This window comes from Lycium barbarum, chromosome 2 (assembly GCF_019175385.1).
Source record: "Lycium barbarum isolate Lr01 chromosome 2, ASM1917538v2, whole genome shotgun sequence".
NCBI classification, from domain to species: Eukaryota; Viridiplantae; Streptophyta; class Magnoliopsida; order Solanales; family Solanaceae; genus Lycium; species Lycium barbarum.
The window spans coordinates 149024361-149096449 of record NC_083338.1 but is presented as its reverse complement, the minus strand read 5'-3'; the positions used below and the strand labels follow the sequence as shown (position 1 = coordinate 149096449).

Sequence of the window (72089 nt, the reverse complement as noted above, 5' to 3'; positions counted from 1 at the left end):
TTTATTCTAATTCTACCTTGCTTAAAATAATAGTACATAGATTCTCTCAGTATTAAGCTTAATACTATCAACCAAACACTGCATTACTCATGTGAAAATAGTTTTTCTCTTTGTGCAACCAATCGACCACTGTATTACTTCCTAGTTTTATGAAGACTACATCTTTATGTAAGCAATCAAACACTGTATTAGCTTCTGCTAGGTTTTATATAGAAATTATTATGCTAATGTGGCAGTGTTTTGTTTGTAAATGCAGATTACTAACGACAGGAATATGTTTCTCTTTCTTTCTTGGATAAGCTTGATAGTAACTACACTAGTGTTGTGCTATGAAAACTGTTAACTAAAATGAGTACCTTTTGTTTCTTTTACTTTTGGGAAGAATCTATTCGAATTATTTATATGCTAAATATGTACTTTTGAGACCAAACCACTGAGATTATTCTCAAAATTTGTTTTCTACTGGTGGTTGTTGTTTCTTTCTCTGGTTATTTGACTAGTTACAACTTACAATACAACAAATGGCATACACAGATGTATGATTTCTCTTCGGTATATGGTTACATAAGTTACAGCAAACACTACTACGGTTAAGCAATTCATCCAATCTGTCGAATTTTCCACGTTAAGGAAAAAACATATGGGATAAACTTAAGTTATTTCATTGCAATTAGAGTTGAACAAGTGCTAATGATTAAATAAGAATTTATGTAAAAAGGAAATTCCAAATTAGAAATTGTAACTTTTACTCCTAAAAATGTTAAACCTTCGAAGTTCCTTGCAGTATAGATTGTAGAAAAACTACTCCATTAAATATGAAGGTTTTGTCAAATTTTCGCTTTTTTGATAGAAAAAAAAAGTTTTAACACTTGGTAATATCATTTATTTAAGTATCAATATCCCTTTGTGATGCCATAAATTCATATGTCTTTCAGGTTTATTTAACTTCATTAACGGTTAATGATGTAACTTAAATCCATAAAGACACAAAGCATCAACCATTATTCTCCAAGATAGTAAATTTTGATCGCCATGGAGAATAACCAGCAAGGCTACTTGAGGAATCTAATGAGGACATTATGATGAAAGATTAAAAGAATACTCTAGAATATAGCATAATTTATTTTATTTTGTTTGCAAAGAACATTTATGGAGGCAAATTGTAATGGGACTTGATAACACTAAGCCTCTGCATTAATGTATTCGCAGCTAGTTACTTTATTTACAATCAAGCAGAATAAATATTAGTAAAAGAAAAGACATTGCCTTTAAATTTTGAAGTACATAAAATTTATATCCTAAAAGAAAAAAAAAATGGATAATTATCGTTACAGAAAAAATTAATGTGAGCTACACTCTAGTCTCTAATTACAGGCATCTTCACAAAACTGATGTTGATCAATCACGTTTACCTTTACAGTGTGTGTGCGCGCGCACGGCAATAAGTTGTTGATAAACAAGATGTTTTAATATGTTGTCTCTTTGAACTTTGAAGTATAAACTACTACCAAGAAATATATCAAAAACATACTCTCTACATTCCGAAATTTTCATTGCTTTAATAACTGTTCGTTACTTGTTTTGTAATCCAACCTTTTCTATTTCACTTTTACATGTCTCAGATTTAAAAACAAATTTGTTCTTAAATGGTGGATTTATATAGTGTGTTTTGCTCCTTTAGCTTTGCTGGAGTTCTTGTTACATTATTCCCACATCGGAAGAAGCTACAAGTAGACAGCGAAGAGGCGTATAAAAAGAAAGGCCCGTCAATGTGAAGAAGCATACCTTTCTCGGCCTTTTGGCTAAGATCAAGTGTAGTATCTGTTCTTATCAGTTTAATATCTGATATGTGGGTCATCGGTTCATACGATATTAACTCAATTTTTTAAGGGGAAGACTCATCAAGGTAGCTTGCTACCTGAGCCTTCGCGTGTCGCCCATGCGTTGCACTATAGCACGGGCCTGGCGCACCCAGCTAAATCTAGTTTAATTTTTATGGGCTCGGAGACATTAATGGGCTTCTCTAAGCTTTGGCCTAATAATACGCTTGTCTAAGCTTAGGCCCAATCTTCGAGAAAAGAATTCTGGATTATTTTTTAATTTAAATTTAACATATATTTCTTGGCTTATTTTAATTGACAAGATTTGAAAAAATATCTTTAATTTTAAAATTCTGAAGATTTGCATTTTTTTTTCCTTTAATAATAGCTCATTTCTACCAGAATAAATCTCTGATAGAATATTGTACTCATAAAATCATGCTTTTTATTGATTCTGAGCCTGATATCGAACTTTAATTGTTTGTGTGCTTTCTTGCAAACTTAAGAGTATAATTTATGCTTTGGACCCAAAAAGTTAAAGGCTACGATTTCTTGCAATCAAATACATTTTTGGTCGAATGCAATTTGAAGTGTTTCTCTCGTTACTTCGGATGTTTTAGATAATAAAGATGACAGGGGAGTACTCAGGGGCCAAAAGGACATGTCTAGTCCCTAGTCAAATTTCAAAATGATAGCAATCTGTAGAAAGTGACCCTCTTAGGGAAACATTTTGTAACGCCGAAAGAGAACTTTTGGGTCATGAAGAAATATAAAATACTTCCTTATGACACTAGAGTACAACATGTATCTGCTAATGAATTTCTTGTGGGCAAAAGAAATTGTTTTAGCAAGAAATACGCTGAGAAAACTGACAGTATTGTTTTGGTATTATCTTTCATGTATCAACAAACAAAGTTTTGATGTTAGTAGCTTGCTAAATATGTTTTCAGTAGTAATCTCCTCGGATGAATTGATTCAGTTGCTTCACTTCTCCAGTTTGTTGATCCACCACTGCTTTGACAATATCTGCAACAAAAATCATGCCTACCACCTTCCCATCGATCACCCGAACATGTCGTATGTGATGCTCTATGAATTAAAACATTACATTATATTCCTTAAAGCATAACCAACTTCATGAGTTGAACTAATACTTACCACTCATGAGCTGCATTGCTTGAAGAATGTTTGTGTCGGATGTGACTGTTATCAGTTTGCTCTGTTGTAAAGATAGGAATATTAAGCAGAAAAACAGAAAAGAGACGAGCAAATAAGCCAAGAAGACAATATCTAGGATACCTGCTCGGTCACAATATCTCCCACCCTTGTGTATTTAGTTGACCTATCTTGTACAATTACCTTCCGCAGATAATACACACAATGTTAGAAGAAGTTCAACATGCTAAGAATACAACACAATTGCCACTTTTGCAGGCAGAACACTGCACGCAACTTGAAAGCATATCACCAAACCCCTACCAAAGAACATCCTACAACCTGAACATAAAAGACCCTCCCTTTGGAGAGGACTAAAAATGATACATGTACAATTAAGTTGGAAGACAAGCACAAAATGGCATGTTACCCAAAACCAAAAAATGAGGCTACTTGCAAGCAGGTTTGGCGTCAAAGATACTTAAGCAGATTGCAAATGCTTGAAATGCCGACAGGGGGTAGTAGTAATCCATGGTGAAAATGTCTTTCCCTATATTCCCAAATTGTAGGATTACCTTTTCTTGTTCTGTATAGGGACTCTGTGGGATTGGCCTCTATTCATTGGATTATGTCAAGCAGCAGTTCAGGTGCTATCAAGGATGTTAATTACTCAGGCGTCACACATGACCTGGCACGGCTCAGTACACACTTCCTCTCAGCTTGCTTTTTCAATGTTCTAACTACACCTTTTCCTACTCGCTTAATTTCAGTGCCATTACCTTCCCTCGACAACTCGTTTGCTTACTAATAGCCATGGAGTCAAATTCATGAGCAAAAAACAAATTAAACAAGTTATATTGGACTAACAAAAAGGACATCAAAGTCTACATCTCACACTATTGGATATGCAAAAGGTTGCCTCCAATTTTAGCACTATTATACATTAAGTTTAGTTCTTAATATTTCAGTTCTCAACAAAGAAGCTTGTAGCACTCCTCACCAGTCACAGGACACGGAGCCGGCATGATGGTCTATTTAATTTCCGTGTTTCCCAATCATATTTTGCTCATTCAAGAAGCATTCAACTGCTGCTTGATGTGTTGAGTGCTGCTCTATACATTGTCTTTGTAAATTACAATCAAATGTAGTTTCTTGTTGGGTGGAAAATTAAGAAAGGTCATGACTCATGACTAGCTAATGTCCTAATCAATATTATTTGATTTGGTTAAATTGTTGAAGTTAGATGACCTATTGTCTCGTACATATATATTTGATGCAATAGAACTGAATATGAGTTTTAATACTGTGCCACGACGGAATTATCTCCAGATAGAATCCTATGGCCTTGATACCAAATTCTGGTGGCACAACGGAATTATCTCAGAGTATAATAAATTAGCAAGGCAGAGAGATATTGGTTCCATAGATGATGCTGGCTCTATATCAGGTGGCGGTGCAGGAGCCACGGACTGAAACCAATCAGTAAATTGAGGTGCTTGAGATGGCAAAGGCAAACTTCCTGAAGAAGTTGATGAAGAAAATAAGCTTGCAAAAGTGCTGCTGCTGGCACTTCTATTACTACTCGAGCTACTACTGCTGCTACAGATTCCAGTCATGCTTGTAAAAATGCTGCTGCTTCTGGTACTTCCGTTATTGCTCGAGCTACTGCTGCTGCTACAGAATCCAGTTGAACTTGCAAAAATGCTGTTGCTGCTGCTGGTACTTCCGTTACTGCTCGAGTTTCTACTGCTGCTAGAGATTCCAGTCAAGCTTGGAAAAGTGCTGATGTTTCCGGTACCTCCATTACTGCTCGAGCTCCTAGTGCTGCCACATATTCCAGTCAAGCTTGGAAAAATGCTGTTGCTGGTGGTACTTCCATTACTGCTTGAGCTCCTACTGCTGCTAGATATTCCAGTAAAGCTTGGAAAAATGCTGCTACTGGTGGTACATCCGGTGCTTGAGCTACTGCTGCAGATTCCAGACAACCTCGTTTTAGCTGTTGTTTCTTCCATAACCTGTTTTGTAATGGTTCCAGTGGAATTTGTGCGTGGACTCTCCACCAACTCTGCCAAATTATAACAATTATAGACAGACATAAAGAAACCACTCATATGAAGAAGCAGGGAAAGTTAAGCTTTTGATATAAAAGAACTTCATCTGTAGAAAGAGGAGAATCAGGATGTGTTATCCTTTGTGAAGACGCACTTTAGACTTCTTCAAGTGCATGCTATGTTTCCTTATTTCACCCAAAGTTTTCTCAGAATTGAAAAAGTAACTTTTCTATTATTTTGATTGATCTCTTTCTTGCCCATCTTATCATACTTTTGTTTCTAGAATTCAAACTTTGTTCAGATAAAGGATCACTTAGGCGTTTGGACATGATTTAGTCGAGATTGGAAACCAAAAAAAAAAAAAAAGTACTCCTAGTATTTGAAGTTAAAGTTGAGAAAGGGTATTTGAAAATTGAAGTTGTATGTGGACATGAAAACAAGTTGAATTTAAGTGGAGTGAAAACTTGGAAAAACTCATAAAACCTGTTTCTCAAAGTTCAAATTCTATATTTCAAGTTCGAAGTTGAAATAATGGGCCAGATTGATAAACAAACACTTATTTTGAAATAGTCTAATGAGGAAAACAGATATTCGATAAAAGATCATTAAATGAAAAAATTAGAAAGACTCCAAAACAAGAAAGAACAAAGTCTATTGTCTGTTCTCAACAAACACACATCAGCAAACTTCAAATCCAAATTTTCAAACTTCTAAAATTGAACTTCAAAATGTACCTGGATTCTGGATGGGAGAATCAGAAGACATTAAATCAGTTGACGGAGTAACAGGAGGTGGTAGAGACTCCGGGGCAGCTGGTGAAGGAACAGCTGGCGGCTCTGAAGCTGGTGGGGGAGTAGGAGGTGTTGGTGGCGGTGGTGTTGATGAAACAACAGCTTGAACCTTACGGTCCTCATCAGCAATAGGAGTTGTAACTGCACTCCGTACTTTCTCACTGTCTTTCGCTAATACATCACAAAATGCCCTGTGTGTGATAAAGTTATCCCTCCTATACACATTATTAACAAAGATATCAGCTTTACAAGAAAGAGAGATTAACAATTAAAAGGGGAGTTTTTGGTCAAAATCGTCCCTCATCTATGGGAGGAGGTCTATTTTTGTCCTTAAATATAACCTAAGCATCTTTAGTCCCTTAAGTTTGCTAAGGTAGAGCACCTTTGGTCCAACTAACAGAATGGACTTAACAACTACCAGTGACTACCAAAAGACAGTGCCATAAACACGGCAAAACCGACAGACACAGCGTGATAATGCTAATGGTCTTTTGCTAATACATCAACATACCCTGTGTGTGATAAAGCTATCCCTTCTATACACATTATTAACTACTACAAGGGCATCAAGAATGGACCTTGAAAACATTGTCCCACAATCACATTTATACTCTTTAGTTCCACAAACACACGTAGGTTCGGGGCAAACATAAACTCTCTTCTTCACCTCATTGCTTGTTCCTCATTGCTTGTTCTCTGCCATAGCTTCCAAGGCAAATTGTGACCCCTTCTATGAAGCTGCAAATTCTGGTCTCTCTGAAACCCTTTGTTGCAAATCTCACACACAAATCGGTTCATTGCTAATAGAGTTTTCGGGGACAAGGCAACGACTTCCGCATCAGGATCTAATCAAAGGATAATAGAAAAGGCCCCAAAAATCAATTTTCTGCTGAAATAGGAATCTGTTCTTTAAGCTAGCGTTTGGCCATGAAATTTGATCATGAAAATTTATCTTCCTTCAAAATATTTTCAAGTTTCAAAAACTGGTCTAAATTTCACTTCCACTCACAAAACTTCAATAACTTTTCCAAGTAAAATGCATGTCCAAACACAACATCAAGTTCCAAAAATCACTTCAAGAACTCAAATTTCAAGCTTCAACTTCAAAATATATGGCCAAACGGGAGCTAAGAAATAGGTTCAAATGGAGCTAAATGGATTAAAAAGATTAACATAACCAAACCTAACAAGTTTAATCAGGAATTGCAAATCAGGGGCTAATTTACCTGGCATTCCAGGGAGATCCTCTTTTTCTGTGCTGTTTCTTTACAAGGAGCTGTCTGATCACCACAAGACAATACACTCGCTACCCAGTGCCCGAGCAATCGTTCATGGCGGATGAAATAAGAATTCTTCTAGGGTTTATAAGTAACTAAAATGGGACAAAATTGATGAAAAGGAAGAAATCCGAGTGAATGGAAAGGACAAAATAGAGGATGAATTCCACTCTCAACTTACAGAGACAGGCTATAATTGTAATTGTGAATTAAAAAAAAAAATTGAATAAAACAAAATAAAGAATTTGATTCAAAAAGTCGAAAAGAGTAAGTAATAAACTAAAAAGCACTTCGAATTGTTGATTAATCGTCAGAGATGGCTTAGAACCAATAGTTCATTATCTAATGGATCTTTCCGTTCTAATACTCTATCCGAGAGTTATCAGTATTTATCCATGAACTCCATTGGATTATTCCTTCTGCTTTAACATTTCTACTTAACAAACTTTCTGCTAAGCTTCTTTTTGCAAATCTATCACTCAATCTTGTTTTTTTTAAGCACTGAACAAAGTTCTTATTTTTTAGCTCAGACTAGCTAATTGGAAAAACCCACCAGCTCAAAGCTAAGTATAGATGAACAAAACCCCAAAATTGGCAATAAAATGATATCAAAGAAAGATAAAAAAATAAACATAAAATCCAAATTTAGATACCATCTGCTCAGACTAGCTAATTAACAAAACCCGTGTCACAAAACCAGCTCAAAGCTACGGAATGTGCTTAGTTCAATACTTATAAGGAATAAAATAAGAATTTGCCAAAGAGAGAGACTATAAGCACAATTGTCCTTTTCTGCCATGATGCCGTTTCTATTTTCATCTCTTTAATTGTTTTTCTTATGGTGGAGAACAAAGGTATAAGGATATTTAGGTAAAAACTTACCCACCTGGGGTGTTACGTCAAACCAATGGATGTATCGCATGTGTTCTAACATATACAACTATCACCTTAACCATAATTAGTTAGTGTATATATTCGCTTCATCAAATCACTTAATCATGATAAATTGCATCGGTTTGGTATAAACACCATGCATGCATAAGTGCTTACCGTATATTTAGGTCTTCGGTGGTGCTTTCACCTAAGGATGATCTGCCATGATATGGATCTTTATCATGTGTTTCTACTCACACTTTTTATCACTCAGTGAAAGTAATTAAGGAAATTCGAGAGGGCTGCACAATTCTATCTGCAACTAATTTGAATATAAAACAGGTAAAGCATGTTTGTTGAACGTGTAACTCATAGTATTACATGACTGGTTATAGCAAACTGATGAGTTAATTTCAAAGCATTCCTCACAACAATCGGAAGCTTGAATTGCTTACTATTACATTAAATGTCATCATCTATTGGTAAAGAATAAGAAAAGAGCAGTAACATATTATTTTTCTGGTTCATACAAAGCCAAGTATATCTATGGCACAACAAACAATTTCAACAACCAAACATATCTGTCTTAGTTATATGGTCAAGAACAAGGCTCGACGCAGCTGATGAAGTTTCACCACAGTTGCCTGAGACAAAAGAAAATGAATGGGAGCTCATCTCGATATCTAAATTGCTATGGTTTATGTTGAAAGCAAAAAATGGAAAAGATACCTATTGAAGAGGTCGGAAGCATATCGAAACGTATTGTAACCCATAAACCATAGCAAAACAAGCACCAAGATATCTAAAAGGCGTTAAAGAAGTCCAGATCTAAATGAATAAACAGATGAGATGGATGTAAAAGTAACAAAATTAAAGAAACAAAAAAAGGCAGTAGGTTGAGGCTCTTCATCGACACTTTTGTTGTCACATAATATATTTCTTACAAAATATTATTGCACGCTATTTGAGTATGGTTGTTATAGAGAGGTAATTTTACAAAGAGTGTACCGCTACAATGGATGTCATTGCTGTTATAAGCAGAATGTTGTTATAGAGAAGTAAAATATAACATGAAAAATCGGTTTCGAAGAAAATGAGGCCGTTATAGTGAAATGATGTTATAACGAATAGCGATTATAGAGAGGTTTGACTATATTTAACAAAGTTTTCATCTTTAATTGAGTAGTTTTTCTAGGAAATATTTTCAACCTAGGCAGCAAGGAACTTCGAAGGTTTCACATTTAATATTCGAAGTTCCACGTTTAATATTTTGAGGAGTAAGTTTGGAATTCCTTTTTACATAAATTCTTATTAAACATTAGCACTTGTATAACTCTAATTACAATGAAATAAGTCAAGTTTATCCTTCACTTTTTTTTTTCTTCCTTAACGAGGATAATTCGATAGATCTTGAGAATAATAAATCATTTAATCTCTGTGGTTTGATCTCAAAATTACTGATTCAAAATATAAATAATTCAAAAGATCCTTCCCTAAAGTAAAAGAGAAAAAAGGTACTCATTTTATTACTCTCTCTGTCCCAAAAAGATTGTCCTCCTTTCCTTTTTAGTCTGTCCCAAAAAGATTGTCCCCTTTCTATATTTAGAAACAATTTAACTTTATGAGATGATTTACAGCCACATAAATATCTCATGCTTGTTTTGGGCCACACATTTCAAAAGTCTTCCTTTATTTCTTAAATTTTGTGCCAAGTCAAAAGAGGACAATCTTTTTGGGATGGAGGGAGTAACAATTTTCATAGCACAACACTGGAGGAGTCAGTATCAGGCCTATCCAAAAAAGAAATTGAAACATACTCCAGTAATCTATAATTATAAACAAAACATCGCCGCATTAGCAAAACAAATTTTGATACAAATCACACATAATCTAATACAATATTTGATTGCTTACATAAAGGGATAGTCTCCATAAAACTAATAGAGTGATTGATTGTGAGAATAATTTCCAAATGAGTAATGTAGTGTTCGGTTGACACTATTAAACTTAACTTATGAGAGAATCTATGTAATCCTATTATTTAAGCGGGATTGAATTAGAATAAAGATATGTGTATTAATAATAGACATGGTAAAAAGTATTTAGTGATGAAAATGTCCTTTAAAACATTAGAGGTGGGTACTTGGTTAACTACTTGGTTCATCCGAACTAGTAATTTTTACTCGATTCTTGAATATGTTAGAAAATTCACCAGATAAGTACAGATAACATATAATGTATGTTGACTTGCCCAGTGAATTAAAAGTGCAAACTCGAACCTATAAAGTTCAAATTCTGAACATCCAACAGTCTTATTCACCACAAATAGTTGTACATTTATAATCCTCGCATAATTAGTAAATAAACCTACTTATGGGAGCCACTAATGGTTTATGACCACCAACCTAAGCATATTTTAATATCAAATTCACAAACCAAGGTAAGGTCATCAAATAGAGCAAGAATTTCAATGATTTTGCTATGGAGGATCTCTTACGAAGTATTCTTTTATTTCAAATCACTGAACCATAGAATCCAATAATATACCAGTAAAAAACTATTAAACATTCCTCAAAAAGACATGCTGATTCTTCTGCATATCTCAATTTCCTCTTTGCATTAACAGCCAATTGCTGATCAGTCCTTAAAAAAGCAAAAGAATAAGGCAAGAAAATTCCATTCTGATCAAAAGTATGCAAGTGCTCAGCATATTACTGTTATAAAATCTCTCCTTCGAAAGGCAAAATGTTCTAATCTTCGACAAGATTACACACAAGCCCCCACACTTGACTCAGAACAGAAGAAATCCAGAATATAAAGTGACCAATAATCTTGCATTAACCTAAGGTCTCTTGTCTTTTACTTCTGAACATCAGATTAGAAGATACTTCTAATGCATCTATCTTTTTATCCTTTGGAACATTTCATCACCCATGAAAAGATAAAGATAAAAGGAACAGGAAAGAAAAGAAGGAAAACCAACTGCTTATTCTATTTGTTGCAAAATATCTATGTTGATTCAAACACTAAAGATCTTTTCAACAACATATACTTGTCTAAATTCTCTTTAACTTGTGGCATATCCAAAGATTCCATCCTTAGTGTACTCTTCAAGCTTTTACTAGCATGCGACTGATCAACTGTTAATCGGTCTAATCTCAGCTCCTCTGATTTTTTGAGAAGTCACTGATATCATCTGTGTTTGATAAGACTTTTCTCTTGGACAAGAGATGTGCCAGATTTGTTTCACCTTGACCGTTAAAAATACTTCCTAGCAGATAATTGAAACAAATTTCTACGTCATTGCAGGTTCAGACATTGATGAAAACGTGTAACAATTTTCCATAGTAAGTGTCTTGCTTCATTATTCTAAATAAGAATAGAAGTATGTCTAATTGAGATGTATGTATGCAACTAGTTCAGGTTTAGCAATATCAACTGAACAATATATCGAGATATGTCAAAGTAATTTTTGTTTATCCTGTAAACATTATAGTTAGGTATGATTTTCCCAAACAACTTGCAATTAAGTAGATAATTTTTTGGATTACTTATTTTGAAACAAAATGCAAATAACCACATTAACGAGACATCAGAAAACAAAATTGCAACGGAACTTAGATAAATTTATAATTATTATGAATAAGCTTATCAAACCTTATAGTCATACTACTTTTAGATTGAGAAACCAGTGATGAGTTGCTAACTATGCGTACTATTACATAGATTTTTTTAAACACAGAGATGAATGCCATGAGATTGTAGGCAGAAAACACATGGTTTTCAAAACTAAAGAGGCTTCAGCCATTTTTACCGCATAGGAGATAACAAAACAACAACAATATACCCAGTGTTATCCCACAAATGGGGTCTGGGGAAGGTAGTGTGTATGCAGACCTTCCCCTACCTTGAGAGGTAGAGAGACTGTTTCCGAGAGACTCTCGGCTCAAGTAAACACATTTCAAAGCAATTCGAAAAGGAGAACAGCGGGAGTGAAGGGGTAACACGCTTTGCCTCATAATTATTATGGTATTGTAATTATTATACTCCAATTTATAATTATTTCCTTTTCTTTTAGGGAGTTTCTGAAACATGACAGTCTCTGACTTCACATTCCCACATCGAGGTTTCAGATAAAAAGTTAACCATGATTATCAATCATAGGGAAAGAAGACCTGTGAGCCAAAGAACACAGTTTCTAGTGGGAAAAGGGTGGAGACCAACTGTACCTTGGATGCACCCATGTAGAAGGTATTCTATATGATAAAAGGGATTCTTAAATATCAGATACTTGTATAATGGCATAGATTCCTACTGTAGTTTCTTTTGCCAGAATATAAACTATTCAGATTTGACAAATGGTGTCCCTCCATCTCACCCATGTAGACAGCCAGTATCTCAGGTGTCAAAGCAAGTGGTCTAAAAGGGACAATTTCCCTCTTTTGGTAATTTTTAGGGGCTTTCAGAACTACACAAACTTCTCGATATGATATAAACTGGAAAAAACGTTGTGGAGAAAGTAAAAGTTCATTTTCTCCTTTTAAGCACGAGGCAAAAACTAACATAGCAAGAAACAGAATAAGCAAACATCTTGAAAATGCTGGTCCTGCTTCTCCAAGAGACTGCATAAATGCAGAAATTTTTCTGGAATGTCAACTTGCATAAATGCAGAAATTATTCTGCAAATCAAGATGGCTGACTGGTTAATGCTGAATCAACTATGGCCCGTCTATATGGACAAATGAATGGTTGATACTGGTTTTGAAAAGAGTTTTAAATACTAGTCAGTTTTGTGCTAGTTGATTTCAATAGTTCCTTATTAGTTACAACAAATAACAACACCGCAATAATGGTTAAAAAGAGACACACACCTGGGTTTTAATTTACACAATGATGACCCCGATGGTACCTACACCTTATCTTGAAAAACAAAAGCAGGGAAATTCTGACGACACGGTAATAGAATATGCACAGGGTGGCTCCACTTATAGAGAAAATTCAAAATTAAAACATAAGCAGCAGTTATTTGCCTGTTCCAACTTGCAACTCGGAATCATAATTTGATACAGCTATAGGCAACCTAACAGTTATAACCATCCAAATGTAAGATGATAAAACTTAAAGAACAATTGAAATTGAGCTGATGAACAACATTAAGTACTTAGTTTTTTTTCACTTTGTTCATAATTAGTTACCATCAAAACATAAAGATCAGCATTGCTTAGGTCAATGCGGACATTGTCAAAAAAATGACCGGCAGTAACAATTGAAGGGTGACAAATGGTTTTCCAATTGACGCAGAATTTAAGCAACATTGTCCAACCTAGAAGATGTATAAATATCTTGATAATTGTTTTTCGGTCCAAAATACTATAGCATTGGCGCGTCTATCTTAGGCCACATAATTGGAACTAGGGGATCTAATCTCCTCCAGCTGGGTGAATTTCCTATCTGATCCACTTGCTGATGATATTACTTTTCAAAAAAAGCAATCAAATGTCTGGTCACAAATACTATTTTCTTATTCTCCCTCCACCTATTCCCATTAGCAATACTTCAAGAATCATGTATTGTATTGTACCTCCCCTAAAAGAAAACGAAAAAATATTCGCCAACTTGCTACAACCCAACACCTTTTTCTCCAGCTTATAAGGAGCTAACAAAGATAGCTTAGCATTATCTTGCCCATAACATTCACTTGACCACTTGGCTTTTGTGACTCACATCACTCTAGCCAAATTAATTGACCGAGTACTAACATTTAATGGCCTCTTGGACTGCAAGGCAAAACAAGAAGTTCGAAGAGGCTTTGGCTTTATATGACAGGGACACTCCTGATCGCTGGCATAACATTGCCAGGTGTGTAGGTGGAAAATCAGCAGAGGAAGTGAGGAGGCATTATGAGCTGCTTGTGAAGGATATCATGCAAATTGAAAATGGCCAAGTACCTTTACCCAATTACAAAGCCGCTGAGAGCAATAGCAGGTATCGCAAATCTCTACTCTCCACATAACCAAACTAATCTTTTCATCCATTGACAAGTCAATGATACGTTCTGTATTTTTAACTTCCTATCCCATGAACCAAAGTATCTACCACTCCGTAAGATTGATACCCGGTATAGATTCCCATATGTTGTCATTTTCCTATTTCTGGTACTGTTTATTACCACCTAGATAATCCATTTTTAGTTAGTAACTTTAAGTCAAAGACCAGTCACACTCCTTGTTAATATATACAGGAAAAAGTTGACACCTATATTCTAAAGAATAAATGCTTAGGGGTCGTTTGGTAGAAGGTATAAGCTGGGATATCCCAGCACTAATTTTTATACCATGTTTGGTAGAAGGTATAAATTTATCCTTGTACCAAACATGGTACAAAAATTAGTGCTGGGATATCCAGCTTATACCTTCTTATCCCACTTATACTGGGATTATTTTATACCATCTAAAAGATGGTATAAAATAATCTCAATAGATGGGATAAATTAGTCTCGGGATTATAATCCCGAGATAATTTCGACTATCTACCAAACGACCCCTTAGAGTTTCTAACTTTATGCAAGAAGATAATTTATAAATGTCTGCACCATTACCTATTTAAGCTTCTGAATAATGAATCTAATCCTACTTGTTTTAGTTAATATGCGTAAGTGCTATACCTTGATCCCCTACCACCTCATTATATAATATTACACTATTGTTTAACAATTGTTTCTTGCATTGATAAGTATAATCACATGATGCAGCAAATATTTTATGGAAAAGGGCCAAATATACCCCTGTACTATTAGAAAAGGGTAAAATATACCCTGGTTATACTTTGAGTCCAAATATACCCCTATCGTTATACTATTGGTTCAAATATACCCTTCTTCCGTTAAAGTTGTCCAAGGTGGACATTCCATCTTACGTGTCACTGACATTAGATGAGGTGGATGCCACGTGGTATTGTCACCCCAACACCCCTAACTCATTTTACACCTCCCCTCTTCCACTACTAAAATTTCCTTCCCTCCACCACCATGGCCACCATTACCACCATAATTATCTTGCTTTCTTGTTTTCTTTGTACTGACTTATGTTACGTTTTCATTGTTCAATTTTAAATAACACCGTTCAACCATTTGAGTCTTTTCTATCTGGTGATTTATTTGATCTTTTTTGTTTCTGGAATTCCTTTCTGATGATCTAATCACTGAGAAAAATTGGATATTTCGTTGGTTTTCTTCTTCAATTTGGAAAAGTTTGCATCTATTTTAGTAAGTTTTGGTGTTATATGGAATATCATATTAGTAATGTTATATGGAATATCATATTAGTAATTCTTGTTCTTGTTCCTCTTGTATGTGTACTTTAATTCCAGTTTGCATCTGTAAAAGCTTTAGACAGAAGCAAAGCTTTTCATTTCCTTTTCTTCGCGGTTAGCTATACAATTGCGGGGAGATGGATGAAGAGTAAAGCCCATCAAATGCTTTATTTTGGAATAGTTTGGAGTCGTGTGCTTCCTTTACTTTTCACTTGTGATGCACTCACTCTATGCGCTTGAATTCTTAGCAATTGATAAATACTGTTCATCGTGCTTATGGACTAGTTGATGGGCGGTAATGGCGGCAATGGTGGAGGAGGGAAGGAAATTTTAGTAGTGGAAGAGGGGAGGTGTAAAATGGGTTAGGGGTGCTGAGGTGGCAATGCCACGTGGCATCCACCTCATTTAATATCAGTTCCTCGTAAGATGGTATGTCCACCTTGGACAACTTTAACGGAGAAAGGGTATATTTGAACTAATAGTATAACAGTAGAGGTATATTTAGACCCAAAGTATAATGAGGGATATATTTAGCCCTTTTCCAAATATTTTATGAGCTCCACACGTTCCTCAATAACCCTTCAGCAATCCCAAACCAGTTATCAAGAAGATAATTTCAGCAGCACCTAAACTTGAAAGAAATACCATCAGTTTCAGCAAGTTCTAAGTCGGTGTTTTAATTTTTTATTCTTTTTTTATTTTCAAAAGTCAATCTCGCCTCCCAGACTGAAGATGATTAATTCAGGCACCTATACACAAAAGGACTGCTCTATACATTCACCTTTAGCTTAACCAAAGCTAATTCGTCCTCAGTCAACCGAGCTCAAGAATGTTGAATATTTAGTACTAATTAATATCTACTATTCTCACAAGCAGGCTATCTTGTTAGTTGTGAATATGCTGCCACTGAATAATACAGTTCTTCTAACAAGGAGTTATCTTGTGAATACACAACCTTCTTTTGATTCATATGTGGTTCTAATAAGATAAGCAAAAAGAAGACTTACAGGCTAAGAGCTATATATCTCTGATTAAGTTGGCTGCATGTAAAAAAAATTCTTAAATAAAAGAAATAGTATTAGTTTCTCAAACGAATAAGTAATGCTTATTTCCTCATGCTTTATCACTTCTTTACATGCCTATATTTTATTGAACAGGCTTCTGAAGAACCTGAAGCTACACTGAGAACAAAGTTGCAGCCATGCTCAATAACATCACAAGTTCTCCATTATATGCCTAGTGTAAAAGCATAAATTGTGAATTCATGTCTGAGTTTTTTAAGAAAGCAAAACGTAAGACTATTATTGTCCATCTGTATCCATCTGTCTTACTATGTAATGTTTCTCAAACACATAATATATAGATGTAATGTCTACCTCACTTTTATCTTAGTGTAATCTGTTCCTAAAATCAACTAAAAATACACGCTTCATAGTCTGATCGCAATTCTCAAATCATCTGTTTTTTTAGCTTCAAGTCTTGCGAGTTGTGGAAACTTGCACATATCAGTTTCGGTTTCATGTAGAGTTTACCTGGCCCCTAATGTCCTACTCGCAAAATGAAAAAGGTTAAAGTAATGGTCACTAACTGCATCAGCAATGATCTCTTTTGTTGACCAGGTTACGTTTAACAAGCAAACAACAAATACCCAGTGTACCTCGGCTCAAAAGAAAGGTATCCGATGCAAGATTGTAAGAAAATAGACAGCAAAATAGCAAGATACCATGTAGAGTTTACCTGGCCCCTAATGTCCTACTCGCAAAATGAAAAAGGTTAAAGTAATGGTCACTAACTGCATCAGCAATGATCTCTTTTGTTGACCAGGTTACCTTTAACAAGCAAACAACAAATACCCAGTGTACCTCGGCTCAAAAGAAAGGTATCCGATGCAAGATTGTAAGAAAATAGACAGATACAAAAAAGAATTTGCGTTACCGGGAATCGAACCCGGGTCTCCTGGGTGAAAGCCAGATATCCTAACCGCTGGACGATAAAGGAGCTTGTTTAACAAACAAATGCTTTAAACTTGATAACCTTTTCTATTCCCCTTAAACTTCTGTCTAATGGGCATCAAGCAACAACTTAATAAGAAAATTAAAGGAATTCTCTTAGTATTTTCTTCTTCCTTTTCCTAATGGGTCAATCTAAACTCTCAGTATAAATATAAGTTTATATATTATAAACTCTCAGTATAATTATAAGTTTAAGTTACCATGGTCTTGGGTTCAAGCCCGGAATGAATTGTCTTTGGTGAGGAGCGCTTTTAACTCCTAGTGGGACTTTCTGGCAGGAGCCCCGATTAGTAGTAGGGCCCCAAAGTGGGTACCAAACACTTGATGGAAAACCAACATTATATATTCGAATAAAATTTCTTTAAAAATCATGTCTTGAAGTAGAACCACATTTTGTTGCAATTGTCAACAACAGGGATGACAAAACTGCAGTGGTGGTAATATATAATCAAGTCTTGATCTTGAGAATCCAAATATTTACATCTAAAAACAAAAATAACAACATTTTACATGAATAAAACAGGAGAATGTAGTCCAAAATTACCTTTTCAACCCTAAAATCAGGAGGGAACCACCGAACCAACCGATAAGTGAAGAAACGAAAGAAAGGGAGTCGGAAAAAGAGGAAATGATGATGGAGATGCGGGGTATCGATCCCCGTACCTCTCGCATGCTAAGCGAGCGCTCTACCATCTGAGCTACATCCCCTTCGTGATGATGACTACTTGAACCAGGTGATATCCTCTAGTGTTAAAAGGAATAGTAAATAAACAAGGAATGGTCCAAATATGCTCTCCATGAGTAGTTATAGTCAAATACTCAAATCTATAACTTTGTTGTTGCCACGATGGGCTAAATTTGATTTTATTTGACTCAATGTATATGTGGTCTTTTCTTATAAGAAAAAAAAAAGGATTAATTTTACCGGTTAAACTATGTGAAATTGTCGAATTTGACAATTAGCCCTTGTAAAAAAGTCCCACTTATTGAAATGCTTATGTCGTTAGTCAACATGGACAAATCTATAACTCAAATTATTAATGGATGGTAAATTTGAACCATTTAGAGTTCAAAATATACCAATTAGAGTTTAAATTTTGAACAGTAATAAATTTGAACTCATGAATTTTGTGAAAGCCATTTAAAATAACGTCAATAGGGGACAGTCAAACAATTTTAAATGTTTATAAATTAAGGGGAGGTTGTATAAATTAGAGTAGAGAGAGCATACATTTCTGTAAATATTTTGGAAAAGAATAAATAGCATATTTTGTTTAGTTATTTTAAAGGAATCAACAACTTAAATCTTTGATGCTTAGATTCAGTCTCTTATATTTATTTTTCATTTGAAGGTAATTATTGAGAAATGGCACATTTAGCCGCCACAACTATTCTATATTCTTGCATTGAATTAAGCACTAACTTCATGTTGTTTATCTGACGTCTCAATATAGAGCTCCGAAAGTACTAATCACTATGTTTGAAAAGATATAGCTATAGTGAACATGTACACCTAACTTCTTTTTATGAAAGTGGTGTCAAAGTTAATTTAATGACGTCTCCACTATTCCACCCAGTATCATTTACCTTATACTAGTATAGGTATCAAAAACTCTATCAGCAAGACTTAAACATATAGAAAAACTACCTAATATTTTTTACTCATTGATCAATAGGACCGACCCTAGAGGGAATTAACTTACAGTAACAAAGTTTAAATCAAAATAATCACAATCCATATGAGTGGAATCTGGATTATGACCAAAAAAGAACAGAAAAACAATTATAGCATTACATGAAGTACCTTTACATATAGGAACTATTTTTGTGTCTCAATGTATATGAATGTAAAGAACAAAAAAAAATTGCTATTTACTGTTCCTCCTAATTGTCTTGTACATTGTCAAGTAACTAAGCAACTGGCCTCAATTTGTTAAAGGCAAGCAAATCAACAGATGAAAATAAAAAAGGATGAATCTTGCAGATCCGACAGTCCTCAGCACCTCCTTGGCAATAGGACCAAACTTGTACCAATTCTCTAGTCTCAAAACTGTATGAAACTATAGTATGTGGCAACACATGCAGATATAATACCTGCAAATCTTTATTGAATGCACATGGCCTTACTGAATATCCCATTTTCAATCTCAAATCTTGATCATTCATCATATACTCTAATCTTACAAAATGATCAAACCTCCATGCTGAATTGAAGTCAATGTTATTTCCTCTGAAAGTCCATATGAAGAATCCATTATTAACTGGATCACAGAATTGTATTAGTCCTGATGATTCCCATATAAGCTGAGAGTATACACCTTTTCTTGATTTTCTGCAATGGTTTTTTGGCAATGGAAATAGTGTAAAGAACTCTCCATCAGTCTGATATACTAACAAACATAAACTCCATATCCAATACAATTTTTCCCCTGAAAAAACACTTGGGTTGTAGCATTGTCCTCGAACAAATCCATCTTGAAGAAGAAGCTCAGAATTCAAAATTCTCATTGGTGTTTCTCTCCAACTCCATAATTCTGATGAAAAAATCATACAATTCATCATTTGAGAAACTAAATCAACTTCTTCCCAAAAGAAACACATCACTTGAAATTCATGCCATCCATCAAAAACAAGACTTGAACAAGCAGGTCTTGAAATATGATGAGAAATAGGAAGATTAACATACTGATCAAGAACAGGGGAAGAAACAGAGTATGTCCAAAACCCATTGTTATGTGAAGCATAAAGAACAACCCCATTACAAGAATCAATCAAATCAGGGAATTTATGCGTGCAAGATGAATGTACAGTACAAAATTCAGGTATTTTTTTCTGGTTTTGGTCATGTAACTTCATAAAGATTGATTCTTGATGAGTTTTGTGTTTGAGAAAGAGAACTAAACCAGTAGAAGTTGTAGGAGGGTAACAACGGCGAATATTTGTGATTGAATTACGCCATGTTTTAGAGACAGTCTTCAATTGGACAAGAGGTTTCAAAGGAATTTTAGAGAAAATTGATTCAACTACATAATTTGATAAGTTCCCAAGTTCTATCATCTCTTCTTCTTCATCTGTCTCCATGGCAATCGCCATTGCCATCCTCCAATATGTTCTCTATTACCTTTCTTTTTTCTTTGTTTCTTTCTCTACTAGCAGTTAAATTACATGTAAGTATGTAATAAATACTTAATTAGGTCACTAGAAACCCTAATATCCCACTTGTGGCGGTTAACTCCAAACGGATTTACCGTCGGTTAAAGTCTAAATATCTTCTTTCTTTTTCTTTTTCATAATTATAATTAATAATGCGGTATCTCGAATTAGATCACTCTTAAACAGGTAAAATTTAGGAATAAAACAGATTTAAACAAAACAAAAATAAGGAAGGTGAATATAAATAAATTTAAATTAATAAGTGAAGTGTTATAATATGTTTGGGTATTACTTGATTATGTATACTTGGTGTGCAAGCAAATAAGTAGATAATAATAATAAAAAATTACTTGGCGAGCAAGCATTATCGTCAAACGGGATCATTTTTCTCACTTTATGGATTGTTCGCTAAGTAGAAGTATTCCTTTTGGCTGTATAATCTTGGGGTTTGTCACTTATTATATATTTTTCCTTTCTTGATGATAACCTTTATGATAAAAAATCATTCGATATTTACATAAATTATATTAATCTATAATAATTAAACCATAAATTAAAATAAGAATATGTATTAATTAAGTAAAGTTTGGTGATAAAATTCAGAGATAAGTATCATGTATTTATTAGATTAATGTAAATATTAAATTTGAATAAGTTTTAAAATCTATTCTATCTATATATAATAAGAGAGGCAAAAGAAGGATGTGATGACAAGTGCCATCACCACAAAAATTCTAAATTTAAAAATACAAAATAGAAAATGCAACAATCAAATAAAAACTGCAAGGAGCAAATTACTTAACAAATTTTTTTTTTAAAAAAAAAAAAAAACTGCAAGGGAAAAAAAGGCAACAACGTATCAGCTAAAAAAAAAAGAAAAATTAAAATAACTGCAAATCAGATTTCTGCACACCATATTGTCAAAAACAAAAAAAAAAGCCCCACATCGCAATTTTTTTAGATAACTGCACAACACAATAACTGCAATCGGATAGTTATTGACATTACGCGCAGAGGCCCTTTCTCTCTCATTTCTCGCTTTCTTTTCCTCCACACTTGTGGTTTCCTAGCCGCTTCAAATGCTCCAAGTCCTTTTCCACAGGCGTTCTAGGTCTATCACCGACATCCAAGCTCCAGTTTGCTGGGGTAAGTTGCCCAATTTTTTTTGGAAGGATGTGATGACAAGTGTCATCACAACAAAAATTCTAAATTTAAAAATACAAAATAGAAAATGCAACAATCAAATAAAAACTGCAAGGAGCAAATTACTTAACAAAATTTAAAAAAAAAAAAAAAAAGCTGCAAGGGAAAAAAAGGCAACAACGTATCAGCTAAAAAAAAAGAAAAAGAAAAAAAATAAAAAAATAACTGCAAATCAGATAACTGCACACCATATTGTCAAAAAAAAAAAGCCCCACATCGCAATTTTTTTAGATAACTGCACAACACAATAACTGCAATCGGATAGTTATTGACATTACGCGCAGAGGTCCTTTCTCTCTCATTTCTCGCTTTCTTTTCCTCCACACTTGTGGTTTCCTAGCCGCTTCAAATGCTCCAAGTCCTTTTCCACAGGCGTTCTAGGTCTATCACCGACATCCAAGCTTCAGTTTGCCTGGGTAAGTTGCCCAATTTTTTTTGGATTGTCGCATCTCATTTGCGCACATGTATAAATGATACAAACATGTTTGTTTATGAATCTGTGGGGGTAAGATTAATTTGGAGGATGCAATGGGCTATTTGAAGGTTTATTATAGGATGAAATTGGTTATTTATTTTTTTGCTTCCAAGTGTGGAGGTCTTCTTTTGCACATATGGTATTTGATGAAAGTCCTTTTCAAACTCTAAAAAGAATGATGGCCAAAAAGAAATTGGGGAAGACTTTATAATTTATTTTAAAAACTGACTTACTGACTTGCAATTTCTAAATTTAGTATTTCAACTATATAAACTACCTAAGTTGCTAATTTGTCGATATTAAGAACTAGGTGTGTCAATGGTACGGTTCGGGTGGTTATTTTATAAAATTTATACCATGTTATACCCTATTTTAACCGGAGTCAAAATAGTTTATAACATTCCGGTAATTCAGGAGTTAATTAAAGTTAAGGAGTCGCCACCTAATTATTTATGGTGAATTAGGGCACCTAAAGTTAATTAAAGTAATTATCTAAAGTTAACTCCATTTTAAAATCTACTAACTTAAGATTCTGGGTAAAGGTTCAATTAATTCTAAAGGGAAGGTATTAGACACCCTTTAAAATCCATTAACAATAGTTAACCGACCGAATTTATGTTAATTAATTAAGGCTAAAAAAATGTAGACGTAACATTTTACAACATTTAAGAAAATATTTTTATAAGTATCGCTAAAGTTATAGATAGACATATAAAAATGCTATTTAAAATAGGACTGGTAGAAAATAATGATTTGCATAAAAGGGTTTAGTCATAAATAAACTGGAAAAAAAAGCGCGGGATGTGAATGTAAAGATGCTTAAAATCCAGGTATCGAAAGGGAACTGATTTAATCAATTTGAAACATTTGCATCAATTTCATTTAAGATCGTCTTGTAAATCAATTTCCTCATTTTGAAAGTGATGTTATTGACACCCTTTAATTCTTATTGAAAATATTGACGTTCGAAGAAATTAAGATGACGCTACTTATATCTAATAAAAAAGCAGATTTGAAAAGAAAATTGTTTTGACTCAAAAATGTACTATTACACCTGAACTAAAAGATAATAGTATTGAAACTTCCAGAACAAAACCTGAGTAACCGGACCTGAAATGACTTGAGGTGATCTATATTTTTAAGCATCAAACCCATGAATTAAAATACCAAACCAATAAGGATTCTCATTTAGGAACAAGCAGAACCCAAACTTATACTACCTATAGTCACTTGGCTGTGTTAATGGCTAATACTCCATTTGTAACGACTAGACTTTGCCCAAGAAGATAAATATTAATCCCACATATAAGCAATTAGATGTTTAACCACAAACAAGTATCAGATATGAATAGTAAACGAAGTCCACTGTAATTTTTTGTCTAATGACAACTGAACACAATTTTTCTGGAAATGCCATGGATTCTGATCTCGTGTGGTTGGCAGTGTCGTTGAGTCTCAGAATGAAACTCTCCGGCTCCGGTGGTCATGCAAACAAAGAAAAGTAGTAGGATTAGAAAGAAAACCCGATTAAAGCAATTATGGAGGATAAAGAAGAAAGTTAAAGAACTTATGCCAAACAAATTCAAAAACATTACATTCACTATAACTTCAACAATCTGAAGAAACAAACAAATTCAAAGCCGATACCCATATATCGAAATATAGTACACATCAGTTTCCTCATATCATACTACAAAAAGTAGAACCAAAGAAACATTTTCTCATGGACACTGCACATAATTTCTGATTTGGTTCAAGTTCCAGAAAGAACTTCATTCAAACAAGATTATCAGCTTTACACAACTTCATTCGAATGTAAGCTCAAAATTTGCAATCGCAACACTGAAACAGATTCGTTAATGGCTGTTGAAACAGAGGCTATTAATCTTTCTGTGTAACAAAGGTATAGGGATTCATTGGCTAAGTTTAACTTCAGAGGAAGGGCGTAAACAATCTGAGAGAATCTCAACCTTCCTCTCTTTCTATAAAATGCCTCATTTTGAGCATTAAGAGATATTTAGGTTAATTGAAATATAAAACAACACCTAATCATCTCAATTCGATTGAATCATATTCTGTTTTTTTTTTCTAAAGACAACACAATGATGCTGAAAAATACACAAATTGGACTTCTAAATATCACCCACCATTATTGGCGACTTATTCTCTTGTCATTTATACTATCGTGTGATTTGCCCCATCCTCCCTCTTCACAACACATAAGAGGTAAATTATAAGAGAGAAATGACCAGGACTTCTCATATCTTGGACAAAAGAAAACTTAGCACCTAAAAGGGTAGAAACACACTCAATGGAAAAGAAAAGGACAAACTTGAATGCCATGTCTCTTCTTCTTTGAGAAGGCAGATGAACATGAAATCAACCTTCACTCAAACTCAAACCAAACAGAGTCAAAACCAACACAAGGATTCAGATATATGAAATGAAGGTAAGGATATGTTTCGGTTTTTCAGATGAAGGGGAAGCAAAGTGTATGTCGAACATGTTCATCTCATAATGCTACATGTAAACTATTTCAAATGCTCAGTAACCAGAATAAATCATGCTTCAAACTTCAAAAGCTCATCCACAACAACGAAAAAGGCTGTCTATTTATTCCTCTTTTCAGTTTTATAAAACTTATCCATGGTCTGATCCGACAAGATGAAGGGGTTAATATTACCAAACAGTTTGACGATATGAGTCTGTTCCAACACCACTTATACTATCAAAACAAGGTACTGTTTGATCACATAATTAAAAAAAAAATGTTTTAATCAATGTCTCCCCTATCAACATTTAGTCTAATCATATTTTAGCCAAAAAACACTGAATTTCCACTTTTATCTAAGTAGAAATCTAAACAAACAAGAAATACCATTAAACCGAGCTCTACTGAACAAACACGTAAACACAGAGAGGCATGCAACACTCATATGGAACATCAGATAACTGAGTTAAACACAGAAAGATTACATATGCAAACAAAGAATCACAAATTCCAATTGAATTAAATCGAAACTAAATGGGAAAAAGTGAACGGGGTACGAGGTCGTGGATCCACACTCGAACACTAACAAACTCCGAGCTTGAGTACGCTCGGGTTCGGGCAACAAGGAATAAAACGACCTAATATTTTGAATCACACTACCCGAAGATGTTACGACTCAAGAATATTGATATTTTTCAAGAGGGATATATGCGGCTAGAAAGAACTCCCTCCAATGGATCAAAAAGTGAGTATTTATAGGATGATTTAGGGTTTGCTGGGTTTTTCAAATTCATGAGCGGGAATTTGAAATCTGAAAAATTCAAAATCGGGTCCAGGCTCGTTCTAATCGGAAGGTTGAGGTTTTCTTCACATGTTTGGATTCAGATCTTACCTAAAAATGGTGAGATCTTCTCTGGTACTGACCTGCTGTCTATTTGGCTTCATATGAGTCTTGTAATAGGCTAAGATGGCTGTAGGGGAGTTTGCACGAAAATGGTATCGACAAAATCTGTCAATGACTGGTGGAGTTCGGCTCTATATCGAAAATGGAATCGTGAAAGACGCGGGGCTGCTGTGTTCTTGAGGGTCTTGGGAACGAAAATAGGGTTTGGGTATTAAATAAATAAGTGGGCCGGGTCAGGTGTTGTTGGGCTGGTCTGTTAAAAAATATGGACATTTTTTTGCACGGATTGCCCTTCGTTTGGGGTGGTCTTTAAATTTTGCCCCTCAAATTTGTGGTCTTTAAATTTTGCCCTTCATATTTGTGGTCTTTAAATTTTGCCCTTTGCTTGGAAAGATGAGCGAATATATGAAGTTCTGGGTTCGAACCCCCGCTTAGGCATAAAATAAAAAAATAATTTCGCAAGGCAGGACTGGGGGAGTGTATGCCGGATCCAGCATACAATCTTTAAGAAAAAGTTAAAGTTATGCCGGATCCGGCATAACTAAAAGTATGCCCCTCAAGGCAAAGTCTGTCCCCTCCGGCAGACTTTTAGTTAAACATAACTAAAAGTCTGCCGGAGGGGGCATACAAAATTTAAACTTTGCCTTATAAGGCAATTTTTTTATTTTTTTTTTGGTTGAAAGTCTATTTTATTCCATCCAAAAAACTTGTACAACACAAAGTTGAAGCTGACCTTCAACTGTACATGGTAAAATTCCTACTCACTAACTTGTATAAGTCAAACTAGGAGAAACTATTACATTAAAAAAACAACAACCAATTTCAATCAACTACACTTAGCTAGGGATAGCAATTCATTGCAGCAAGAGCTCTCTGCCATTTGAAGTTGTTCCTGCCTTGGATGTGAATATGTTGTGCAATCTCTCTGCAGAGTCTATCAGGAAGAAACTAAGTGTTTTGAAATCTGAGTAGGTTCCTTTCTCTCCAAACCAATGCCACTAGCATACCAAAAATGCAGCAAGTAATGGAGCAGTGGCCTGATTTGTGTCTAGCAATGTGTGAGATCCATTTGATTTCATCTTGCCAGCCCCCTATTCTTCTAGTGTACCCCAGCCATACCAACAATATGTACCACAGCCCTTTTGTGATGGAGCATTCAAAATAAAGATGGGAAAATGTTTCTTGGGTCTGCCCACAGAAGATGCAATCAGGTGGCACTTGAATGCCAAATTTGTGAAGTCTATCAACAGTTGCTAATCTACCTTGTATTGCCAGCCAAAGTGTGAATTTGTATATGGGATGGACATTTGGTTGCAGCATAATACTTTTCCATGTAACTTTGGTATATATGCTTGAAAAAATACATATATATGCTTCAAGGCAAAGTTTGCCCATAAGGCATAAGTATGCCCCCATCGGCATAAGTTTGGTAAATCCTTAACAAGTTTATGCCAATGGGGGCATACTTTTAATGGGCAAACTTTTATGCCGGATCCGGCATAAACTTATGAAAGAATTATCAAAGTTATGCCGGAACCGACATACTTATGCCAAGTCTGCCATAAGGCATAAGTATGTCGGGTCCGGCATAACTTTGCTAATTCCTTCACAAGTGTATGCTGATGGGGGCATAGCGAAATTTAAACTTTGCCTTGTGATTTTTTTTAAAAATTTTGACTGTGTGGGGGTTCGAACCTGAAACCCATGGGATTTAGCGAAGGGCAAAATTTAAAGATTTCAAATATGAAGGGCAAAATTTAAAGACCACCCCAAAAGAAGGGCAATTCTGCGAATTGCCCAAATATGGACTGGTCGTTTGAGTTGGGCTGGCCGAATTAGCCCTTAGCCCACATGGTTTTTAGGGTTAATTACGGACTGAACTAATATTTTGGGCTTCTAAATTAGATCAAATATATTATGTAGTAATAATAATAATAAATTTCGTAATTAGCGTTAATATAATAATCTTATCATTAGTATATAAAATATAAGCAAAGTAATAATAGAGTAAAAATATTACCTAAGTTATATCTTATACATAATAAGTAAGTAGCGATGTACGATGTATTAATACTTAACAATATTAATATAGTAGTAGAAATTATAATAAAGTAAGGGCGAAAAATAAGATATTCGATTTATTAATAATTTAGAAACTCAAGAAAATGAATTGGAATAAAGGAGGGACGAAATTGGGTGTCAACATACCATATCAATTTTTCGGTTATTTCATTTTGTATAACCAAAATTAGACTTTTCGAAACCGTCCCATCATCTCGGTTTTTCTTCGGTATCGGTACGGTTCGGTTAATTTTTCAGTATTTTTTTTTAAAACCTCATATAGAAGTAGTAGAAGTTGTACACGATACCATGCATACTTGTATAAGACTTTGACAAGAACTCTCTAGCCATTTTATTGTTTAAAAGGTGAAGAATTAAGAAAATATGAATCACGACAAGAATAGAGATCCATTCCACTATTTTATAGTAGTGTACGATAATATTTAATAAAGACAAAAAATTTAGATCACACGAACGGGAAATAATCAATCAAGATGAGATAAGAACTGAGTCTAATAAGATTCAGTATCCAATAAAAGAATTTAAATCATAAGAAAGGAAAAATATGTAATACCATGTAGCTTGTTACTAAAGATTGTTGGAATACCTTATAACTAGTTACTACTTGAGGTGTTAGAACTAATTTAGTTTCAATGGGGGTAACATAACAGGTTTCGTAGTTGGATTAGTGTTAATTACTTGTTGCTGACTTGTAATCATTTCCATCTTCCAAGGCACAAGGCGAAAAATTTAATGGTTTATCAATTTTAAAATTAATATATAAAATATATATTACACATATAAATATATTCGGTACGGTTCGGTATTTTTTAGGTTTATTTTTATAAAATAAAAAACCTATCCAATTTTTCGGTATGATTAAAAATTTATATAAAAACCATCAGTTTTATTAAGAATTTCTAATAATCGGTTCGGTAAAGTTCGGTTCGGTCGGCTAAGTCGGCTTTTACAAAACCATGGACACCCCTATTAAGAACGACTTTGCTTGAATTCTTAGAGTTCCTACTAAAAGTGGCTCTTGAAAGTGTTGGATTAAAATTGAGATTAGTGAACAAGTTGAATGGTTAAGCGCTTTCTGAAAATTCACATGGCATAGTGACATAATTCTTTTGTGGATGCTGGTTTTGCAACAAAATTTTTAAATCAATAGTAGTGTTATATGCAATATGTTTTTTCAGAAGACTAATGAGCATAACAAATTTGTGCTGGGTTCATTTGGAATTTTTGGAGTTTTGGAATCAACCTTTTATGATATGATAAGAAGAACCTTTATTTTATGAGTTCTCTTGAATGATGCACACCCTCTCTTTGTTTTGGAGTTTTGGAATCAACTTTTTCTTTCTTCTGTTTGAATTGTATTGGGAAATAAAAGTTCGGGAAAAAAAAGTGACTCTCTGATCTCAACTTCTTTAATTTAATGTCGTTTACAAAAAAGAAAAGAAAAAAAAAACGTAGGAATAAAAGTGAGTCTGGAGAGGTTTGTTTCATGAGTGCTACTCTTTTCATGATATGTAGATCAGTTTTATTAGTTTCAATAGTCGTCTCTGTATCTTTCTCTGTTTTTTTTTTCTTTATTGTGTTTTTAAGTGTGTTGTATGAATGCTACTCGTGTGGTGTATGAGTCTGACTATGGGTTGATCAAAATTGCATTTACTTCCAGGCGTATATATCTTTTGCACATAGTTATGTCTCTTAAATTTTTTACAAATAAAATTATATATCTTTTGAAAGAACTGCATATGAAATGGTTATTTCGTGATGATTGGATTAATGAATTCAGAAGCTTATAAATGTATTGCATTCTTTGTTCGTGTATAGTTTTGATAAAGTGTGAATTTTACATAGTTCTGAAAATACTTCAAATATAAATCCACTATGTTCTATTACAATAGCGTGGTTACATGGTCATATGCTGCTCTTTTTGCTTCAAATTTCAGTATCTCACGTGGATTAAATTAAGTTATGCCCTTAAACTTTGAAGGTTCATGAGTAGTATGTGTTAGAAATTGGATGAAGAGAATAGAAAAGAAAGGCTTGAGGCGTGATATTATTACTGTCTCAAAAGAGTGATTGTCTGTCTATGGGGTTAGCAGACAATGCTCCTTTGGGATACAACAAGCCTATTATCAGTTGAATTAAAAGTGATAGATATGGAGTAATTACTTCTCTATTTATAGAGAAGATAAATAGTTGAAATAGACTTGATGCAGGATAAAAGAACATTTTGTGGTGGTGGTGATTATTCATAAAGTATGCAGGATGGCTACGCTGATTTGAAACTTCTTCGTTGCCCCATTATTTTAGATACAGTTAAAGTGACGTGACGTTTTCGTTTAAGTTACTTCAAATATGTTCTGTCTTAACATTTGCTTATGAGACGTTCAGCTTTCCAGCTATCTTTTTTTTTTTTTTTTTTTTGCTGAAGTTTAAAAGCTTTCCTAGAATGGCCAATGGGGCTATATTTTAAGGATGAAGAAGAATTGAAGAAGCAGAGCTTGAGTTAAAGGTTGTGTTGCATTGTTAAAAGTGGAGTCTTTTTCTTCTTTTTTCTTTGAAGAATCAATTCGTTAACCGTCCTAATTACCTTCCATTGGTGTCAATAGCTGTAAATATTACTTTGTATTTATCAAGCCTTTAAACGATTAAGTCAGCATTGAATGTAATCTTTAGCTGCAAAAAATACATTGCATTTACTTTACTAGACTTATTAGTTTTTGATGTTAACTAGCAACTATTATCTTAAAAAGGATTGGTAGAAGAAAAGTTTGATCACAAAGGTACACCAGAACACCCATTACAGGCTAATTAGAGCTAAATATTTATTTCAGGTGTTGTACGGTTAATGTATTACTCATAAGATCCTGAAATCCAAGTTTGCAAGCTTTAGAGGTTTGTTTTCTTTGCCTTTGTTGCATTTGTGGTATTTGACTATTTGAGCAATGACAGCTTTGTCACTGAATTAAGCATTGTGTAGTACATAGCTGCTCTTTTACGCTTATGGTAACCTATGGTTTCCTTTTCATTGATAGACGTTATATTGCTATTCAACTTTTCTATTTTCTAATATTTTGAAGAGCGAGTTGAGATTCAGCTTCGACGTGCCAGATTTTGGTCATTAAAATAAACATACAGTTCATTTAGTGTTTATGTAAGAAATATCTTCTACTTCAGTTCATATAAGTTAGATTATTAGAAAAGATTCCTTTTATATATTAAACTCTTTTGTGCTTAAGGTAACATAATATTGCTATTGCTTCATTTTTCAAGTTTTGCTTTTCCCTCTCTTCTTAATTTTACATCTCTTTATATGTTTATAATCATATTATCCTTAAAAGTACAATTCACTATAAATAGGCCTACAGCAGGACTTGACACTACCTTGATCTGTAGCACGAAGGATGGTTAATTGTTTGAGGGTGGTTCATTATGATGATGGCCATAAGGTTCGACTTGCAGTTGATATGAAAAATGTCAAACATTTTTTAATGGTTTGATAAGATATGGTAATATTACAAGGTAGAGGATAGGGATAAATAGTGTTTGATGATATTTTTTTAAGATTAAATGTTCACAACAATGTATAAGTCTCAGATGAAGCAAGTTATGTGGAGTAAGAATCACATACTTTTAATCCCAACGGAGGAAAAATACTAGGTGATTTCTTCTCATCTGTGCGAGTCTTGGTGGACAGATTTACCCGGTACATGTGCGGGTAGGATATTGCAGGTACCTATGGAATTAGTCGAGCTGGCTCGGACACTACAATTATCAAAAATGGTATTCTCATGTAGGCTGCTTGCTCAATATTTCTATTGATTCATGACATTTTATCTGTCTGACTTCATATGGATTATGAATACAAGCGAAGGACGAGAAGCAGAGGAAATCCTTTATATTACTCTCGCCCTGTTTCTATTCGTGTGAGGTGGAGGTAGCTGCATCTGCTACTTTCTTTCCACCCCTGCCTGTGCAAATTGTGCTATACAATCAAACCTCTCTTCTCTCTATAACATCAGTTGTTCCAATGTTTTTTTGCATTGTTGTTATAATGAAATGTTGTTATAGAGAATATGTAATATAACATAACATGAAAGATTAGCTGTAAGTTCCACAAAAAACATGGTTGTTATAGTGAATTGTTATTATAGAGGAGGGTTGAAAAGAGGTCTAACTTTAGATTGTATGTATATATATATATATATATATATATATATATATATATATATATATATATATATATATTGCACTAGATTTATGTGGTAATTCATTGATCTGGTGACCATAATGTTTCTTCACAAAACTTGGAGAACTACTCATCAATTATCACTGTTCACCTGGAGGTCATTGATGGAAGGCCTGAAACAAGGGTAGTCGAGTCATTCGTGGTGGATGTTCCAGATGGGAATACTAAGCATGAAACATGTTACTTAGTCGAGGTCCTCATCCGGTGTAATCTCAAATCACTAGCTGATGCGTCAGAGTGCTTAGTTGTGTAGGGCCATGTCGAGCCTATTGACATAATGTAGGTTTACAACTCTCTGCATATGACCAATCATTTTTCTTGAGCAAGCAGGGATTTGATTAGAAGGCCAGTAGAGTGACTTGGTACTTATGTCAGTCCTTCTCGTGTCAGAAGTATGTATATAAGGCACCGTGGTTTGTAAAATGCAACTGGCTATTTCATAATGTGAAGAACCAGCCATGCTGTTTGTGGGTGTGTGAATGTATTGAGCTTGGGTTGCAAATATCTATGCTCATTATTGTAATTATGACACTATAAGCTTGTGTATCCTTAAATTTGGAGCGTTAATAAGTACGAGAAACAGTATTGGTAAATTAAAAAGTGTGCTTTGCTTTTTGTTGTATATTTCTCTCTCCCTATTCTTTCTGGATATTGCATTATCTCCTCTGCATACTGTATATATGTAACTTCCCTTTGGTTTAATTTCTTCTTATGGATATTGTATTATCTCCTTTGCATCACACTGTATATATGTAACTTCCCTTTGGCAATTTCTTCTTATGGATATTGTATTATCTCCTTTGCATCACACTGTATATATGTAACTTCCCTTTGGCATAATTTCTTTCTTAAGAAATCATGCAGTGCTTGAACACCAAAAGAGAAAAAAAAACTTAAAAGAGGCACCTGAAGGTGTGGTATAGCGATCAATGAAGAGGGTTGAAACCACAGGAGATCAGGATTCAGATTTCAAAAGAGGCAAAAATTATTAAGTCATCTTTTTCTATCCGTTGAATTACAATTCATTTAATGTGCTCAAACAAATCTTGACCGCGCATCGCGCGGGTATGTATACTAGTTAAGTATAATAGATAGAAATTGATAAATGTTGATCTCCGTCAAATTTGAGTTCTTTGTTTTGGTGCTAAGAATGGGTCAAGCCTAAATGACAATTTTTTGCGCGGAGTGCCCTTCTTTTGGGCTGGTCTTTATATTTTGCCCCTCATTTATGCCGTCTTTAATTTTTGCCCCTGCCGCCTGTTTAATGAAAGTTTTTTGACGAAATTACCCTTATCCCATTAAAACCCTTTCTATTTCGTCATCTGCCCTTTTGTTTTCTTTTTTTGCTTCTTCTTTCCTCCTCTGTTTTGTGTCTGTCTCATCTGTTCTAAAACTTAGGTACGAATTTGGATCTTTTGCTCGATTCAATATTTGTTTTTATGTTAAATTGTTGTTTGTTGAATTGATATCTTTGTCTTCGTCGCTTTTTATATTTAATTGATCTTTTTTTATTTAAAATTATAGTGTTTTGTTATAGTGTCTGTATGATTTTTTGAACTTTAGTTTCGTTCCCCATGTATATATTTTGGTTTTTTGAATGTCGTATTATGAATATCGTAATATGTTTTAGTTGATTTTGATATGCGTTTTGGTTTTCTCTTTGTTGAATCTTTGAAGTTTTGCCTGTGAACAGCTGTTTTATGTTGTTGCTGCTGTTTTTGTTTAATAATCTGGTTTTTGTGAAGAATGTGTTTGTCTGAGGCAACATATGCCGGGTCCGGCAGAGTTCTTGGTTTTTGAAACTGAAGTTATGCCGGTTCCGGCATAAAGTTATGCTTGTTCCGGCTTAACTTCATGAATTAAGTCAATTTATGTGTGTCTTGGTTTTTTGGTGTTGTCTTGTTACTAATTTTGGTTTTTATGCAATCTTATGTGTTTTTGGTGTTGTTTTGTTGATAATGTTTTGTTTTGCTTATGAAAATGAAAGTTTGCCTCTAACAGCATATTTTGTTCTTTTGTAAAGTGAACTTCTGCCTCCTCCGGCAGACTTGTCTAATTCTTAACACTTGTGTACTTTTTTATTTTGCTTATGAAAATGAAAGTTGCCTCTAACAGCATACTTTGTTCTTTTGTAAAGTGAACTTCTGCCTCCTCCGGCAGACTTGTCTAATTCTTAACACTTGTGTACTTTTTTATTTTGCTTATGAAAATGAAAGTTGCCTCTAACAGCATACTTTGTTCTTTTGTAAAGTGAACTTCTGCCTCCTCCGGCATACTTTTCTAGTTCTTAACACTTGCGTAAATTTTTGTTTTGCTCATGAAAATGAAAGTTTGCCTCTAACGGCATACTTTGTTCTTTTGTAAAGTGAACTTCTGCCCCCTCCGGCAAACTTGTCTAATTCTTAACACTTGTGTACTTTTTTATTTTGCTTATGAAAATGAAAGTTGTCTCTAACAGCATACTTTGTTCTTTTGTAAAGTGAACTTCTGCCTCCTCCGGCATACTTTTCTAGTTCTTAACACTTATATACTTGATGTTTTGCTTATGAAAATGAAAGTTTGCCTCTAACAGCATACTTTGTTCTTTTGTAAAGTGAACTTCTGCCTCCTCCGGCAGACTTGTCTAGTTCTTAACACTTGCGTAAATTTTTGTTTTGCTCATGAAAATGAAAGTTTGCCTCTAACGGCATACTTTGTTCTTTTGTAGAGTGAACTTCTGCCTCCTCTGGCATACTTTTCTAGTTCTTAACACTTGCGTAAATTTTTGTTTTGCTCATGAAAATGAAAGTTTGCCTCTAACGGCATACTTTGTTCTTTTGTAAAGTGAACTTCTGCCCCCTCCGACAGACTTGTCTAATTCTTAACACTTGTGTACTTTTTTATTTTGCTTATGAAAATGAAAGTTGTCTCTAACAACATACTTTGTTCTTTTGTAAAGTAAACGTCTGCCTCCTCCGGCATACTTTTCTAGTTCTTAACACTTGTATACTTGATGTTTTGCTTATGAAAATGAAAGTTTGACTCTAACGGCATACTTTGTTCTTTCGCAAGGTGAACTTCTGCCTCCTCTGACATACTTGTTCAGAACTTTGCCTGATTATTTTTTGTCAACTGAAGTTACTTTAATTTCAAGTCTAAGTCATTGAGCATTGTATACTAATCAAATGGAACGTATAAACTAATCAAAATCATAACAAAGCAATAAATTTGATCAATTCTATGTTGTTGAGTAAAATTATGATTCGAAATGTTGAATCTCAACTGAATATCAGTTGTTTAGTTCATAGAAGATGATTTGTTGTTATTTTCAAATATTAACAAATCTAAACTTAATAAAGCATCAAATTGAGTTGAATTACGTTCAATTGAAACGCTATATATTATGTATTTATCTTTTCCGATGTTGTAGCAGCAAAATCAATAGAGATTTCTCCGGTGAAATGTTGGAATGATGGAACGATTGAAAGGTTTGTTGTTGGAATGATGGATAGGTTTAATTGGATGTTTGGGGTTCGTTACAGACTTTCAGGTTTTTATATGTTATGGTAGGGATAGTAACGTCTTTTTCTTATTATCTTTTAGCTTAGAAGGGCAAATATTAAAGACCACGTATTACAGGGGCAAAAATTAAAGACCAGCTCATTTGAAGGGCATTCGCGCCAATTGCCCCCTAAATGAGGCACATGGGCCTGTCAATGGTTTACGCTGGGGTCAAATGATTAAACAACCCAGCACAAGGTTATTTGATTGTCACTGGACCCGATGAGGTACACGTGTCGAAGAACTATTGAGTCAAGAGTTATTTCTCCTTTCATCCATTCTTGAGTATATGTATATTCTCATCTCCCTGCTATCCTTTGTTACTATTCCTCTGTTATCTTTCTACTGCTTTAGTTTAATCGTGTAAACCTCCATTATAATAGTTAGTTTGCTTTCAATCAAAGGAATTAGTTTCCTGTTGTTAGCATTTAAGTCTTTGTTACATTTTGATGGCTTTGCATACAGATTAGAAAACTTTCAACCCAAAAAAAAAAAAAAAAAAAAAAAAATCCATATTTGCTCAGTGAACATGGGTGTCCATATCAGTATGTGGTCCTTTAGTTGTTGAAAATAAGTAAAAGATGCAAGAAAAAGAATAAAACTGGATGTCATATTAATAAGTGAACATAATTTTAGCTCAGATTTAAATACATGTATATTTGTGATATAAATTGACTATTATGCAATATTACATTTTTTAGGACCGTTTGATTGAAATCAGGATATTCGTGGATTATTATGCTGGAATTAAAACTAGGACTATAACTTGAATAACGTATCGTACCTATTCATGCACTTTTTTGTGTGTGTGCAAAACACCTGAGTACTAAATGACTCGAAAAGGTGCTATTAATATGACTTGAAACTAGTTTAGGGGATACTAAAACCCGCATAATTCCAATATCTCTTTGAAAAACATAAAAAAAAATTGGGAGATAATTTTGCATTCTTCCTAAGAAAAGCAAATAAACAAATAAGGAAGTAAGTAATCTTTTGCCCCTCACAATTTAGTCCCAGCATCCCGACGCTACAAGGAAGTATAGAAATGACAACAAAAAATTTAATATTTGGCAACAACTTAATTTTATTGTTGGCAAATGAACTTTTTTGTTGCCAAACAATTTAATTTTGTTGTCATAGTCTTGATTACTATTGCAAAAAGTACTTTTGGCAACAAACAAAAAAAATTGTTGCACGTTGTTGCAATAACAGCTGTTGGGAAAAGTTTATGCAACAATTTTTTTTCTTTTTGTTGCCAAAAATACTTTTTGCAACAATAACCAATCTATGACAAAAAAAAAATTGTTGCCAAATATCTTTTTCCTTGTAGTGCGAATTAAGGATGTTATAGACCATTTATGTCATAAAAAGCAAGAAGAATATAAACTTATGTGTCGTTTGATTACATGTTTGCTATATTTAAAGGCCACCTTTCCAATATTACCAAGCACTTCAAAGATTATGTTTGAGAAACCAGAATACAATTTTGACTGATTAAATTACCAAAACTTATAGTCTATTGATAAAGATGAAAGCTTCTAATAATAAGTGAGGTTTTAATTCTCACTGTCTGTCTCCTTTCTTTAAAAAAAAAAAAAAAAAGAATTCATGGTAGTCGATATTCGCATAAAAATTCCTAATTAATTCAAATTTCTGTCGCCTAAGTGTTAATTCACGATTTAAATTCATGCTATATAAAACACACAAAGATAACTTTATCGGTGTTTAACGCTCCTTTAAAAATGACAAAAACTTTTAATGGCTGCATTTCCCAAGTTATCATATAAAATGATCATGACCTGGGGTAGCCTTCTGATACCTCCAATGGTCCATTATCTCCATGTTTCTACATTTATAGCATCTGCTTCTGACTAGGTTATCTAAACAAAATTGTAAATAATTAAATTTATATCTATATAGAGTGAAACATATTTTTATAGGCCCAATTTAATATTACCAATTTCAACAATTTAAATTAAAGTACGCAATCACATTTACTTTAAATAATTACTTGTAATTGACTTGCAAGAAGGCTGATGTATATGTCTGTATAGAAAATTAAATTAATTCAACTGGAAATATTTAAAATAGTCCCTTCTTTGAATAAAACAATATATCTTGGTACATGTACACTTTGAGTTGCACTTGCTTATTATATTCTTTTTTTTTGGTGATTTATTTGTTTATAATAAATAGAACGCGATCCTAAGAAGATCGACTATTGTTCGTTTCCGAGCTTAAATTTTTTTTAATTTCGTCAGATCTCTTTGTACAAAGCTTGTCAAGTTAACTTGTTCCCATGACACCCAAAAGAGTTGCTCCTAACATACTCAAAACGACGACTACTAGGACAAAATATAATAGAATTCAAGTTATATATACAGATATTGTTATTAACTTTTTATATTATTAGTGTAATTTAATTTATTATACTAGACTATCTTAATTAATGTCATTTCTTTTGTCTCAATTTATATGATATTTTTCCCTTTTTAGTTTGTTACAACAATGTCATATTTTTATATTTAAAAATAATTCATTTTATTATGAAGTGATTTATAGCCACATAATTATTGATGACTTGTTTTAGATCATAAATAATAATAATCTTTACTTTTTGGGACTCTCAGCCAAGTCAAATAATATCACATGAATGAGACAAAAGAAATACTAACATTGATACTATCAGCAATGCATGCAACAAGGGCGAATCCAAATTAGCTTTATCCCATTTTTTTATATAGATATATTATGAAATTTAATAGTAAATATATATCATCCAATTATTATTGTAAATTAAATATTATTAAAAAAAATATAAATTTTAAATCCGTATCAATAATTAACTTAACCCCAATATAAAATATTTTAAGAAATCTTAACAGGATGAAAACCCTCAATCATTGCAAGGAAAAGATGCATTGGCATTTGATTTAGCAATTGGTAGTACTCCGTAATAAATTTTCAAAGAGCTGAATATATCAATGCCTAGTCCTTCTCTCTTTTATTTTTTAGTCACAAGATGACGCAATTATCTACTCTCAATTGGCGAGCCCCTGCAATATTACTGCTAACGCAATTGCCTTAATTAATTAATAGTATGTAAAAAGATAAGCAAGTACCGAAGCAAATAACAGAAATTAGACATGGGAAGAGAGCAGAGGCAGTACCAAATTCATGTGTATTCAGTACTTCATAGTTTCTTCGTTTCAATTTAGGTATCATACTTGTAGTAAAAAAAAAATTTATACTTAATAATAATTTAATATTAATTTTTAATTTTACATTAATAAAATTATTTATAACTGTAAAAATTTCTATAACTTATTTAAACCACAAATTTTAAAAGCCTATCAATTTCTCTTAAATTTCGTGTCCAGTTAAATGACTTCACATAAATTAAGACGGAAGCATTACTATGTTTTTGAAAGAGCGGCACTTTCTATATTTAGTACTAACTCTAAATTCTAACCGTCAACGTGATATATTTAAGATCACAAGATTTAAGAAAATTTTCATACATTACACACATCTTTAATTTAATGTTACACAATTCAAAAATATTTCTTAATTTTCTTAAATTACACGCCGATTAAACTATACAAAAAAATTGAAATGAAGAGCATTTTTTTATACGAAGCATAAATCTATATAAAAACCGCTAAAAATTTATAAATAATAAATTTTTGAACTCCATGTGTGGACATACTATGAGAGATAAGATTAAAAAGAAAAATATTCGGGACAAGGTGGGAGTGGTCTCTGTAGAGGACAAGATAAGGAAAGCGAAGCTGAGATGGTTCGGACATGTGAAGGAGACATACAGATGTCCCAGTGCGGAGGTGTGAGATGTTAGCTCTGCTGAGTTTAGGAGAAGTAAAGGTAGGCCAAAGAAGTATTAGGGATAGATGATCAGACAGGACATGATACAACATCTTACCGAAGACATGACATTAGATAAGAGGTTATGGAGGATGCGTGTTAGAGTAAAAGGTTAATAGGTAGGTGTACGTTACCTAGCTTCTCTTTCATATTAACAGTAGTGATAGTAGTATTACTCTTGTAGTTTCTTGTTCTTTGATTTATGTTAGTATTTGTTGCTTCTTATACTCGATTTCTTATTATTTTGTTGTAACTATTCATTTTTTTTTTCCCGAGTGCTTTCTCATGCTCTCCTTTATTTTGTCATGATCTCACTTCCATATTTTTTTAATATTTTTTCTTGAGCTGAGTCTATCGGAAATAATTTTTCTATCTTTTAAGGTAGGAGATAAAGTCTGCATACATTCTAATCTCCTGAATCCCACCTATGAAATTACACTGAATGTATTACGTTATTGTTGTAATAAATGTTTGAACTCATACTAAATATAATATATTCAAAATCTTTAAAAGTTGAACTGATAAAAATTATTCTAATTTCGTTTTTTTCTTTTTCTTTTAGAGAGAGATGAGAGGGGGAGGTCGTGGGGTAAGGGGACGACATCGAGTATATCACAGAAAGAGTTAAGAGATTGCTTGGGGGAAAGCATGGAGTTTTCAGAGTTTGCAGAGAGAAGATGACATACAATTACACTCGAGAGAGAGAGAGAGAGAGAGAGAGAGAGAGAGAGAGAGATAAAAAGGAGAATTTGCAAAATTGCATCATTCAATCCGTAGAGCGTGAATAATAAAAGCTGAGCAGCGTCAAATCAGATTGCAGGGCAGAATCGCACTATTTTCGCGTCATTTTGGAGTGTATGTAACACGATAAAGTAAAAGATTCACACAGTAATAGGAAACTTGGCAGACCAAGATAAGAAGTTAGAGCCCGTTTGGATTGGCTTATAAGCTGTTTTCAGCTTTTTTAAGTGTTTGGCTGGCCAGCTTAAAGTCATTTTGTGTTTAAAATAAGCTTAAAAAAATAATTGAGCCCATTTGACTTAGCTTATCTAAAGCAGCTTATAAGCCAAAAAAAATAAGTTAGACTACCCCAACTTATTTTTTTTAGCTTATAAGCTGCAAACAGCTTCTAGGCATAAGCCCATCCAAACAGGCTCTTAGACATTAGAAAAAGAACCGCTACGTGTGGTGGAGTTAATTTCTCAGTATAGTAAGTGAATTATTTCTCGAATAAAATTGATATGTGACAAGCAAGAACGAGTGCGTGATAATCACCTCCTTTGTTAAAACTAGGGTTGGGCGAGGAGGGGTAATAATAAATATCCACTTAGAAGTTTTCAAGGGATACCATAATTAAGGTCATAATTCAATATATGTATTATGTCAAAAAATATTTTACGACTCTAATGTTATAGGAGATCTTTACAACGATTATATGTAGAATGGCCAATAATTATGGGGGATTGGTAATTAATGCTTCATTCTCAATCAACAATATAAGTCTGGAACTCAAACCACGAAAATGAAGTCACATTTGGTCGGAAGCGTCTCCAAGAAATTTCCGGGTCCAAATTTGCATCAATCATACCCTAATCACACGTATAGAACATTAGATGAGAAGTTAAAAAAACAAATTAAAATTAACTAAGGTGAGATAGGGAGAGTGGCATCCAATATATTAAACACCAATCTATAATAGTGGAATCGTGTGGCCTATACGTCACGAGTTCGAGCCTTGAAAGCAATCACTAATGCTTGCATTAGGGTAGGCTGTTATATCGATCACACCTTTTGAGATACGACGCTTCTCCGAACAGTGCTAATACGAGATACTTTGTGCACCAAAATACTTTTTTTAAAATAAATTTTAATAAGTTCATAATTTAAATAGAAAAGAGTAATTAGGAAAAAAAGAGAATTCCTTCACCCACCTCATGGGTGGGGTAGGGGGTGGGGCAATAATGAAGGAGGGTGGTGGGAATGGGGCCAATGTTGGCAGGGCGTGGGAGAGGACAGAACATGACATTGTCGGTTGTTTTCTTATGCTCAGTCCTCTATTGTTTCCCTTAACACCCTCTGCATAAGCTCATCACATATTATTATTCACTCTATCTTCGCTGTTCCGCACTACTCTCTCTTATCTCCTCTCCTCATCACTTTTAACTTTGAAAGAAAAACTTTTTTTAGCTCCATCTCAAGCAACCATGTTGTCTCTTGTTTCTTACATTCTATTCTCCCCCTGTTGCCTCCGAACCAACACACCACTTTTCTCTTCCACAACCTTAAAACAAACCTCATCACTTTAATTTCCTCCCTTATCCTTTAATTTGATCTCTCTGTCTCTCTCTCTTCCAAACCTTTCAACAACAAAAAAATTTAAAGCCAAGTGACAATTTCTTAATCTCAATTTCATGCATTTTTAAGGTGGTGGTCCGCCGGCTTTGCTTCTTCTAAGGTAGTTCTAGGGCCCCATCCTCTTTATTTCCAGCTTTAATTTCTTCTTCATATTACCCTTTCTTTTTCTCTCTCACCCCACATAAGATTTATTTTTTAATTGTGAGTCAAGCAAAAGATTTTTTGAGTGTACTAGCTGATTGCCTTTTTTTAAGGTTACATAAACTTAGTTCAGCTATTTTTTTTCATCTTATTAGAGTTTTTCTAACTTGTACTTTCCTCCTATGTTCATGTGTAAACCATAGGATTACCACATAAGAAAATAGGGTTAGGGTTTCTTAACTAGTCATTTAGGCTAAGTTAATTAGGGTTTTAGTTAAGTATGGCATTGGCTGGTGAAGAAAAGGAAATGAGAATGCCAGGTTCTTTAGGGTACCATTCACTTGATCAAAACACAGATCAAGGAGGCAACAACCACCTCCCACCCACCTTCATTCAAGATCACGAAAAATCCTCTGGTGGCGGTGCAACGCCAGCTGTCGTTGGCGTTGCACCGTATAATTCCGCTGCCGGTGGCGGCGGATCTAATAAATTTAAGGTAACAGCAAGAGCTAGGTACCGTGAGTGTCTGAAGAATCATGCTGCTAACATTGGTGGAAATGTTACTGATGGATGTGGTGAGTTCATGCCGAGTGGTGAAGAGGGAACACTAGAGGCATTGAAATGTGCTGCTTGTAACTGCCACCGTAATTTCCACAGAAAAGAACAGCCGAACAATGAGAATAATAATGCCGGGATTATGGTTGTGCATCCACTACAGCTTCCTCAACCGCTTCCTTCTCCGATACCATCGTTGAATCATCACCACCATCAACACGGCGGAAGGTCTATTTGGACTGCCATGCCACCTCAGCCTGTCAAAATGGCCTTTGGAGGTAACGTTGAATTATGTGATCATCTCATCTAAAAGTTTAATCTGTTATGAAATACATTTTTATTTATTCTTACATCTTATTTTATGTGTCTTAATTTTACATGACATGAAATTTAAGAGTAAAAATGTGTATATAATGTACTCCGTATCCAGAATATCTTGATTTTAAACGTGTCATGTCATTTCTATAAAGAGTACCATTAAGAATAATTAAGATGAGAATGCTAGATTTAGAAACTTACTAAATACTCTTACATAAAAGGACTTCTTTTTTAAACAGACCAAAACATGAGTAAGATACAAATTGAAACGGGAGTGTACTTCATTATGTTTGCACCACATTCCTTCACGAGTGAACTTGTACAGTACCTTTTTTTATGAGCAAAACAGTGAACTTTTTTCTTATAATGCCTTGAGTAGACTCGAACCTAAGACCTCAGTTTGTTCTGGTATCATGATGAATTATATGACAATATCATCTAGAAGTTAAAATTGTTAGAGAGAAATTATATGTTTATTAACTTAATTATGTCTTCAACAGGTAGCGGGGGTAGTGGGGCTACGGACTCATCAAGCGAAGAAATTAACTTCAACACTTATCATCAGCAGGCAACTTCATTGCCTCCACAACCTCAACCACCATATGTGTTGGCTAAGAAAAGGTTTAGGACAAAGTTCAGTCAAGAACAGAAGGAAAAAATGTTGGAATTTGCTGAAAAGTTAGGGTGGAGAATTCCAAGAGAAGATGACACTGAAGTACAAAGATTCTGCTCTCAAGTTGGTGTGAAGAGACAGGTTTTTAAGGTTTGGATGCATAATAATAAGAACCCTTCTGCTAAAAAGAACACACAAGAAGATCAACCTTTAATTAATTAAGAGGGAAAAACGAAATTTATCGGGATTTGGCTTCTACTTATGTAATCTTACTAGGAATCGTACGTAGCTAGCCAGCTTTTTTTCTTTTCTATGTAGCATTATTGTAACTAAGGAACCCCTTAATCAGATTTTATTGTCGTACTTGGAACCTTTATTCATCTGAATTTTTCAGCTCTTTCGTACACTCGTTGTCACTGAATTTTAGACTAATTTAACTTAGGAGTAGTTCTTTGTGGGTCAAAATGAGTCGAATAATAGATCATGACCCAATTTTTCTTCGATTTTTATTTTGCTTTTTGAAAAAAGTGAATACGAATGTATTGTTCGTAAATTATTAGCTTAATTTGCTTCAAGTTTAGAAAATTCTTAATCCCCACAGAGACTAGCTAGTGACTTAGATTACATGTTTGGACCTTATGTCATGTGAATTAAATCTGGTACTCAAGTGTAGAAAAGAAGGGCAAGTCAATCATCATCGAGTATTGAAAGTTGGGGTTGATCCTAAAGATTGGTCCAAAATGGATTTTGAATCATTAAAAAGATATTCTAATCTCCGAGTTAGATTTTTTTTAATTTGAGTTGTATGACCCATTTGATCGATAATTTTGAGGGTCATCATTTTGGTTTCAATATGTTAGATTAAGTCAAGACACGGATAATGATCTAATTCGTTTAAATTTGGATGGATTTCTAAAAATGAGTTTATTTTGCCGGAAAACGCCTTTCCAAATGGAAGGTACGCAATTATAATATTGCCACAGCCAGGGACCCGGCACTTTTGTAACCCAAAAAAAATAATTTTGAAATCAAACTTAACCCATTAAAAAAAAAAAAAAAAAAACTAGGCACAGAATCTGTGCGTGAAAGGACCAAATTGTAACTTTTTGAGTTTGGTCCTTTCACGCACGTTTGGTCCTTTCACACACAAAATCTGTGCGTGAAAGAGGGTATTTTTTCTTTTTTTCTTTTTTTTTAAGCTATCAAAATCACGTTTTTTTCACACTTTGAGCAAAGATTAGTCATGTTTCAAAACCCCGAAATATCAATATTTTATATAGAACTTAATATATTTTTTGCGTACAATAACGTCGGTTCATTACATCAAGTATACCTAAACGTTTGCATCGTCGTTTAGGGGTTGTAAAGTACCCCGAAGTAAATTTTGTTTGCTTAGAAACTTGTCATCTTTAGATCTAAGTGGCATATTTTATAGGGTTTTGATTTAAGTGTTTTGAAATAAAAATATTATATTAAAAAATAATTCATGCAATACGAGAGGTTCAATTAAGGTATAATATATCTCATTCAATGCTCCCACCAAGGTTTGATCCCATGTTGTTAGCATAAAAAAGAAGTAAGTAAAAAAGAGAGGTTAAACCACCAAGCCAAATTGGTGAATGTTACAAAGTAGACACTTTTTATTTTTTATTTTATTCACTAATGCTATCTAACTCGTTTCATAAATTGAATTTCGAACCTCGAAATTGACATTCAAAACATCATTACCACGGGATTAGCATCTCGAAATAGATTTTTTATCATTAGATTTTTACTAGAGAAGAATGAAGTTTTTGCACAAATTTGGGACAAAATTCAAATTGAATGGGATAACGGGCGTTTTTTGGAAAATCGGCTCGGCCAAATCGCCTTGCGGCCGTTTGTCCGCATAGATCTCGAAAAAATACCCTGAAGAATTTTTTTTTGCGTAAATCAGACATCTGAGTGCAAAGTTATGATCATTTAAAGTTTCAACAATTTACAACTAGTTTTCTACCTATGCTCCGGTCTTTTTTTTTTAATTACGTGAGTGAAGAGGTATATGTATACTTGATGTAATAAGCCGATATTATTGTACGCTAAAAAAAATATTAAGTTCTATATAAAATATTTATATTCCAACGTTTTGAAACGTGAATAATCTTCGGTCAAAGTATGAAAAAAAACTTAAAGATAACAAGTTTTCAAACTTACTTCGAGGCACTTTACAACCCCTAAAGCGACAATCCAAACATATATGTATACTTGATATAATGAGCCGACATTATTGTACGCTAAAAAAAATATTAAGTTCTATATAAAATATTTATATTCTAGTGTTTTGAAACGTGACTAATCTTCGGTCAAAGTACGGAAAAAAGCTTAATTTTGAGTTTGATTTCCAAAGAACAAAGATGATAAGTTTCCAAGCAAACAAAACTTACTTCGGGGCACTTTACAACCCCTAAAACGACGATCCAAACATTTAAGTATACTTGATGTAATGAGCCGACGTTATTGTACGCAAAAAAATATATTAAGTTCTATATAAAATATTGATATTTCGGGATTTTGAAACATGACTAATCTTTGCTCAAAATATGAAAAAAACGTGATTTTTGATAGCTTAATAAAAGAAAAAAAAATACCCCCTTTCACGCACAGAATCTATGCGTGAAAGGACCAAACTGTACAGATTCTGTGCGTGAAGCCTAGTTTGATTTTTTTTTTTTAATGGGTTAGTTTGGTTCCAATTTTTTTTTTTTTTTTTTTTTTTTTTTTTTTTTTGAATTACAAAAGTGTTGTGCTCCACAGCCAGCCATTGGATCAAAGGAAACATTCATCTAATGTGAATGTTTGCAAGAGTATTGTTGATCTTTATTATTTTTGTCGAATATAAAATTATAAATGCAGTGTCTATTCATTTACTTTGTGTTGTCCATTTCAATTAATTATGATGCTTGTGGGGGTTTCTGTCGGTTTTAAATGTACGTTTCCTCTTTTGGAAATGGTTTGCTGCTTCTTTTTTCCTTTTGGAAAAGTAAAAGGTTGTATTTGAAGCTTATAGTTATCGCCATATCTCCCGAATCTTGACCCTGTTATGAATGATGTTAAGTGCCATGGACATTTCTTGGTAAAAGTTCATCCATATGTGTCTTTTGCATATACATATTTATAACTTAATCATAATTAAAGGATATCTATTCTTACATTTATTTTTTAACTGTTAAAGTTGAATTGTTTGATCTGGTGAAAACACACAATACAAGTAACTATTTTATTTATAACTCTTCTGTATCCCATATGGGGCCGTTTGGTGGACGGATTAAGTGATTTATCCCGGTATAAAATTTGAGATTAAATTTATATTTTATTTTCTTGAGGGTGACAGACATTAAACCAGAATAAATTTAATACCACAATCAAGGAATTATCTATTTCATACAAAAGGCAGGATAAATAGTCGTGGTTATGACCCCAAGATAATTTGGTTTTTAACCAAATTAACGACCCCTTGTCTGTGTCTTCTTTTACTGCGAGTAAGAAGAAGAAGAAAACGATATTGCTCACAAATTTTAAATATTGATGTTAGTCGGTGTCGAATAAAAGAATTTGAAACTTATGAGATTACAATAAATTAACTAATCTGGCGTTAATTTTAAAATATCACTAAAATAAAAGAAACGCATCACTAAATTGAAAGAAACGCCCGTCAGGTAAACGAGGTGTTAGAAGACATATCACTAAAATCTTAAAATATTTGCATAAGCCTTGTAAGTAATACATAGTATAAAAGTTGAACAGGTCGAAATAGACGGACTTAATAAAAAGCGCATTAATGAGGCGTGCAGAGGTTAAGATGAGCTAAACAGTGGGTCATACTCCAACTTGCAGAAGTTAATTTTGCCACGGCTAGTTCCGACAGGGTCAGGTAATGAAATATATGTCGACTTGCATATTTATAAGCTTTTGAATAGAATGAGGTTCACAAATATAGCAATTATGCGAAAATATAGAGAACTTTCCTCCATTTTTTTAATATCCTCTTTTTCGTCTCTTTTTCATGTACTTTTGTGTAGAAGTTGATTGCCTCAATCCATATCTTCACTTATTTCTGATATAAACAAAGTACTAGTATATATTTAACATGTAGGTCAAGACACAATACATAAAACACATTATCCATAGTAATATTTCAAAAACTTAGGATCATATACGCATACAGGATAATAATTTAAAAAGTTCAGAGAGTTTCTGAACTAACCCTTTGATTAAATTATTAAAGAGAAGATTTCAAAGTTCTATTTGGTGGAGCAAAAAACATCCCTTCTTCTTCTTCTTCCACAACTAGCACTTTCTTTCCCTTTTTAGTCTCTTTTTTTCCATTTTGCATCACTTTTTGCACTGTGCTTTGAACATTCCCATTATTATCAAACTTCATTTGCGTGATAATATTCATTTGTGACTTCACAAACTTATACTTAGCAAGCCATCTTTGTATTTTCCCAGAAGTAGTCTTTGGTACACTTCCAACTTTAACAAGTACCACTAGTCCAACTCCAACACCCTCTTCTTTCATTACTCCTTTCCTTATTCCTTCACAAATTTGCTTCAAAAACATATCACTCTCTGTTTCACCCTTGCTCTGCACCTCCGCTACAACGACAATAGATTTGTATTCAGATTCAGACATCTCGAATGCGGCAACACAGCCACCTCGTATGAAATTCGGGCAACTATTATAAGTTGTTGTCTCCAAATAATGTGGATGTATTTCTTGTCCATTTGGGAGTTTAATAATGTCTGAACATCGACCTGTCACGTATAAAAATCTTTGTTCTCCTTTGACAACTCCTCTATCCCCTGTTCGGACATAGCAATTTCCCGCCTTGTTTTTAAGTCTAGCATTGAACACGTGTCGAGTTAAAGATGGATGTCCTAAATATCCAATAGCATTGCTAGGAGATGAAATCCATATTTCTCCTTCAACCCCATCTTTCACAATCTCATTTGTTTCTTCATTAACAACTAAAATTTCAATGTCAACATCTTCATCAAGTCTAGCACTTGGTAAGAGCTTTTTGTATGTTGGAAAAGTCCAAAAGTTGGCAGAATTACTACTTCTCCATGATGTTGAAACAAATGTGCCATTTTCAGCTAAGCCATATGAGGGAGAAATTGCCAAAGGATTTAGCCCAAAAGGCTTGAACACTTCAATAAATTCTTCAACACAAGAATTATAAATTGGCTCGTTAACGATGATCAAATTCTTCAAGCTCAACATACTAATAGGATTAACAGTTCCTGAAACAGTTGCCCCAGCATGACCACGTTTCAGCACGAGTGGTAAAGCAAAGGAAGGAACCGGAGTGCAAGTTGCCTTAAACTCCGAAATCAATTCAAGCCATATTCTAGGACGATTGACAAATGCATTCGGGGATGTCAACACACATGTTGCCCCTGACACAATCGTTAGTAACAAAAACATTAGTCCACAATCATGGTACTGAGGTAACCACGAGACAACAACCGTATTTGGGTGAAAATCATAAGCTTTCCTCGCGACTCTAACGTTATGAGCTGCAGAGCCTGCAGTCACTAAAACAGGCTTAGGAATAGCAGTTGTACCAGAAGTGTACTGAATTAAGTACACATCATCAACATTGCAACCATTATAATTAAAGCCACTAACAGAATTCACATTTTCTAATTGCATTTTCATTTTCTTGCCCTTCAAATCATCGGTTGAAATCCATTGAACCTTCTTCAAGGCCTCGGACAACTTCTTATTACTCGGTCTTGCAACATACTTCTCAACATGTTTGATGTAATCGCGTTGTGTTATAGCAACTTTAGGCCTTGTTTGGGACACAACTCTAAGTAGATGGTGGTAATTTTCGTTCGAAAAAGATGGATGAGGAGGTACAATTGGTACAGCTAAAAGGCCAGCCCTTTGACACCCAAAAATTATTTCAACAAATTCAAGTCCTGGAGGGCACAACACTAGAACAACATCATTTTTTCTTAAACTAAGCAACAACTCTGAGGAAATGCATTGAGCTGAACTATTTAGCTCTTCATATGTGAGTGATGGAGGCTGCATTGGGCCATTTTCGGCCCAAATGAAAGCTGGTTTGGACTTAAAACCTGGAAGTTTAGCCCATATTGAAAGATAAAGATCCACCACAGGTTGGTCAGGAAAAAAAGGGTCATAATTTTCATAGTTCATGGCTAGAATTTAAGTGTAATTGTAGAGAGATATATGCTAAATTTTTGTATGAGCAAGTAGTGTTACTTGCATGTTGCTATATATACTACGTACTGAGAAAATGAAATAGGGAATTTAAAAGGTTTGATTGGGAAGTTTTTGATAATTTGAGGATATCCTGGTGGGATATTCTTATTTATACATCAATAGCCTCGTCAATTTCATGTCTTATTATATTAAACTACTACGTTATTACCCAGGATACTGTTGATTGGACAAATTGCCGCATATTTATCCGTATTGCTACATCAAGATGATGTAAATATAATGTTTTTTATTACATGCACAAATCATATTTTACAGTTTTGATAATTTTGCAATATATTGGTACCTTGACATATCTTTTGATACCATATGATTGTGCAGTGAATTTGTATATTTCTGTTTGGCCAAGCATATGAGAAGTTTAAAAACTTTTTTTTTTTTTTTTTTTTTTTGGAGATTGAGGTGTTTGGCAAAAAAGGATGTTTTGAAAGGTCGCAGAAGAAATTTTTTGTTGTTGTTGGGAAGAAGTTGCAAATTCTAGCTACTTCTTAATAGAAGCAGAATCAAGACCAAAATATCCCTACAAAAAAATAAATTACCAATCTAGGTTAAGGCGAATCCAGCATTAAAAGTTTACGGGTTCCTACTTCAACCTCTAAGTTAATATTCATTAAGAATTGAGTTCATAATTAAATATTTATAGATATTTAGTAACTTTCTTAACATATACATGATATTATTAAAAGCTATTGGTTCCAGTAAACCTGTACGTTCTCTTCTTGATCCGCCCTGAATCTATCCCTCATTAATTAATATTAATACATCTCTCAGATATACATACAATCCTCTTCTTTTTTTTTTCTTTTTGGTTTTTACTATATTTGTATTGATAAAACACTTTAGTATATATTCTACTATAATATTTGGCATGACTAATTCATGTGTAATTCGTTACAAGACGAGCTCATACACCAGTACTATATAATATCTGTCATGGTAAGCAGGACACAAATCTGAAATTTCCTAGATTGTGTCGTAAATTCCAATGAAGTCAACTTCAGTAAATCGAATATCCACTTCTCTCTAAGCCAGTTAGCACTTGGTGTTAATGAAACTGTTAATACATGAGATTACAAATGAGATTAAAACAACCGAATTGTTTAAACTTTAATTGCACGTTATTGTATGTACATCTATAAGACAGCACCTACAGTTTTCCTGTTACTGTTCTGTTTTACCAGATAAGATCAGCATTGCTTTGCTTACGTAAGCCTCAAAGTAAGAATATTCTCTTCAAATCTTGAAAACCAACAAGGGAGAATTTTGTAATCAAAAGAGATTTTGAGTAATTAACTTTTAATATTTAAAAAGTGGCCCTTCTCAGTAAAAAAGATGAGTTACAACTTACAACACCAGTTCTTGCTGAACTTACAAAGTGGATTCACAATGTTCTTAGCTATTTCCAGACTTTTCAGTACATGTAGACAACCTGTTGCCAACATTTCAGCAATTTGCTAACCCCCAAAAAAACTTCACTGCCACCGACAACTATGTGACTTGACTTCACTTACTGTCCCCATGCACATGCCCTGTATTTTGATCACTTCAAGATTAGAAAACAAGAAAATAATGGGTTGTAGCTACAAGAAAAGGCTACAGTAAATCTTTACCAAGGAAAAACCAGAGAGAGAGAGAAGCAATTAATATTACCCTGGAGAATATTGTCGTCAAGGGTGGATTCAAGATTTAAATTTGATGGGTTTATTATTTATCTTGAATCCGTTGACTTTCACATTTATGGGTTCAAAACTTGGTTTTACTAATTTCTTTTTGAAGATATGTTCGATATAAAAAAATATTGGGTTCATTTGAACCCGTTGGAACTATGTTGCATCCACCTCTGATTGATGTGTTTGTTTAGCGGAAGGTGCATCAAATAAAAGAGAATTGTAAGGCAATTAAGGTCCATGTTATACAGCTCAGTTGTCATGCAATTCTCCTTTAACATACACATGCAGACACAATCTGGGCTTTATGCATCTATAACTTTAATATTATCATGTGTGCCTCCATAATCCATTTTGACATCAGAGATCTGGAGCCATACCATAGAACTACTTAAAGGAACACCATTTCATCTAACACACAATTTACTAGACACAGTTAAATAGCCTCCTCAAAGTTGCGTCCTTTAGATGATATAAAGCAAGTTTAGCAACGGATTGGTAAACTCATGTAGGCCAAGAAAAGATGCTGCCTACAGAAAGTAGGAACATGGTGCAGGAGCAACTTTGTTTTGTTTACGTACAAATATAAGTGGTCCATGCTCAACAAGGCATGAATAGTATACCAAATGACAACAGTAGCTTGTCTGCTTATGGTATCTTTCAGATGCAAAAGGCAATAAAAAAGAGAAAATCTTGGTGCATATCAGTACTATGAATCATAATTTAAGTTTCCGAGTCAAGTAATTTGGTAAATTATGCTTTGGCAGCGACTGCAGAATTTTTAGGTCTTCAGCTAAGTTACTCCGCGTTACTTAGCATGTCCTAGCGTTTGCAGCTGACAACTACCTAATCATTCTTCCAGTTCAGCAGTGGAGCATTAAGCTTCCTTGTTACTAAACCAACCTTACCTTTGGAAGTTAATCCAAATAAATTCCAGGTGGTTATTCCAAGAAATTCTAGGAGTATTTCTTGAATTCTTCACCACTTCTACTTCCGCTGTTACCATTCGCAGCCCCGAACAAGTTCATATTCCTTCCTCATGATCTTTTCCATTCCACAAATTCCTACTAAATCAGCGCTAGATTTTTGTTATTCTTGTGCTGTCAAACTATATTGTCCAGAGATTCTCCCTCTTGTTCATATTATCCTGTGTTTGCGACATCACATTATTGGATAAAATTCTAAAACTTACCCACCTTCAAGGTAGGATTCTTCTAGTTTTATTTATCCTATATATGAGTCCTGTGTTATCTAGTTTTTTTCATAAGGAGTCCTGTCCTATCTAGTATAATCCAAAGGACCATGACAATTCTTACCTAGCACAAAAAAATTGAAGTTCGAGTAGAGCAGCATAGCAAAGAAAGTTATATCATGTCATGCAAAAAAAAAATTAAAAAAAAAAAAAAAAAATATATATATATATATATATATCATGTCGTGCATCTAGAACGACAACCTTCCAACATGAACTAAAGGAAAATAAGTGGTAGTCAATCTCACTAAGGAGGACCCATTGTATGAACACGTAGTTATATGACAAGCAAAAGACACCACTTGATCTCTCTTCCATGCCCTATCTCAAGATCTATCCAGAATGATATTAAATATCTATTTGTTGTTCAATCTCGACTTTAAAGAAAAGGGACCAGAAGCATTGTTTCACAACTAGGTTTATCTATTTCCTAAACTGTTTCTTACCTCAGTAAATCTTCATTTTACTTCAGAGGTTTTGAAAGCAATTACTAGTCAACCAATCTGTGAATTAGAATTAGGCCTCTAACTCTACATTCAAGAAGTAAATTCACTACCATAATAACTTAAGTTTTTAACAGGAAAAACCTTAACATTGACTACTGCTATGAGGATCACTAAAGCATCATTAGAAGTAATTGTCTACTACTAGGCACCATGACCACAACATGGAAATATATGAAAACCTTTATCATTACAATAACATCAACCAAGCAACATAATATCTATATGAAGAGCATAACTTAGTTGTGTCTTCACTGAACCCGCTCTTCTCCAATTAGGAGGCTCTTAAATGTCACCAGCATCATACTTAGCTTGGTTGTTTGCATTCTTAGCCCCTTAAATCACTTAGCCTGAATGTGGGAAATTTGATCAGTTGTGTTTACTTTCTCATTAGAACTTTATCGGGGAAAAAATGGTTACTTGCTCATTAGAATTAAGAACATAGTAAAGTACGTCCATAAGTATGGGGATGATATTGGAGTCACTGAAAGTCATGACAAAGTTGTTTAGTTACAAGGGATGGGAGTAAGTAGCACCTACTTTTTTTGGTTGACATAGTAATCTAATATTACAAATTAGCACCTCAAACTAGAAAAGGTTTTCAGAACATCTTGGACGCGAAGTCTGTATAGAGCATTATCATGGTTCCATATTTTGGGGCAGATGGTGACGAGAAGTGGGAATGACTAAAGTCAAGGATAAAGCTTGGCCCTGGACTAGTTTGGAGGAACATTTCAAACTGATTAAGTGTCATATTCTCATGCTTTAATTACATGCAAAGCCCATGGGTTCTTATTCTCATTGGTCGCAATAGCAAATCAATCACTCAGCTCAAGTCAATAAGGCTGCTCTTGGAACTGTTAACCAAGAAAAATGTAACACCAGCCATCAAATATATGCCAAAGCCAATGGCTGAAACATTGAAATATAAGGAGAATCATCTCCAATTCTCCACATCCTAAACACTGGAGATGATTCGAGAAAATGTCTAATTTCCAATCCATAGAAAAGAGGTGAATCTACAAGCAAGGTCTTGCAAAAGTTGCCTAACTCGAAGCAAAGAAATGCATACAAACCTGTACAATTGGCTTGAAGATCAAATGGCTTCAATAATGAGGTACCATGGGCCGTTGAATTATAATATTATTATGCATTAATGTTATTGCTCATTACGAATTTACTTTTCTCCAGAGAGCGAGTCATCTCCCACCTTCTATTACAGGATCACCATGCTGTCAGTATATCAATATTAACATACTCCAATTATTCTATTCTTTATCTACCCTGCAAGGATTTTTCAATGTGCTTATTTGATAAAGTGGATATCTCAATGTGTTAACTGATATATACTGAAGAAGCAAAAAGAACCGACCGCCTAAAAATTTTAATTCCAACCATCCTAGGTATTTTACTCACCAATCATTATGAAGTTCCTGACCAAAATTTTGGTTCACTAAAGTTGCAATATGGCCACGCGGCATCAACACTCTCAACATTGTCATACATTTATCTCAACTAACAAAACTAATCAACCAACTTTCCCCCACCGATAACCATCATTAATGCATTATATACTCTTAGAATGCAATGAACATACATGGAAAAATTTATGAAAAAACGCATGACGATTCATAGCAAACTAGAAACAATAGGAAACATACCCAACATTAAGAACCCCATTAATAGGATCCAAGAACTGCTGATCCGATTGACGTTGTTGTTGCTGCATTGTCAACATCTGCTGTTGTAAACTAACATTAGAATTCCCCACCACATTATTCGTTTTCGAATTTGCCCCTTTTGCCTCTACATACCTCCACATATACCACGAAGCTACCGACCTATACGGTTTCCATTTCTCACACAACTGATCCATTTGTGATGGCCTAGGTAAATCCTCAAGTCCATATAACATTTGCACACCTTTCCTAATACCAAGATCATGTATTGGTAACACATCAGGCCTATGTAATGAAAAAATCATAAACATATGAACTGACCAAGAACCAATTCCATTAACCATAGTTAACATAGTAAAAAGTGATTTATCATCCATATCAACAATTGATTTATCTGACAAAATCCCATTTTTATACTTTCTTGCTAAATCATGTAAATAACTTGCTTTTCTAGCAGATACACCAACTTGTCTAAGTTGTTGTGGTGTCAAACTCAACACCATATCTGGACATACATTAGATTCAGCATTACATAGAGATATAAACCGGGTATAAATACTTGACCCGGCTTTATAAGCAAGTTGTTGAAAAAGAATGGATTTTGTTAAGGCAAGAAAAGGGGGTTGAAAAAGTTCAAGAATTGGCAGTGGGTATGTTTGTATTAATGGAGAAAGTAATGGGTCAGAAGATTTAAGGTAATTAATGGCGGATTCAAGCTCACCTGAAGATGAAAGTGAACGAGGGATGATTCTTGAAATAATAATGGAAGTTTTGGGGGAACAAGTGTCAGTGTTGGAAAGTTTGCGGGTTTTTCTGGGTCTTGAAGGAAGTTTAGTGGGTGGTACATGAGCTTGGAGAGATACATTATTAATGGGGTTTGTTATTGTAGTTGTGGTGGTGGTGGTGGTGGTGGTGGTGTTAGGGTGGGGTTGAGATACAGATGATTCTGATGATTCTTTGGCCATGGATTGTAAATGATGGGATTCTTTGGCCATGGGATGAAAACGGGATTGTTGTCACTGTTACACACTCTTAGCTTTGTGATTTGAGTGAGTGAAGTGTGAGTAGTCAGCTGGATGTGCTCTGTTTTCTATGTTTCTACTTTCCTAATTAGTTTCAAAGAGTTTCTATAATTACTCTAGTTAATAAAGGTTGGAGAAGTTCCAAGCCCATCTCTATTTTGATGACTTTGATAAAAAGTTCTAATCATTTCTTTCTCATATATTTGCCACGTTTCACTTTTCAATGGCAATTTGACTAATTTTTAAGTAAAATTGAATGATTAATTTAATTTTGAAAAACATAAATATAAATATTCAAAAATTATAAAAACTACTATATATTGTAATTTTTCTCATATTATTACTGATCAAATTTAGATAGTTTAACGAGAAGTGAATATTGTAATTGTTCTCATATTATTATGATTAAAATATATCTTAAAATATTAATTAAAATTTTATATAATTTAACAAGGGGTGAAAAAGTGACAAGTATTTAGGGAGGGGAGAGTATATGATGTTGATAATGATTTTCTAGTCTCGCAAAACATAATGCGATATAATGAACAATATTGTTTGAGAGCAAAATAATTGTCGCTTTAAAACATCTAAGACATACTTAATTATGTTCTTTACAATCTCGTCCTCGTTCTTAAAGAGGTCAAAGTAATTAGTAGCAATACTCACTTTGTAATAGTACTCCCTCCGCCTCAAAATAAGTATCACTTTAGCAAAAATCGCGTCCATTAAGAAATTAATAAATACAATATGGAGTTTATCAAATTATCCGTATTTATTAGATTTTTTTTTTTTGTAGAATTGAGCAATATTAAGGAGACTACTTCTTTAGTGTTAAACGCATAGTTGGAAACACTTGTTTTTTTGAAATTCTAAGATGACACTTATTTTTAAATAAATAATTTTTGCTAAGATAACACTTATTTGGGACCGGTGAATAACATATAATAGTCAAGAAATAAATAGGGTACATTAATAAATTATCTGTTCTAATTATATTGGCTATTAATAGACGTGATAAAGACGTAATAGGTCATTGTTTAGCCGACAAATTAATATTAGCGTGCCTTTATTTTGAATTAAGGAATTCCACAAAAAAATCTATAAATAGGACTCGAACATGTAATCAAGTGGTTAACAATCAACTGCTGAGCTAAACTATCGAGGAAGAGCAAGATATTAAATGTGCTTTTTTTTTTTTTTTTTTTGCGCGGATTGTCCTTCATTTGGGTGGTCTTTTAAATTTTGTCCTTCACCTGGTATTTCGAGGTTGTAGGTTCGAACTCCAGCTCAGTAAAAAGAAAAAAGATCGTAAGGCAGAATTTTGCAAATCTGGCCATGCAAATTATGTCTTGCGAATTTTTTTAGCAAAGGGCAAAAGTTAAAAACCACCAATTTGAAGGGCAAAAAGTTAAAAACCACCCCCAACGAAGGACAATCTTGCAAATTTCCCATTAAATCTCATAGCATTCTATTTTATTCTAGACCCATTATCAAATCTAGCTAGGGGTTCATCATACCCAATTGGGCAATTTGCACGATTGTCCTTCTTCGAGGGTGCTCTTTAATTTTTTGTCCCTCAAATTGGTTGTCTTTAATTTTTTGTCCTTCACTATAAATTTTATAGTTTCGGGTTCGAACCCCTTTCAATCAAAAAATTAAATAAAAATCGCAAGGTAGAGTTTGGATTCACAAGGCAGAATTTGCTACCTTTAGGCATAGTTTCAAACTCTACCTTAAGTATAGTTTAGAGTCAAACTCTACCTGATCAGACAGAGTTTGACTCAAACTCATGATATTAGGCGAAGGACAAAAATTAAAGACATGCAATTTAAGAGGGAAAAATTAAAGACTAGTGCCTTTGAAGGGAAATCTGCACAAAAAAATTGTACCGAATTTTTATCTAAGTTGATTAGCTCGGCCAGTTATAGGAAGAACATTTTTTTGGGGTGGTCTTTAATTTTTGGCCCTCAAATTGTTGGTCTTTAATTTTTGTCCTTCTCTTAAAAAGGTGACCGAAAATACCTCGAGGTTTTGGGTTCGAACCCCCCCTCAGTAAAAAAAAATAAAAAATCGCAAGGCAAGGCTTTGCGAAAAGTCTGCCTTATGCGGCAAACTTTGTCTTAAGGCATAACTAAAAGTCTGCGCATACTTTGCCTTATGAGGCAGACTTAGTTATGCCTTAAGGCAAAATATGTTGTCTCTTGCAAACTTTTAGTTATGCCTTAAGGCAAAGTCTGTCGCATAGGCAGACTTTTTGTAAAGTCTTGCCAAGCGTTTTTTTTTTTTTTTTACGACTAAGACGGGATTCGAATCCAGAACCTCGAGGTATTTTAGGCGAACGGTAAAAATTAAAGACCAGTAATTTGAGGGACAAAAATTAAAGACTACCCCCAGCAAAGGACAGTCATGCAAATTGACCTAGGAAGAAGGCTAATTCGGATGGGCTTATTTGGCCCATTGGTTGGATAACTTCTTGAGAGGCAAGTGTATCGCTTGGAGGATCGCTATTCAACTCATAATAAAAAGGGCATTTTACATAAATGGTAAACATTTAGGGTTTAATCAAGCTGCATAGCTAATGTTTCAATATTTATGTTCTGTAGCAAATCAGCCCAGCTCTCACATGTGTATTCAATTTTTTTTTTAGCTGTATTCATGAATACAACAATTTTTTTCCAACTGTATTCATAAAATAACTATTTGTATTCATAAATTGGCTTGTTGTATTCATGAATACAACGATTAAAAAACTAAATACATATACACCAATAATTACACAAAATTCTTCATATTTTCCGGTATACAACAGATACAGACGAAAAATACAGTATAAAACATTCATACAACAAAAAATTAACAAATATGTCATATTTTCCGGTATGTATACAACAAATACAGGCGAAAAAACTGTATACAACATAGATACACCAAAAAATTAACAAGCACGCCATATTTTCTGGTATGTATACAACAAATACAAGCGAAAAATATTGTATACACGGTAAATATACAACAAATACAGTGAAAATCTAGATTTTTTCTAGATCTGACCGGAAAAAATTCCGGCTAATACAACGACAACATTTTTTTTACGACGTAGATATGAGTTTTTTCTTCTTTTCGAAGAAGCCACCGTCGGCTGCACAGCTCAGATCCGTTATAGATCGGAGTTTTTTTTTCGTTTTTGCTTCCAACAATGCTCAGATCCGTCGCTATTGGTGCTTTTCCGGCGTAGATCTGAGTTTTTTTTTTTCCTTGTTGGCGCCAGAGAAGAAAGGAAAAAAGGGTATGGCCGGAGAAGAAAGGGAAAAGGGGAAGGGGTTGGCAGTGACGGTGGTGAAGGGTCACGACATTTCGCCGGAGCTCCGGCGGCGGTGGTGGCCGGCGGCGGAGCAGTGGGGAGAAGAGGGGGGGAGAGAGATGGGAGAGATGGGTTGGAAGTGAATAGTGGGATGAGTATTCTATTTTGTGTGTATATATATATAGTTACTAAATGGTATTAATACACAAATATTTGTTATGAGAAGTAATTAAATTAAGCTATAGCTACTAAATGTCAATACCCACTATATGTTTGTTATATCATGTAGTTATTCCTAATAAAAAATTACAACATGTTTAGTAATTTATGCGTTTTACAATCAACTTCAGACTTTTAAGACTAAAGTTGGAATTTGGAAATCTGGATATGGAATTTTAAATTTTAGACATACTATTCTGAAGTTGAACTTGTCAAAATCTAACTCCAAATAGTAAGCCTAATTTCAAATGTGAATGTCAGAAATTGGCATTAGCACAAATTGCATTTTATATGGTTTATCACAACATTTATATCTCTTTAAATCAAGTATAGTATTTTTTTAAAAAAAATATTGGAAAGTTATATATCTAACGAGCCGGATAATTTCAATTCTCGTAATGGATCATGGATGTTTATAGTTGGCATTCCATGTTCTTTTAAGACCAATTACCATGAAACAATCATTTATCGAATTTAATTATGTGCATTTTCAGTATATAACTCTTTTACATCAACATATTAAATTTAGCTACAGTAACATGACACTAAGGTAACCTGAAAAATAAAGTAATAATATGATATAATCAATTAAATCGTACTATTGTTTTAGGCTAATCATATGTGTAACTTAAATCTTTTTTAAAATTAAGTAGCAGCAATTATGTGTCTGAATTAAACTTTTTAGATAAATAAGAAAAAAAAACATTAGCTGACTAGATGACTACGTAGAATTACTACATAAAATCTAAATGCATCGTTTATGATTGTAGTTGTTGGGATCCACGTTCAATATATTTTATTCAAAAATAGAGACTTGTGATCGGTTTCATGGTTACCACATAGTTGCTACCATTGCCTACCAACTATTGATTCATGGAATTAAATAAATATAGAAGCAGCTGTTGATCATTATTGACGTGCCATTCCTAACCTATTGAAAAAGACTCATAAATATCCTTCTTCCACTTTTTGGTTTAAAAATACCCTTCCATCCACCTTTTAGGTCTAAAAATACCTTTAAGGTTTGTTTTTGACTCAAATATACCCCTCAAACTAACAAGTTAAAATTAACTCTTTTAAAAAGCCAAATGACATTTTGTAATTGGTCAATAATAAAATTCCGTAATTTTTAAAAAAAATCCAGTTTTTTAAAAAAAATTCCAGATTTAAAAAAAAAAAATCAGATTTTTAAAAAAAATCCGTAATTTAAAAATTCCGTAATTGATCAATAATAAAATTCCGTAATTTAAAAAAAAAATCCAGATTTAAAAAAAAATTCCAGATTTTTTTTAAAATTCAGTAATTGGTCAATAATAAAATTTCGTAATTGGTCAATAATAAAATTCCGTAATTTAAAAAAAAATCCAGATTTTTTTTAAAATTCCGTAATTTAAAAATTCCGTAATTGGTCAATAATAAAATTCCAGAATTGGTCAATAATAAAATTCCGTAATTTAAAAAAAAAATTCAGATTTTTTTTTTAAATTACGGAATTTTATTATGACCAATTACAAAATGCCATTTGGCTTTTTAAAAGAGTTAATTTTAACTTGTTAGTTTGAGGGGTATATTTGAGCCAAAAACAAACCTTAAGGGTATTTTTAGACCAAAAGATAGAAAGAGATTTATGAGCCTTTTTCAATAGGTTAGGGGTATTTATGAGCCTTTTCCGTTTTTTAAAACAAGTTTTTTAGGGTGGTAGAGGAACAAGAAAAAACAATTCTTCACCAAAACTTTATATTTTATGACATTAAAAAAGAAAAAGTGAAAAGACAACACTATAGTCGAATACAATTCGAGATTTAAATTCAATGTTTGGGGAATGAATGTGACACACCAATCCTCTCGAACAAGTCGTCTTTTTATTTTGTTCTTTTATAATTTGAAAGGAGAAATATAATTAGTAACATTTTTGTATAGTCAATCACGACTCGTTTGGGAATGAAGGTAATTATTGTTGGTGACTTGGTGTTTTTCTTTTTCTGATTTGATAGTGCCCTACATTATGGATAAGCTTTGTGGAAATGAATGAATGATTCATGTTTGAGTTGTATATAGTTTTCTCTTTTCTTCTTTGGCCAGTGGGCGATCATGTATTAATTTTTTGTATTATTATAGTATCAGCTAACAACTTGTTAATCGTTTTTCGTCTTCTTCTTCTTGTTACTTATATTTCAAAGTATTTGCACACCAAAATGGTCCTATAAATTAAACTTTAACATATTTGATGTATTATTTTATTATTATTAACATCATCATATATCACATCAATTATAGGTCAGCTAATCATTAAAATGAGACACTGTTTTGGATAATCTTAAATGTGTGGTTAATTACTAAACGAGTTTGTAGCAAAGACGGAGAATTGCCCTACTGAGTACAAATGCAAGTTGCATGTAAATTAGTCACCCCAAAATAAAGGCATACTGCTATTTCCCCCAACTAGGGGACACCCCTCAAAAATTAATAAGAAAAAAGGAAACTACACACATGGAAAAACACTGTATACTTATGCAAAGAAAATATATATGATCATTGTAAATAATTTTTATATTATTAATTTTTTACTTGCTATAACAGTTAACATATGTTATTTTCAGAATTTTAAATTTTACATTTTAATTAGATTAGATATAAATATTCTTTGAATAATCTGATGATATAAAAAATCATAGAGACCCGTTTGCCATAGATATTATATTAAAATTCTGAAGTAATATTTAGGGGATTATATAACTAAGTGTTTGTTTGTAAATTGACCAATTATTCCAAACACAAAATCAGTCTTAAATTCCTTTTTTTTTTTTTTTTTAAACTTAACTCCAAATATTACCTTATTCAAGTAACAAATTCATATCCAAATGCTTGTCAATTAATTCTCAATTATTATAAGTACATTATCAGTACTTTTATATAAAATGACCACAGAGAAGAAGTTCATTTGACAGAGACATCCATGGACCATATCAAGTCCACGTTAAACACATTGAAGCGAATAAGACAAAAGACACCAAGAAAAATAGACCAAAATTTTACGTGGCTGGGTCCCTTGTCGTGCTAAGTTCAACACAAACATTAGATTTTTTTTGATATAAAATTATCTTTGTTAGGAAACTTTTTATCTCCAAATATTGTACTTAACACTTTCTTTCACGGATTCAAATATAGTTGAGCCCTAATCACATCTATGGAAAATCCCCCCCCCCCCCCCCCCCCGCGCAAAAAAAAAGTTCATTAGTGCTTATTTGGTCCGTCTCAATTTATGTGTCTTACTTTTCTTTTTGTTCTATTTCAAAAAGAGTGCTTCTTTCTATATTTAGTAAATTTTCCAATCAGAGGCAGGCGGATCGGATGAACCCCTTCGCCGAGAAATTACACTATATATACAAGGTTAAAATTATATACATATATATATATATATATATATATATATATATATATATATATATATATATATATATATATATATATATATTAGATGTTGAATCCCTTGGCTTCTTGGTGTGTTTACCTCTTTATTTTTTGACTCCCTAGTAAAATTTCTGGCTCTGTCACTGTTTCCAATTTTAACATTCTACACGTCAAGTTTAAGGCCATAAGATTTAAAAATATTTTAATTTAAGATCATAAGATTCAAAATATCCCTTTTATTCTTAAATTTCGTGACCAGTCAAACTAAAATAAAGATGGGGAGGAGTAACATTTATGGATCCGACTCCTCTCCATTTCTCTTCTCTCCATTTTTCCAAAGTTCTAGTTTAGATTATGAACACATGGGATGAATTAGAATTAATGGCTAAGATCAAATTGACTAAAGTAAGACCTTAATTATGATTTAGATAAATAATAAATTAATAATTTGTCCCTAAATATATTAAAATCGTTTCTCTCTCTTTCTAGTTTTCTTTTCCTAGGTACAATATCTATTTACTTCCTTTTTTAATTGATAACTTACATTTTATCTCCAATTTCTTTTTGAGTTAAACTTTTTTTCACATTTTCCTTTGCATCTTTTTATTTAAAATTAGCTTAAATTACACATAAATTATAATTTAGTTAGAGAATAGGAAAAATACCAATATAGTTAGGAACAGGAAAGAACAAACAATTTAACTGGAGAACAAAATTATTAAGTGTACGAAAAGAACCAATAAAATATTATATTATTTAATTATTTTTATCATTAAATATTTAAATTTAACTAATTTGCTTGAAATCCTAATATTGATACGGAACATGATTTGTACTGGTAGCCAATTTTTTTTTCTTCTAATTTTAAAGATAAGATCCAAAGAAAAAATGCAATTAAAAGATTGAGCCTGTTTGGATGGGCTTATGCCTAGAAGCTGTAAACAACTTATAAGCTAAAAAAAATAAGTTGGGATAGTCTAACTTATTTTTTTGGCTTATAAGCTGTTTTCAGCTTATAAGCTGCTTTAGATCATTTTTTTGCGCGGATTGCCCTTCTTTTGGGGTGGTCTTTAAATTTTGCCCTTAAAATTTGTGGTCTTTAAATTTTGCCCCTCATATTTGTGGTCTTTAAGTTTTGCCCTTTGCTTGAAAAGGTGGGCGAATACATGAAGTTTTGGGTTCGAACCCCCGCTCAGGCATAAAATAAAAAAATAATTTCGCAAGGCAGGACCGGGGGAGTGTATGCCGGATCCAGCATACAATCTTTAAGGAAAAACTAAAGTTATGCCGGATCCGACATAACTAAAAGTCTGCCTCATAAGGCAGAATTTTTCCTAAGACATAGTTTAGTTATATCTTATGGGGCAGAATTTTAGTTAAGACATAACAAAATTATGCCCCACGAGGCAAGAATTTTTCTTAAGGCATAGACTTTGCCTTATAAGGCAAAGTTTAAGTTATGCCTTAAGGAAAAGTTCCGCCTTATGGGCATACTTTTAGTTATGTCTTTGGGGCACACTTTTTAGTTAAGGTATAACTAAAAGTTTACCTTGAAAAGTAATATATATATATATATATATATATATATATGCTTCAAGGCAAAGTCTGCCGGAGGGGGCAGACTTTTAGTTAAACACAACTAAAAGTCTGTCCCCTCTGGCAGACTTCTAGTTAAACACAACTAAAAGTCTGTTGAAGGGGGCATAGCAAAATTTAAACTTTGCCTTATAATGCAAACTTTTAGTTATGCCTTAAGGAAAACTTACGCCTTATGGGGCATACTTTTAGTTATGTTTTATGGGGCACACTTTTAGTTAAGGCATTACTAAAAGTTTACCTTGAAAAGTTAAAAAAAAAATACATATATGTGCTTCAAGGCAAAGTCTGCCGGAGGGGGCATAGCGAAATTTAAACTCTGCTTTGCAAAATTTTTTAAAATTTTTGACTGAGCGGGGGTTCGAACCCGGAACCTATGGGTTTTAGTCGAAGGGCAAAATTTAAAGACCACAAATATGAGGGGCAAAATTTAAATACCACCCCAAAAAATGGCAATTCTGCGAATTGCCCCTTTAGATAAGCTAAGTCAAATGGGCCCAATTATTTTTTTGAGCTTATTTTAAGCACAAAATGACTTTAAGTTGACCAGCCAAACACTCAAAAAAGCTAAAAACAGCTTATAAGCAACTTATAAGCGAATCCAAACGGGCTCTAACTCAACAAGAAATTGGAGATACAATATAAGTTATCAATTCAAAAAGGAAGTAAATAGATACTGTACGTGGGAAAAGAAAAGTAGGAAGAGAGAGAAAAGATTTTACTATATTTATGAATAAATTATCCAAATCATGATTAACGTTTTATTTTAGTCAATTCAATCTTAATTACTAACTCTAAGTTATGCGGTGAGAGCCTGATCCAACATTTAGCTGCTTGCTGTCATCATCATCATCTTTTTTTTTTTTTACTTTCACTTACCAAAAAAATCCCCTTTTTTTTTTTTTTTCTCAAGTCTTCTTCAACTCTATCTGTATATTCCCTTGTCTAAAAAAAGATCAATATCAAGATACTTGCTAATTCAAGCATCTTTAACAACTTTCTTCTTCTTGTTCTACTAGTTGAAATTTCAAGAATTGTAGGAAAAAAAAAAGGGGGGGTTGACCCAAAAAAGGAAAAATGAGTTCTAGAGAAGAGAATAATGAAGATCTTAGGAAACCATTTTTGCATACTGGAAGTTGGTATCGTATGGGTTCAAGACAATCTAGTATGATGGGTTCTTCTCAAGTTATTCGTGATAGTTCTATTTCTGTTCTTGCTTGTGTTCTTATTGTTGCTTTGGGCCCTATCCAGTTTGGTTTCACTGTATGTAATTTCCCCATTTCACTCCTTTCTTATTCAAGTTCTTTGCTAACTTCAAGTTTGATGGATAAAGATTAAATTTTTGAATGAAAAATGAATGGTTTAGCTGCTTTTAATGTGGTAAATGAGTCATAATTGAGGTAAAAGAGTGCATATTAATTGGGATTACAATTCGTTGTGTCTTTCTTTTTCCCATTTCTAATCCCTCACTCTTCTCTTTGCTTTCTTTCTCTATACATGTATGTTTACCTGCTCAATTCCTATTAGAAACTTCAAGTTTGATGAAAAGAGATAAGTTTTTGAATAAAAATGAGTTCTTTAGCTTCTTTTGTTGTGGTAAAGGATTCAAAATTGGGGTAGAAGGTTGCATTTTTATTGGGATGAGAATTTGTAATGTCATTTAATTCCTCATACTTTATCATTCAAATTCTTTTCCTTTGATGCGCTGTTAAAGACATAATTAAGTAAATAGCGATTGGGTAAAAGGTTGCATATTTATTGGGATTCCAATTTGTTAAGTCATGCTAATTCCTTACACTTTGCATTCAAATTCATCTCTTTGCTTGTGCTGTTGAAGACATAATTAGGTAAATAAAATGTGTGCTCTGTGTATCAGTTTAAGTTTTCAGATGACATGATCACCTATGTTGCTCGAACTCTGCAATATTAGCGATCACACAGTTCAATATTGGTTACATGTCTGTTTACCTTCCCAATATCCTATGACAAACTTCAAATTTTTCATGTCATTCTAGTTCCTTATACTTCCCTAATTCAAATTCTTTTCTCTACTTGCATTGTTGAAGACATAATTAAGTAAATAATAGTATACTCTCTCTCTCTCTCTCTTTAACAAAACACAAGCTTTTAGATGAGATGGTCTAATACTTCAATATTGACTTACATGTCTGTTTACCTTCCCCATGAAAAACTTCAAATTTATTGGAAGAGGATAAATTTGAATAAAAATAGTCTTTAAGCTTCTTTCTTTGTGGTAAAGGGATCAAAATTGGTAAAAAGGTAGCATCCTTATTGGGATTACAATTTGTTATGTCATTCTTGTAACTTAAATCTCTAGAGTGGAAATTTCCTTTCTTGTGCCTGCACTTTATTGGCTGGCCTACCCGATTTATGTTGCCCTGCAAATGTATCTCTATTTGATCAATAGTTTGTTTTTCTTTGTTGTTTTTGAAGTGTGGCTACTCTTCGCCTACGCAAATTGCAATCATCAAAGATCTGAAGCTCACTGTCTCTGAGGTCTGCAAGAGTTAATTCTTGGTTTGTGTCTTAATTCGGTTTGTTTCAGAGCTATTGTTGACTAAAGATAATCTTTTCAGTTCTCTTTGTTTGGTTCTTTATCAAACGTGGGTGCTATGGTCGGTGCAATATCTAGTGGTCAAATTTCCGAGTACATAGGGCGAAAAGGGGTACGACTATTACATCAAAATAGATTCTTGTTTTTCATTTACCATATATCCGTGTATTGCTCAAGTGGATACTCAAGTCTTTTTTTGTTCTGTTGTAGTCTTTAATGATAGCTGCTGTACCTAATATCATTGGTTGGCTCGCCATCTCATTTGCCGAAGTAAGATATCTACTTGAAGTGTATGATATTCGCTAGCCAAATATACAAAAAATATGCACTATTTGTATAAATGTATATTTTATGTATATTATACATTAATATATAAAAATATACATTTGCTAGCTCTTATTTTGGTGGCCGGCTATTTATGTCAATTTCTCTTTTTTTTTTTCTTTTTTTTTTGTGGCCCTTCCAATACGTTTCAGGATCCTTCCTTTCTGTACATGGGAAGATTGTTGGAAGGCTTTGGTGTGGGAATAATCTCTTATGTGGTAATATTAGATTTCTAAATTCTTTTCTGGTTACAGTTATTGGATACACCGACATTGTCAAAACTTAATGCTTTAGCTTCCTGTTTTTTGATTGTTTTTTAGGTTCCTGTATATATTGCCGAGATAGCACCTCAAAATTTGAGAGGGGGTTTGGGATCTGTTAACCAGGTTCGCTGAGTTAGTGACTTATTTTTCTTTTAACCAAAGTTCTTATGCTTGCTAAATCAATAGTTATCATTTCTATCTTTGATGTAGCTCTCTGTTACAATCGGGATCATGTTGTCCTATTTACTGGGACTTTTTGTTAATTGGAGGGTGCTTGCTGTTCTTGGTAATGATCATTCCTCTTTACAGTTACGAAGTCATATTATCATTTTTCGTAATAATCAGCTAAAAAACAGTTACCTAATAGTTTCCGGATTAAACTTTGAATGATCTGGCATATTGAATGTGGCAAAGCCATGGAGACCTATAGAATTGTTCAATTACACTTGAACTAAATATTGTTTTCTCTTATAGGAACATTGCCTTGCCTAGCACTGATACCTGGACTATTTTTCATCCCCGAATCTCCTCGGTGGTTGGTGAGCTCTATTATATATTCTGCGTGATTCCTTTAAGGCTTTAATTGTTGTTTGTCTCATTTGAGTTTCTATCTGAAACTTAGGCCAAAATGGGCTTAACAGAAGATTTTGAAACTTCATTGCAAGTTCTTCGAGGGTTTGATGCTGACATTACCAATGAAGTAAATGAAATTAAGGTAAATTATTTGAAAGACCATATAAAACAGTCTTGTTACTACACATGCAATTCCATGTAGAACTTCTTGCTAAATCTGTATTTAACATACATGTTTTATTTTATTTTTGTGTGTAGAGGTCTGTAGCATCATCAACAAACAGAAGAACAGCAATGCGCTTCGCGGATCTCAAACATAGAAGATATTGGTTACCTCTCATGGTATTTTGACGTTTCATGCTGTTGTTGAAGTCTGTGTTAGTCTATGCCCCTGTTTTTATCAATCTTTTAATCTTTCATTCTTTAGGTAGGAATTGTGCTACTTATACTGCAACAGTTAGGAGGAATCAACGGTGTGATATTCTATTCCAGCAACATTTTTCTATCTGCTGGTACGTAGATAGCGTTAAATAATCAATTTTATTTGCCATCTTATTCAGCGATCCTTAGTTAATTAAATCTTTAATGATCAACAACTTTCGTCATGTGATATAGTCTCGCTAATTTAGTTAAAATAAAATTAAAAAAAAAAAGACTCACTAATTTAGTCGTCTCAATTTCACAGGAATTTCTTCAAGTAATGCTGCAACTTTTGGTGTTGGTGCTATACAGGTCCAGCTTTAACTATTTTAGTTTCTCTTATTTAATTTCCAAGTATGCATATTATTCAGAAAGGAAGGAATTTTTTCCCTATTTATGCAGTCAAATTCAATCGCTCTCATAGCTAACAACTTAAAAGAAGAACTCTTTTCGATGTGTAGGTTGTTGCCACTGGAGTTGCTACATGGCTGGTGGATAAAACTGGACGTAGACTTTTATTAATCGTAAGTTTTAGAAAAGCCACAACTTAAATGCATAGTTTTCCAACTTTTGACCTGACTTATAAGGCAAATGCTCTTTTGTGTAGGTCTCCTCTGCTGGAATGGCTGTTAGTCTCCTAGTTGTTGCCGTTTCCTTCTATCTGAAGGTAGCTTGGTGGAATAAGTTGCTTTTGCATGGAAGCAACGTGAACTTGATTTGTCATATTTCTGATCATTTGTTCCTTTGTATTTGATCAGGGTTTTGTATCTGAGGACTCTACCCTTCACGGTGTATTGGGAATATTATCAGTAGTCGGTGTGGTGGTAAGTACACTTCTCGACGTGGACGTCTTTGTTTCTTGAAAAAACATGCTTACAGTAACATACTTTCATTTTTCTGACGGACTTCTCATTTCAGTTCATGATTATTTCGTTCTCACTTGGTATGGGCCCGATTCCATGGCTTATAATGTCTGAGGTACTTACTTTTTGATTTATCAAGCAATTGTTGATGAAATTTTCGTGCTTGCTTTACGTTGTTTAGAGTTTTTTGTAAACTTATCATGTGCATCTGATATTGTAGATTCTTCCGGTCAAGATCAAAGGCCTAGCTGGAAGTACAGCAACATTAGCCAACTGGTTATTCTCGTGGGTAATAACAGTGACTGCACCACTGCTTATGGCTTGGAGCAGTGCAGGTATATGCCTCTCTGTCTTACACCACATTTACCTCTTTGTATGTGTATTAGTATAACATCCATCTCTACTATGTAACCATAGACATGTATAGACATTTTGGTCCCGCACGTGTACACCAATGGTGGAGCTAGAATTTTTACTAGGGGGAGTCAAACTAGAAAGAAGTAAAACACACAAGAAACCAAGGGAATTCAACATGTGTGTATATATATATATAAACAATTTTTTTACCTATCTACATAGTGTAACATGTTGCTGAAAAGTTTCTGCATTTCATACGTGTAGCTTCTGAACATGATCATATTGGTTTAATGTGTCTACATGTTTTATCAGGAACCTTCACTATTTACATGGTTATGTGTGCTTTCACCGTGGTGTTCGTGGCAATTTGGGTACCGGAGACGAAAGGGAGAACTCTAGAGGAAATTCAGCTTTCCTTCAGATGAAGAATCTTTATTTTTTCTTCACTGTTCTTTCTTCTCCCTTGTTCCTCCTTGTTCTTTTTGTCACAATCTAAAATTTCCTTTGTGCAAAAGTTTCAATTTTCCGCATATATAGGAAGAGCTAGTTGCACGTGCTGCTTCAGAGTGTGTACATTTCATGTCGGTACATTTTCGTTTGCTGTATTTATTGTTAGCTTGTTGCTGCAGCTGTAATTTACTGTATGATCTTTTTGTATATTATTATAAGGGTGACTATTTCATTCGATTTAAGTAATGTGCTAAAAGGAAAAATGTATTCTTTAATTCAGGTCATGTCTTTGTATTCTTTGTTTCTGATTAGTCTATGTCCCAGCGGATGTACAGTAAAGCCTCTTTATAAAGGCGTCATTTGTCCGGATATTTTTTATTGCTATAGCGAAATATTGTTATAGAGGACATATCATATGACATAACATGAGGAATCGGTTCAAAAGAAAAACTTGATCGTTATAATGAAATGTTGTTACGGAGGAATGATTGCTAAGGAGAAACCTAACTGGATATGAATAATTTGGACACATAGTAATGCACGAAATTTTTTGTGCTCATGGAGGAATTATTAAAAGTGGAATTGCTACGAATTTCAGTTTTTAGAATAGTTGCTAATATACTGCTAACTCTTTGGTGCCTGTGGATGACGTTTATAATGTGGCAAGAAATCAATTGAGAAATAAAAATAGGATAAATCATTAAATCAGTGGTGTAAATTATAGCATAACTGTCTCTAACATTACCACCGCAACATTTTGACAATTTCTTTTACTTCATTGCTAACGATTTTAAAAAGAAGTACGTCCTTGTCTCATTAACACCATTATTATTTAGGGGCCCAGAACAGCTCTTTTCTTTTCCTGTTTATTACATTTTCAAGCATCTTTTAAATTTTTCAACTGTATATAATATAACATGTCATCTTTAGTAGTTTGTCACATATTTAATTTCACGAGAAATGTGTGTTCAATATGTAAAAGTACACTGGAAATAAGATGCTTTCTCTATGCCTAATTAAGTGACTTCACTCTCTCACTCCATTTTTCAACTTGAATTGCAGGACGCATTTGTCCTTCCTCTCTTTTTTATAAGGGCTCAAGTTATAAATAACGTGTGTATAAGTAAATTTATACCATTATGTCACTTTTATATGTTGTTGTAGTTAACATGTTTTATTTTCGAGATCACAAAATCTCACATTTTAGAAAAGTTTACTTGTAGATATCTTTTAAATGTCTTGTTACTATTAAAAAATTATTTATATTGACGAGTATATAACTTAAAACACTTTCTTCAATCATAATTTCTAATTCAGGAGTTTTTCACGTTTGGCTGCCATTCACCAGTCGTTTTCACGATGATATATCCAAAACTCCTTAGCACTAAGTCGTCATGACCTAAGATTAGGTAATGATACAACAAAAGCTTTGCTTTGTTGACCTTTTTGGCTGCTGTATTTTTAAATTGTCATTCTCCATTCATTAAGAGCCAATGCAATCTACAGTACCAGCATAATTGTTTGTTCCAATCACTTGAACTTAGCTGCCTGCCAGAACTGAAAATCCAAAATAATAAATATCGAAAGTTCAAAGTTCAAACTTCAAAGTATGACCCTCAGAAATTTAAGCGGACCTGGGATTTTTTCCTCTTTTTTTTTTTTTTTTTTTTTAATTCCATTTTGTGCCACTCTAGAAACGTAAATATTACCGCATTGAGTATTTACATCAAACCAATTTCACTTACTACGATTTAAGTAATTTAATGTAATAAAAATGTGCTGTAGTTAATTAAGTATGATTAAATCATAGAAGTGTATGTACAAACACATATTATGGATCTATTCATTTTGTTATAAACATTCGGTGCATGTAGGTTTTTACCTTCGAGAAAGAACTCACAGGTGTAACACCTTTTAGAATCAAATCTGATCACAGAATCATGCCTGGACAGAGAAACACCACCATAAAGTTTCTGCCTCTTTACGAAATAGAAAGCCAATTTTGGGTTTCACATTATTCTATAACATTGGCCACAGAATCTAAAGGAAGGAAGGCAGGCAGGCTGAAAGCTACTTA

General features: G+C 33.6%; 6 protein-coding genes and 2 non-coding genes across 9 annotated transcripts; 4 read left to right on the top strand and 4 right to left on the bottom strand.

Annotated features, from left to right (window-relative positions):
- The first annotated feature begins 1781 nt into the window (after positions 1-1781).
- LOC132629479 (U2 spliceosomal RNA) lies at positions 1782-1976 on the top strand. The gene has a single exon (XR_009578258.1). It is a non-coding gene; the product is annotated as a U2 spliceosomal RNA (small nuclear RNA).
- A 2186-nt stretch (positions 1977-4162) lies between these two features.
- On the bottom strand, positions 4163-7812 carry LOC132628031 (uncharacterized). Of its 2 annotated transcripts, XM_060343717.1 has the most exons (4): positions 7044-7812; positions 6485-6662; positions 5761-6032; positions 4163-5040 (listed from the first exon to the last, which is right to left on the bottom strand). In XM_060343717.1, exons 1-4 carry the CDS (start codon positions 7048-7050, stop codon positions 4313-4315), a joined length of 1185 nt encoding a protein of 394 aa, XP_060199700.1. In that variant the 5' UTR covers positions 7051-7812; the 3' UTR covers positions 4163-4312. The 2 variants fall into 2 exon arrangements, with proteins under 2 accessions (XP_060199700.1, XP_060199701.1); XM_060343718.1 differs by lacking the exon at positions 7044-7812 and having other exon boundaries at positions 6396-6621.
- A 5787-nt stretch (positions 7813-13599) lies between these two features.
- LOC132623620 (protein RADIALIS-like 6) lies at positions 13600-16664 on the top strand. Its single transcript, XM_060338403.1, has 2 exons — positions 13600-13952; positions 16436-16664. Exons 1-2 carry the CDS (start codon positions 13732-13734, stop codon positions 16461-16463), a joined length of 249 nt encoding a protein of 82 aa, XP_060194386.1. The 5' UTR covers positions 13600-13731; the 3' UTR covers positions 16464-16664.
- Positions 16665-17925: 1261 nt separating this feature from the next.
- TRNAA-AGC (transfer RNA alanine (anticodon AGC)) lies at positions 17926-17998 on the bottom strand. Its single transcript has one exon. It is a non-coding gene; the product is annotated as a tRNA-Ala (tRNA).
- A 23347-nt stretch (positions 17999-41345) lies between these two features.
- On the top strand, positions 41346-43631 carry LOC132628030 (zinc-finger homeodomain protein 2-like). Its single transcript, XM_060343716.1, has 2 exons — positions 41346-42592; positions 43133-43631. The coding sequence occupies exons 1-2, from the start codon at positions 42040-42042 to the stop codon at positions 43465-43467; spliced, it is 888 nt and encodes a 295-aa protein (XP_060199699.1). The 5' UTR covers positions 41346-42039; the 3' UTR covers positions 43468-43631.
- Positions 43632-47503: 3872 nt separating this feature from the next.
- On the bottom strand, positions 47504-49453 carry LOC132629142 (uncharacterized). Its single transcript, XM_060344872.1, has one exon. It carries the CDS (start codon positions 49451-49453, stop codon positions 47504-47506), a length of 1950 nt encoding a protein of 649 aa, XP_060200855.1.
- Positions 49454-50816: 1363 nt separating this feature from the next.
- LOC132628029 (alkylbase DNA glycosidase-like protein mag2) lies at positions 50817-55754 on the bottom strand. The gene is made up of 2 exons (XM_060343715.1): positions 54621-55754; positions 50817-51066 (listed from the first exon to the last, which is right to left on the bottom strand). Exons 1-2 carry the CDS (start codon positions 55631-55633, stop codon positions 51045-51047), a joined length of 1035 nt encoding a protein of 344 aa, XP_060199698.1. The 5' UTR covers positions 55634-55754; the 3' UTR covers positions 50817-51044.
- A 9329-nt stretch (positions 55755-65083) lies between these two features.
- LOC132628028 (sugar transporter ERD6-like 6) lies at positions 65084-70254 on the top strand. Its single transcript, XM_060343713.1, has 18 exons — positions 65084-65450; positions 66642-66704; positions 66785-66874; positions 66973-67032; positions 67239-67304; positions 67407-67472; positions 67560-67635; positions 67824-67888; positions 67972-68064; positions 68181-68264; positions 68350-68434; positions 68608-68654; positions 68804-68866; positions 68950-69009; positions 69101-69166; positions 69261-69320; positions 69426-69540; positions 69875-70254. Exons 1-18 carry the CDS (start codon positions 65265-65267, stop codon positions 69985-69987), a joined length of 1458 nt encoding a protein of 485 aa, XP_060199696.1. The 5' UTR covers positions 65084-65264; the 3' UTR covers positions 69988-70254.
- Positions 70255-72089: the final 1835 nt, after the last annotated feature.

Coding starts and splice junctions, on each gene's coding strand:
- LOC132628031 (XM_060343717.1), bottom strand. Junction 6,033..6,484: donor AATGAGGAACAAGCAATGAG/GTGAAGAAGAGA, acceptor TAATGTGTATAG/GAGGGATAACTTTATCACAC. Junction 5,041..5,760: donor TTCTCCCATCCAGAATCCAG/GTACATTTTGAA, acceptor ATAATTTGGCAG/AGTTGGTGGAGAGTCCACGC.
- LOC132623620 (XM_060338403.1), top strand. CDS start 13,732: ATGGCCTCTTGGACTGCAAGGCAAAACAAGAAGTTCGAAGAGGCTTTG. Junction 13,953..16,435: donor GCCGCTGAGAGCAATAGCAG/GTATCGCAAATC, acceptor TTTATTGAACAG/GCTTCTGAAGAACCTGAAGC.
- LOC132628030 (XM_060343716.1), top strand. CDS start 42,040: ATGGCATTGGCTGGTGAAGAAAAGGAAATGAGAATGCCAGGTTCTTTA. Junction 42,593..43,132: donor TGTCAAAATGGCCTTTGGAG/GTAACGTTGAAT, acceptor TGTCTTCAACAG/GTAGCGGGGGTAGTGGGGCT.
- LOC132629142 (XM_060344872.1), bottom strand. CDS start 49,453: ATGAACTATGAAAATTATGACCCTTTTTTTCCTGACCAACCTGTGGTG.
- LOC132628029 (XM_060343715.1), bottom strand. CDS start 55,633: ATGGCCAAAGAATCCCATCATTTACAATCCATGGCCAAAGAATCATCA. Junction 51,067..54,620: donor AATGGGGTTCTTAATGTTGG/GTATGTTTCCTA, acceptor ATCAAAATACAG/GGCATGTGCATGGGGACAGT.
- LOC132628028 (XM_060343713.1), top strand. CDS start 65,265: ATGAGTTCTAGAGAAGAGAATAATGAAGATCTTAGGAAACCATTTTTG. Junction 66,875..66,972: donor AGTACATAGGGCGAAAAGGG/GTACGACTATTA, acceptor GTTCTGTTGTAG/TCTTTAATGATAGCTGCTGT. Junction 69,321..69,425: donor CATGGCTTATAATGTCTGAG/GTACTTACTTTT, acceptor CTGATATTGTAG/ATTCTTCCGGTCAAGATCAA.